The sequence below is a fragment of the Conger conger genome, chromosome 9, assembly GCF_963514075.1.
Source record: "Conger conger chromosome 9, fConCon1.1, whole genome shotgun sequence".
Lineage (NCBI taxonomy): Eukaryota > Metazoa > Chordata > Actinopteri > Anguilliformes > Congridae > Conger > Conger conger.
In genome coordinates this window covers 48,606,876-48,668,772 of record NC_083768.1, presented here as the reverse complement: position 1 = coordinate 48,668,772, position 61,897 = coordinate 48,606,876, and the positions used below count along the sequence as shown (strand labels likewise).

The 61,897-nt window shown below is 44.0% G+C and overlaps 3 protein-coding genes across 5 annotated transcripts; 2 read left to right on the top strand and 1 right to left on the bottom strand.

The window, feature by feature from the left end:
- Nucleotides 1-1,429: 1,429 nt before the first annotated feature.
- On the top strand, nt 1,430-5,167 carry LOC133137817 (cilia- and flagella-associated protein 20-like). Of its 3 annotated transcripts, none has more exons than XM_061256181.1 (6): nt 1,430-1,812; nt 1,907-2,144; nt 2,537-2,616; nt 2,760-2,871; nt 3,598-3,786; nt 4,177-5,167. In XM_061256181.1, exons 2-6 carry the CDS (start codon nt 2,061-2,063, stop codon nt 4,297-4,299), a joined length of 588 nt encoding a protein of 195 aa, XP_061112165.1. In that variant the 5' UTR covers nt 1,430-1,812; nt 1,907-2,060; the 3' UTR covers nt 4,300-5,167. The 3 variants fall into 3 exon arrangements, with proteins under 3 accessions (XP_061112165.1, XP_061112167.1, XP_061112166.1); XM_061256183.1 differs by having other exon boundaries at nt 1,430-2,144; nt 4,177-4,287; nt 4,614-5,167; XM_061256182.1 differs by having other exon boundaries at nt 1,430-2,144; nt 4,177-4,287; nt 4,611-5,167.
- Nucleotides 5,168-5,206: 39 nt separating this feature from the next.
- dgat1a (diacylglycerol O-acyltransferase 1a) lies at nt 5,207-30,407 on the bottom strand. Its single transcript, XM_061253686.1, has 17 exons — nt 29,956-30,407; nt 25,410-25,497; nt 19,372-19,412; nt 18,616-18,701; nt 17,167-17,219; nt 16,489-16,594; nt 15,766-15,894; nt 14,981-15,055; nt 14,757-14,860; nt 14,225-14,263; nt 13,975-14,016; nt 13,843-13,887; nt 12,859-12,971; nt 9,686-9,751; nt 9,304-9,391; nt 7,280-7,342; nt 5,207-7,087 (listed from the first exon to the last, which is right to left on the bottom strand). The coding sequence occupies exons 1-17, from the start codon at nt 30,180-30,182 to the stop codon at nt 6,920-6,922; spliced, it is 1,533 nt and encodes a 510-aa protein (XP_061109670.1). The 5' UTR covers nt 30,183-30,407; the 3' UTR covers nt 5,207-6,919.
- A 1,265-nt stretch (nt 30,408-31,672) lies between these two features.
- On the top strand, nt 31,673-55,037 carry zgc:63863 (uncharacterized protein LOC393372 homolog). The gene is made up of 8 exons (XM_061253687.1): nt 31,673-31,926; nt 34,114-34,299; nt 35,092-35,172; nt 35,363-35,549; nt 35,982-36,083; nt 42,523-42,664; nt 43,919-44,103; nt 51,493-55,037. The coding sequence occupies exons 1-8, from the start codon at nt 31,851-31,853 to the stop codon at nt 51,746-51,748; spliced, it is 1,215 nt and encodes a 404-aa protein (XP_061109671.1). The 5' UTR covers nt 31,673-31,850; the 3' UTR covers nt 51,749-55,037.
- Nucleotides 55,038-61,897: the final 6,860 nt, after the last annotated feature.

The window sequence follows — 61,897 nt, the reverse complement described above, 5'->3', positions numbered from 1 at the left end:
ATCAGCCTCTCCTCTACACAGGCGCTAGTTAAACTTTTTCTAACTCCGCCTTTGTGCTCTGGTTACCTTGGATTCGGCAGCGGATTAGCCAAAAAAGCCTGGTTTCTGTCCTATTGCAGTCAGACTGCTTTGTAGGCTACGACGCTTTCAGTGTTGTTGCAGCGGTAGGCTGCGATAGGCTATATATTTTTACACAATATTGTGAGTCTAATAGGCTAGACTACTTTGGCCTATGGCTTAAACTGGGGAAATATGTATCCTATAGCTGAAGATACACCTTATCTATTAAAAAACAACAACATAGGCCTATTGCATTTATAATAATGGGTTCATAACAGGCCTAATAATAATAATAATAATAATAATAATAATGATTTAAAAAATAAAAATAAGAAATAATAATAGCCTAATAATAATAATAATAAAAATAATAATAATATTAGGCCTAGCCTATTATAGCCTACATGCAATATGTTATTATTGCTATTAATAACATTGTTATATTCTTCTTATTATTCCTATTCATATTATTATTCATATTATTATTATTATTATTAACTTAGCTATGTAGCTGTAACATGGTGTGACCTCTAATGTCTGAGGCCCCCACCACAGCCCTTTGGGACCAAATGTAGGACCTAGATTTAAGTATCCATATGTTCAATGAGATAAATCTGTCCAATGAATATGGCCTACATTACCATTTTCAGGTGTAATTTCAGGCTAGTCGTTCTACAAGATAGGCCAAATATAGGCAAATTAAAAGCTGGTTATTCAGGAGGCTTATGTTTAATGAAGCTGATACCTAGTGGAAGGATGAATGCCATAAGCCTACTGGATAGTGTAGTTAACATTAATTCAGAGGCAGATCAGGTAACTTTACTCCATATGCTGGAAAGAGCCAACGATCTAATGTCAATGTCAGCCCATCAGGCTTGCTTTTCCTGCTGTGGTACCTACCCTATTTCCACACATGTAATGTTGGGCTATTATGTTATTACAGTGATTCATGCTGTAATTAATCACAACCAATTGTTCTACAACCAATTGTTTTTTATTTTTTATTTTCTAGAAATTGTAAAATAGATAAGAAGGTAATTCACTCCATTCACTCCAAGCTGAAATAACAACAACACCAAAAAATAACAGCAACAAAATCAACAACAACAAAAACAACACAAATAACTTCAACATTTTCCAGTTGTACTTTTATTTCACATAAAAAGCTATTTAGCGAAGCTCCTGGCATTTACAGATAAAGGAAATTACACGGCGCTAAATTCTAATCCATCGGAGGCACATCCCACCTGAATAAATTTGTTAGTGAGTTTTATGTTGCTATGGCAACTGAGATATGTCAACAATGAAGAGTCCGAGCTGATAAGGTGCCCGCGCTGCGTTTCATAGCAACTCAAATACAAGAGAAGAGGTGCTGCGCATGCTGTTCAGTCCTGAGCAGTCATTCTGTTTTCAGGGATTAATTTTTGCGTGTAATGTTATCTTAATATTATATTTGCCGTGTATTTGATTTGTATCACTCCGTAATCATTTTGCAGTAGCAAGCCAGCTTCAGAGAGCTAACGTTAACGTTTTCTCTGTAGGAGATACTAGACAACTATCTAGCTGGCTAAATTAAGTTATCAGCTGTAATTTATAGCTTTTATTCTATCACAGAACCTAGCTAGTTAAGTTAGTAGCTAAACAAGCAAGACAACTAAGTTAACGTTAGCTGGATGCAGTAAACTCTTAATGCGAGTTAACGTTTGCCAACTAAATAGCTTAAGTTAACAAAACATTTGTCATCGCTACAAGGTACGGGCTTTCGATTTGAAATATTTTGAGTATGATTGAAATATAGAACAAGTCACAAGATTTTGCAGTGCCCTCAACTATTTTATTTTTTTAGCACTGAAACGGACTAGCTACATCTTGTTGAAATTTGGGTACCACACGGAACGGATTGAACTGAAGGCACACCCACGGCGATACAAATTACTGTACCTGCAAGGGAGTGTCTGAGTGCACACGTGGATAGGAGGCCAACACCTACAGTGAAAGAAATGTTTAAAAACACATTTCAGAGTGGATTCCTATCCATTCTCTACAGTATTGGAAGCAAGCCTCTCCAGATATGGGACAAAAAGGTAAGATAAAAAGCATCCTAGTTGACCTGGTAGCAAGCTAAGAATGTTGCTGTCGTTATCGGCAAGTAAGTTCTCGATAACATAAAATAGTTTTGAATGACCATTTTCCTGGAGATGATGCCGGCGCCGTGTAACCTTGCTAACCTATTAAACGTGCTCACTGCTCGGGTGTTAACGTTAGGCGACGTGTTAGATAACATTAGCTAAATAATGTTAGCTAAGAATACAGTATGAATATAGATAATATGATTCTGGTTTGTACTTTTGAAAACATTACACTATTTGGTTTTAGTGCGTGAAATGCAAGGTTTTAGAATACCATGTGCCACATGCTTCTTCGACATAGCAAACATGGCCTCTATTATATGTTAAGTTACTGTATTTCATTGCAGGTGAGAAATGGCCACATTAAGCGGATAACGGATAACGACATTCAGTCCCTGGTGTTGGAAGTAGAAGGAACTAATGTCAGGTGCGTTAGTCTAATGTTTGTGCATTAGGCACTGTAGTATTGAAAGCGACAATGTAAAGACGATGAACACATAGCTGTCGGCAGATCAGCGACCGTGAGCTGAGCATAATGAAACATTTGTGACATTTCTTTAAACCCAATAGCACCACATTCATCACATGCCCGGCAGATCCAAAGAAGACACTCGGCATCAAACTTCCATTCTTGGTTATGATCATCAAGAATTTAAAGAAGTATTTCACCTTTGAGGTTCAGGTAGAGTATAATCATCCATTTATTCATTATCTAACCCACTTATTCCTGGTCAGGGTCCCCCAGGTATTCAGGCAGGAATAGCCCCTGCACAGGTTGCCAATCTATCGCAGGGTACAAACACCAGTCACTCACACACTCATACCTAGGGTCTCCAATTAGCCTAAACATGTCATTGGACTGTGGGAGGAAACCAGAGTACCCAGAGGAAACACGTGGAGAACATGAAAGAGTAATACAACAAATTAATCATGGTTATTATTACTGTTGGCAAGGATTGTGTCAGATGTCCCTATCTAAGAAAACATAAGACTGCTACACACTTTGTTTTTCAACAGCTGGCAAAATATTATCTTGTCTATTAAATTAATGACACAAATAAAACAGCGAAGGGTGAAAATCGCAAGATAAAAAAACAGCTCCCCAAATCTGTAGCATTACACATTTCATAGACTCCATTGGTCTTCCACTGTGTTCCATAGGAGATATGCCTTCCTAAAGCACGCTTAATCATGGGCTTGCCATGAATTTTCTTATCAGTAAAAGACTTCATTAATTTCCAGGGTGTGCACCCTCAGAATAAGTGCCATGTGTTTGAGGTTTAAATCATACGAACCGGGTTCATTAAAAAGATAAAAGTCAATGCGTGTTTGCTTTCTTGGACAGAAAAGCTTCAGCTTTGAGTTCAAAATTCCAAAGCAAAGCTTAAAATTGGCTCTTTGGTGTTAGGTGCTGGATGACAAGAACGTCCGGCGGCGGTTTCGGGCGAGTAACTACCAGAGCACCACGCGCGTGAAGCCCTTCATCTGCACCATGCCCATGAGACTGGACGACGGCTGGAACCAGATCCAGTTCAACCTGGCAGACTTCACGCGCCGAGCCTACGGCACCAATTACATCGAAACCCTCCGCGTACAGGTGAGCCAGCCGGGAAGCGCCCAGGGCAAGGTCAGGCAAGCCAGGGGCCACGTTCAACATTGAAGGACATTATGTTACAGGCCAGCTCACTCTGTAAATAATGTGCCACAGAATTCCATTGGTGCTGGCCAGTTTGAGATTCTAATGTTAATGGAATTATAGTATGTAGAATGACTTTGCTTCGGACTGGTTAAAACAATAGCATTTTATGGATTGCTCTATAGTCACTCAAAGACGCTTTGGCAAAATTACAACCTCGTAAAACTGACAAACACAAAAAGGAAAAAATTATGGTACTTGAATAAGGAAGATGCAGTCCTTTTTCCAGAAGAGAACCATGTCAATGGAGCATTTCCATTTGAAATGAAACCTGTGCCTTGATTCCCACAGATTCATGCAAATTGTCGCATCAGAAGAGTATACTTCTCAGACAGGCTGTATTCAGAAGATGAACTCCCAGCAGAATATAAGCTGTATTTACCCGTTCAGAATAAAGCAAAGGTAAACGCCTGAAATGGTGTACAGTACAGTGTCTGTGAGATAGCCTTTGTGTTTGTGAGCTAATGATACAAGGACACTGTAATATTAACCATTCTGCTTTGACTGCACCAAAGCTGTGCCACAAACATCAAAGATGCGAAGTATGCATGGCTAGCACCTACCATTACTGCACCACGTTAAAATAAATGTGAATTAAACAAGGCAATTAAAATGCATTGAATGTCAGCATAACACTTGTAAATGTTTGGAAACATTTGTAATACAAGTTGCAATGATCGCAGCAGAAAGAGTGATTGATTGTCGATGATTTTGTTTCGTTGCAGCAGTAGGATAGCCTTTCCTTGCCCCGGATGTTCAGTCCACAGTCCGATCTTCCCCCTGCGTATCATCGCCTCTGTGACAAAACCCTGATTATTGTATTTATTTTGGAACAGTGATTTCTTCCACAATTACTTGTCCTCTGCACAATAAATTTTGTAGAAGAATGCAGATTAATCATCTTTCTGTTTAAAAATCAAAATCAACCTGACTGTTATGTAGAATAACATGTATACAGGTAGGCAGTGAAACATTACCTGTGGTCTTGTTTGGGACCTCAAGGTGGGATTTTGTGTCATTTAATTCCGAATGGAAGTCAGTTCATATCAAAAGGTCAAAATCAAGATTGTTTTATGCTGAACTAATTTTATTTTATTTTTTACAGTTTGTACTCTGGTATTTAAAAACATCTGCTGCAGTCTGTGATACAGCATTTTAAAACTTTAAAAAGGCAGATTTAAAGACATGGTGGATACGTTCCAACAGGCATAATTGTAAGTTTATTATCCAGTGTTGGCAACAGTAGCTTGTGAACAAAATAAAGCGTGTACCAACAACATTATATCATTTGTGACTTAAGACAAATATTGGATACGGACACTTTGACCATTCCACCAAAAGGACTTTATTTCACAGCTTCCAAACTGGGAGCAAAGAACAGTGAACAAAAATATCCTTTATAATTGCTAAATGTACAAAATCTAACCACTGAGCATTTTTTTTTAGAATTCCTTTTTTTGGGGGGGGGGGGGGGGGGGTCACAGCCACAGTTTTCATAAGGATCAACATCAAAAATTATTTGTTTCTATCACTTAGGCATTTTTATACAATGTTAATTTGCATTCTGGGAAAAAAATAGCTGGATACTTAAATACTAAGTATATTTTCAAGGTAAAACAGGCCCTGCTTTCCATGAATGAAATTAAATAAATTCCCTTTTAAACAAAATGCCAATTACACCAATACCTTGATCAAACTCTGCATACACTTATGAGTAATTCAACAAAATTTGAATACATTCTCTTGCTTTTTTTTGGTGAGGATCAAAGTCAACCCTGAACTATGAAGCACCAACATCCCTGAATACTTGTACCTTTTTATTATGGTACATAACCTTTCCCCAAGTCAATACTTTCCAATGAATTAGAACCAAAATAACTCAATTTGTGCATTCTAATGGAAAAAAACAGAACCAGACAAAATTCCTAAGAGGCTGAATAGAATCACTAAACTACTGAAAATATCAGACACAAGCACAAAGACTTGTTTTCACGCAGTGTCATTCTTAAAACCTGCAAATGGAGTATCTCAGTGTCAAAAGTCAAAGTGATCATTAGAAAAATCAGTCTTATAACTGAATTCCAAATACATTAAAATGATTTGGAATATTAACCAGTATACATCTCTGATACTACTTTGCTGAAGGTGCAAAGAAAGTTCTGGAATGGAACGAAGAGAGCAGTATATACTGTCGGTTGAATAACATTACAGTTGTGATTTTCACTTCTTGGTTATGCTCTGCTGATAACTCGGCCTCATTGGCGATTTCAACAATAAATGATTTCAACAAGGCTGAATTATGAAGACAATTGGCGAAATATAATGCAACGTTTTCCAATATTAAATAATACATGATTTGATTTCATGAAAATGTCTTAAAGCGCTTAAAAAGTGCTTAATCTATTGCTTGGCAAGTGTATGCAAAATAGCATGCAGTATGCAAAGTGCAAATACACAATATAAATAACAAAATAAAATAAATTATCCAAACAAAGGCAACCTCAATTTTCTATTGCAAGACCCCTGATATAAAACTTAAAATTAAGCCAAAAAATGTAAATAAATCAAGACGTAAGGCTAAATATCACTACAGCACTGCTGCCTGTGGCACTTGTAGCCATAACAAAAGATACAAAATAAGAGCAACACTAATCTGACAGAGCAGCGGTACATGTTCTGAATGGCAATACAGACAGTTGAACAAAAAGCAGACATTGATAAGCAGATTTTAAGGACAGCTGCATGAATATCAGCATTCCACAGATACACAGTTTCAAGTAAGAATGAAAAGGCATACAAATATACTGAAACTTCACTTTGGGCAGGCAGTGATGCAGGACAACTGCACATAGTCCTTAGGAGAGTTCACTCTCTCTTAGCAAAGTGCAAAGGCTGGTGTGGGTTGAAGGATTGCACTGATGTTTTCCCCCATCCTTTTAAAGTCATTCTTGCTGTTAATTCACGGCAAGTTATGTTTCTCCTCAAAAATAAAGAAATTATATTAAACTTTTCCTTTTTATGTGATTTGAATGGTCTACGTGTGTCCTGGATCTCCTGCTGAAGACTCCTGGAAGTGCAGAACATAGTAGTCATGGACGTACATGAGCACAGCGATTGGCTGACCAATGATGAGGGAGATCCACACTGCTGCGTTGCCATAGTTTCCTCTCAGAAATCGGCCAACAAACCAGGCTAGAGGAATCTGCAAAGCAAATCCTGATGTTTTTAGTATTCCAAAATATTAGCTCACACGGATACATTTTAATTACGGACATTAAGGACGCTTTCAAAATAGATGATGTTAAGCATGTCAGCAGGTGCATTGAAATAAAGAAATAGTTCCTAAGAAATAATAATATATTTTAATATTTAATATTCTCTTTAATATTCTGACCTGAGCCATCATGCCCATGAATGCCCACAGACGGAACATCTTCAGAGGAACGCTCACCAGGTACTGCAAGGGAACACAGGGCAGGGGAGACCATCAGTGTGTGGGTCTGTAGCCAGAGACCTTCAGTGTGGGGGTCTGTAGCCAGAGACCTTCAGTGTGTGGGTCTGTAGCCAGAGACCTTCAGTGTGTGGGTCTGTAGCCAGAGACCTTCAGTGTGTGGGTCTGTAGCCAGAGACCTTCAGTGTGGAGGTCTGTAGCCAGAGACCTTCAGTGTGGGGGTCTGTAGCCAGAGACCTTCAGTGTGTGGGTCTGTAGCCAGAGACCTTCAGTGTGTGGGTCTGTAGCCAGAGAACTTCAGTGTGTGGGTCTGTAGCCGGAGACCTTCAGTGTGTGGGTCTGTAGCCGGAGACCTTCAGTATGTGGGTCTGTAGCCGGAGAACTTCAGTGTGTGGGTCTGTAGCCGGAGACCTTCAGTGTGTGGGTCTGTAGCCGGAGACCTTCAGTATGTGGGTCTGTAGCCAGAGAACTTCAGTGTGTGGGTCTGTAGCCGGAGACCTTCAGTGTGTGGGTCTGTAGCCGGAGACCTTCAGTGTGTGGGTCTGTAGCCGGAGACCTTCAGTATGTGGGTCTGTAGCTGGAGACCTTCAGTGTGTGGGTCTGTAGACGGAGACCTTCAGTGTGTGGGTCTGTATCTGGAGACCTCTGTAGATTGTAGCCACACTCTGCAGCACATGTTCCAGATGCCTGGGAAGTGTGCTTCTGAGCGGCCTTTACGATGGCCGCTCCACTACTGGGATTTTTGCTGATGCTACAGAGGCTGTGAATTTATGTGGTTCCCTCTGAAGGTGAAAGTCTGAACATCCATTAGAGGAGATTTCTCACATGGGTCTCATTTCTCTGGGCCCCGTTCAGTCAACAGGCATCGGGAATAACAACATTTATCTCACGGGACGGAAGTCTCCATTTGGGTTTTCGCTTTTGCGATCCTTTACTATCCTCTGACATTGACCTTCCTTCTCAATGTAAAGAATTCAACACATGGAATTTGTATAGACAGCATAGACTGTATACAGAATTGAACCATTTACCATGCTATCATGTCTGCTTTTCACTGTCAAGACTAGGTGGTGTCTGTTGATAAGCCCCATCTCTCTCTCTCTCTCTCACTCTCACTCTCACTCTCACTCTCACTCTCTCACTCTCACTCTCTCACTCTCTCACACACACACACACACACACACACACACACACACACACACACACACACACACACACACACACACACAAGTGGAGCCTCAGAAAGAGTGAGCAACTTTGGATTGGATCTCTGCATGGTTGTGTTTAACTGGCCCACTAACACCTAAAGTCTTGCTGATTGTGGATTAGCATCTGCTGTAGCAGGGGGCTAAGGGTCAGGATACATTAATTTCTACAGATATTTTATCCAAAATATTTGCTTGGTTGCTAGCTCTGCTGCTGTAGCTAGATAAATAGTAGCAGACTAGCTAAAATAGCTAGCAAACTTTTCAAACTTCTGACACAAACCCTATTGTAGTTACACAGCCACAACTATGGGCTAGTTATTCTGCTGTCATTGAGATAAACTAAGATAAGCTGGCTTCTTCTAGCTACAAGCTACAAGCTAGAAGAAGCCAGACACTTTTTGAAATTGTTGCTTGGTCGCTAGATCACCAACACCAGCTTGACGTTTGCTAGTTACCACTGCCAGCTACCTACTCAGCTTACGCCAATATAGTGACAGAAAGCTAGTGACAAAGGTAAGTTTATTTAACTGGGGCTGACTGATATATGTACATTATAAGCACTTTATATGTAGGCCTACATATGTAGCACATATCCTGTACGTCTGTACTGCCCTACAGGATGATCTTACTCTTTGGAACTGAGACTAATATTTAAAGCTTCCAATGACAGACTTAATAAAGTGCACAAAATGTAAAATCCATTGCTATTTGATTGAGTGGGAATGCGATGACATCACAAACCACCCTCTGAAACCTCACCTCGTGAAAGAAGGCGGAGAGGAAGAAAACGGCGATCTGGGCAGTCCACTTCCGCACACCCCTCTTCAGCATGGGCTTGTAGAAGTGCCTTCAGAAAAGACAACAAATAAGAGCGGCTCGCCCGACGTCGTCGGCCACAGACCGACAAATGTTAAATGAATGTTGCAGTTATTTTCAGTACAGTCGCTGAACCATACCTTGAGGATAACCTACTTCAAGGACAAGAAACCATTTCCTAATCAGATAAAATGTACGCTTGTTCATCAATACTGCGGGGCTTATGCGTCGAGGACATATAAAACGTTATGCAACACAGTGCGGATAAGAGAATACGAAGAGAAAACTGCTGAACAAGCTACCGCAACCAGACCAATGCACTCACCGGAGGCACCACTTATGCACAGGGATGTTCCAATTGGCCCAGAAGTATGTAACCGTCTCCGAGTTCCTGCAAAACAGGTAGTCTGCTGACTCCTATGGAACTGTCTCAATGGCAGCTGGATTTATGTTACTGCACACACGACTATGCTGTATAGAAACACGCAGAACTAAAAATAAAACATAAAACATAAAAACTAATTTCAGCAAGAGGAATTAAAAATCTTGTGCAATTAATAAAAATGTGTTTGCAATATTTAGTATCTGGTAACAATTAACGCCAAGCAGTGCACATTATATGCATATCTCTGTCACTGAAAGCTAGGACAATATAATAAAAAATCCTGAACCAGAGTTGGGGGGGCTTGGATGTGTGTGTGTGCTCAGATCTCTTTTGCAGGGGGACGAGAGACCAACCCGCAATTCAAATCCTGCTTTGAACAATTAAAATGTGCTTAATTATAATCTTATGCCTGTCCTAGATTTCCGGTACGATCCATGTTCTCTTATTAGATGCCAACAATGGACTTTTATGTGCCGGACACCCAATAAAATCTGTCCCAGTAATAACTCAAGTTACTAATTAATTTAGTGGTTTTTTTCTGGGAATACAATTAATTATACTGTAGAAAATCTCTTGCATTAACACTTTGAGAGAATCTGGGATGCTTGAGTATCTTCTTTTCTGTTTGGCTTGCAATGTCTTTACTTATTTGGACATACTTACCTCCCCTAATCTTGACGGTGTAATTAAACTTAATGCACAGCCTGTGGTGACTAAGGTTTAAAACAATCTCTACAGACACACACGCTTGCCAGTTTTTCTAATGGGTTGAGTGGCTACAGTAAAAAAGATGTACAGTCATGCTTACTGTACCCAGTAGACGCTTTCAAATTTCATTCCCTCAAACCTTTTTAAATCAGTGCATAGTGCATTTTCTACATTTATTTGGAAGAATAAACATCCTAGCCAGAAACTGTGAGAAAGGGAGGACTATTTAAATTGATGCACTTGGCCTTCCCTTTGTGTGTCCAAATAAGTTAAAACCAGAAATGAAAAGGAAACTTATAGTAAAAAAACACTGCATGTGCAGTGCATTTCTAAACATTTTGGAATTAAGAGTCAATTTTATTTAGCTCCCATCATAGGTTTTCAGGACTGGAAGGCTGCTGGTCTTTATGTTATGAGGGTGACCTCTACAGCAAGTATACTTGCCATAGAAACATATTGGCATTGTGGATGACCTCATTCAGATTATTTCCTATTTCTGATGTATGCTCATAATTACTGTGCTCATCACTTTTCATGTCATAAGAACAGTTATACAAGACCATTATTAGCCTTGCATGTTGATACTCGCCTTCATTCATTCATTTTTGTGTGGGTATTTATGTCTGTTAGACTTAGGGTAGATAGTGGTTGGGTGTGGATTTGGGCCAAAAGTAAGATGATGTATTAATTATATTAATATATTTCATGTATAGATTTGATTGCTTGGAAGATTCAGAAAAGACTGTTCTCTTATCTCCACCATTTCAGGACAATAACAGCACTTAAGCATTTTAGGAGCCGGGCATCCTCTGGGCAGAGGCTGAGATGAGTGTTGAGGGAGAGATTATGGAGGGAGATAATCTTGGTTTGTTTGAGGCGGTGTGTGTGTGTTCAGGGGCATCTTTTGGTACGGTCACTCCAGTCTCTGCCACCAGGGGGAGCACTCATGGGAGCAGCCGTACAGCTGGAGCAACTATTGAGACTCTAGCTGGGCGAAGGGTACGAAGGGGTGTCTGGGAAACCAGCTGGAGGACTGGCCGAACTCCCTGCTCAGCATTTCAAATTATGAATCGCGCATCTTTTAACAGCTCATTACAGGGAAGTGAAATATCCGTTCGTATCCATAATCTGCATCCGAGAGATGGCTCTGACATTCATCATACACTAGTAATAAACTAAACAAAGCGGGGAACAAAATGTGCCGTTTTTTGTGTGACCGGGCAGACAATTTCTCAAACTAAATTGCATTTCTTTCCCCATTACCTCTACCTCATCCCCCGACACAGAGTAGCGAGGTGTACCTGAAACCTGTTAACTGTAAGTGGATATTATTGTTATGCCTTGGGAAAAAGTCAAACTTACCACAGCAACAACTTTGAGAACACACCAAAGATAATTATCTTACTGTATTACCCTTTTATTTCTAATCAGCTCCTATGTCTCACTCCATCACCTAAATGTCACTTGGGACTTTTAACATGTGCTATGCTGTAGGCCAGGAGCAAGAACTGCTGGTTTTCCACCCTCTCTTTCCCTTTGTAAAATTTGAGGGCCAGAGTTGATTAACCCTGCTGTAGGTCATCTGCTGGAGTCAATTGACAATGTTGTCATTTGGATAGCAGATCAGTCTATCCAAATGCTCATGAAATTCCAGAACATTCTATAAAATATGAGACTAAACCTTCGAACATTATGACAATTATGTTTCCAAGGCTTGGTGCCCAGGCCCCTTGTTTTTTTGTTCCTGATTTTTCCCCATACCCTATCTATTCCAATTGTCCAATGGTTGGATGACTGAGGATACACCCCTCAGCCCCGGCCCCCTGGTGGCCTAGGAGTGATCTAGCAATCTAGAGAGCAACACGTCTTCTACAAGCCGTACCGTCACAGAGCCCTGTGATCGTGACTCTGAGGCCAGTGCAATCAGGGCACTATTGTATATAGCTTTGGCAGCATAACAGCATTTCCACTGTATTTGACCTGCAATTTGAATTTCTGCCATTTTGTTTTAGATTTGTAAGCTAGCCAATGACATAAAATGCTGCAAATTTGGCTGTAAATAACTGTAGCTGAACACTTAAGTCACCCAATCCCCAGTTTGGCAAGTCGTCCGGTGTCAGAAGCACTACCATAATTTAAGCCATGAAGGAATGACAGATTGAGGAACCAGTGAATCGGTTCTCACACCTGTTCTGTGGCACTAAACACCACAGGTGGCCCTCAGTGACAATCAAAACACGGAGGCTTGAGTTCCCTTCCTTACATTTCGCACCATTTATTCTGGCCTCATACTGGAAAATCCTTGCTCCACTATATAGAACTAAAATTCACACCACACAGAGTGCACCGTAGCAGCAGAGGCTGGGTGTCATCAACACATGAACATTTGAAGCGAGTCCACCTACCACCAGTCCCTGTAGAACTCCCTGTCCCCAAACTGCATGAGCTCAGCTACGAAGTTCATGGAGGAGTGGAAGAACCAATAGAAAAAGATGAGCCAGATTAAGTGATTGGGCACCTGGTGTGGTAGAGGGGAGAAGAAAATGTTAAGCTTTCAGACTGCTCTGAAATGAACAGTCGACTGCTAAAATAAAATGTTATTCACAATATGAATGACGGGCATATCCACAGTAAAATGTCCAATGGCGCCAAGAATCATTCCACAGTCAAAGTCACTTAAATCACATTTCTTCCCCAGTCTTAAAAACATTTGAACCTCTTGACCATGTCTGCATGCTTTTATGCACTGAGTTGCTGCCACGTGATTGGCCGATTATACATTTGCATTAACGAGACTGTGCTATATGCCATTGTTGTGCTATTTATGGATTTAATGATTTTCTCTTGTTGAAGAACTTATGCACTTGTAAGTCGCTTTGGATAAAAAGCATCTGCTAAATGACTAAAATGTAAATGTGTACAGGTGTACCTAATAAAGTGTATGTTCCCTTGTATTCACCATTTTTCAGTAATTACATAGTGATGAACTTCCATAGTAATTCATTATATATGTATTTACTACTAAATACAGTGCCTTACAAAGGAGCTCATTCCATGTGCAAGTAACTCCTTTCATAGTGTTAAACAGCTACTGCATTGTAGACTGTTGTTGGTGTTTGGTAATGGTGTCAAAACATAATACATTTGAATGAGGTGGGTTAGTAGGGAGCGTGATGGTTTTAAGGGGCCGTGAGATTTTGGGATACAAAGTTTGGGAGCTGTTGCTCTATGCCATGGTACATAAAGACTGCACTGCCCACATGCAGTGGTCCCAGTCCCCATTATACAGCATGTACACTATCTGTACATGCTGTATACTTTATTTAACTTTTTCTATTTAGCCAATAAATGAAGGCCCTTCAGTGGTTTAGCTTTTTCCTAGAACTCACGGCAAGTTTCAGGAGTCTTTCTATCATCCTGGAGAAGTCCATATCCTGCAGGGACACAAAGGCATTCGGGCAGTCATGAAGTGGAAGGCTGGGTTTAAAGTACGGGTACTTCAACACAAAATGGCAGCTTACCTGGAAGGGCTTCATGGAGTTCTGAATAGTTGGTACCATCCACTGTGAATAAGAATTGTTAATAATGCAATGATTACTTTCTCATTCACATGCAAATGCAAAAGGTTGTTGAATAAAATAAAAAACAATCAGTACATTTTTAATAGGCATAAATGAAATGTATACATGGACAAATGTTCACCACTGGCTAGCAATGCCCAGCAGGGAGTAAAGTTGTACAGAAGTGGCATGTGGCAGTGTTATAACATACCTGCTGTATTAATCCAACCAATAACTGTATGAAGAAAAGCTGAAACGAAAAGCATTCAACACGTTTAATACAAACAGTACAGTAAACCACAAGGCCCTCCTTAACTGTGTAAATGAGATGGATGTGCACAGACACTGGTTTAGACAAGGTTCTGGGCCCTCTGGTGTTCACACATTCTGTTTAACATCATCACACAAACACCAAACGCTGCAGTGGAACTGCACCATGAACGAGTGGCCATCTTTGCTGTTAACTGTGATTTTGCTCATGAACAGAATGCTGTTCCCACCATAGCAAATGGAAAACAGAAGACAATCAAAAGTGCAAGTGCAGAAAACTTGTCTTTAACACACTAGACTCTGATAGTTATTGGTTCACATTTGGAGTAATAGACAGCTATTGTTGTTAAAAAATTTAATATAATTTTGATGCTGAAAGCACACCTGTATGATGCAGTGGTTAAGAACAGATGCCCAGGAACGACATAAAGCAATGATAAAATATGTCGCAGTGCCTTTTTGGCCCCACTCACCATCTCAAAAAGCCTTCGGAGCAGAAAGCGCTTGCGTATCCGTGGCGACCGCGGGAAGTTGAGCTCGTAGCACAGGGTTGGCGCAAACACAAAATAATATAAATCTGTAAAGAGATAGACCCATTGTAACTGTTAAATTAATTACCCTGAGTCCCCTGAAGGCATAGCGGGTGGGGAAAATGATTAGAACCCGTTTCAGGTCACACCCTTCTTACAGCACTCACCTCTGTGTGTGAGGTTGCTCGGGTACGACACCTGGGCATGCACAGCTGCACCGTTGGACCTCTGAACAGTTGGGCCTGTTGAGGGATGTAAACATGAGGTCAGCTATTTCCTGCCAAGCCCACCAACTTTTTACACGGTTCCCCCATTTTAGGGGATAGATTTCCCTGTACATTGCACCACAGATTTCTTACATCACATTTATCTCTAGATTTACTTACATTACATTCATTCTTTGAGTAAACATGTATTATTTTTCATATTGTGAGGCCATTTGCTGCTAAGAAAACCGACCCTTTCTAAAAGTAAAGATAAATTCTGCTTCCCGCCACTTGGGGGCAGCACAGCAAACGCTTCAAGCGTGTTTCCTGCGCAGTGCATGCGTGTGTGTGTTTGCGAGTGTGTGCGCTCAGAGCAGAGGATAAATATTTAAAGAAATAAAGAAAGCTTTTCACAGTAAACAAACCGAGGGGCACGCGGAGAAGCCCGAGAGGAAGTGGGTCACCCAAGTTTATTTATACACAAGTTAGTCATAAACCTCATTAAACCGCTTTTTATGATTCCACTTCTCCGCTCGTCAGGGGCCGCGCGGGAAGGTCAGCGTGATTCCTCGCGTTAAACGCAAGCCCCGTAGGCCAAACCCGAGAGCTGTGTCGCTGTTGTATCCCCCCTCCCCCCCGCTAGCATCTGCGTGAGGCCGGATGGTGAGCGGACTACCGGAGACGAGCCGAGCCAGCGCTCAGAAGAGCCGCGTCGAGTCGCCGTGGTGGAGAGCGGCGGGGCTTACACGACTGCGATCTGGACATGGTGCGGGCCTTCGCCTGCCTCATCTCCCGGCACCACTTGTTCACGTCGCTGTAGGAGTAGAGCTTCAGGAAGAGGACGGTGTACACACCCAGAGCGAAAACAGCGCCCACTGCAGGACACAGAGGGAAGAACACCGTTGTGAAGCGCATTGCTGACGCTTGGGGACAGACAGTGAAATGAGCAGCATTATGTCTCATATTACGCGGCGTCATGCTGCCGTGAGGCTGCCAATTTTAAGAACAGGAAGCTGTTTTAACCTGAGGACATTCTATGGCATTTCGAAGTAAAGTACATTCCTAAACTAAACAAATGCAGTGTGTTGAGAACATAAAAACAATATGGCATCCTCGAAGAGAGCAATTGGTTGGTTTGCCACTCTCTCCTGACCGTAAAGTAGAATAATTGGTATCATGGAACAGACAAAGTATTTTCCAAGCAGATTAGGAAGGAAAAATGCAGAAATTCTCTGGAGCGGAGATATTTGCGTTCAGGAAGCGGGGGAATGCCACCTCACCCTCCGAACACGGGGCGCGGCGAGGGGAATGCCAAACTGAGCAAACACGCGGACGCGTTGGCGCGGCTCCCAGCTCGCAGGCTGGCCGCTACCGTTAAATCAATAGGGTACCGCCGGCGAACGCAAACAGCCTCTCCTGAAGTGTCAACAGACGGGCAGCTCGGCGAGCGGTCCGGGCCCCGGACTGACCTGGGGTCATGGAGCTCGCCGCCAGCACCATGACCACCGGGAAGCAGAGGATGGTGCACAGGTTGGCCGCGTGAATGAAGGCCCCGAAGCCTTCGGAGAAGGTGCCCTGCGAGAGAGAGGGCGAGCGTCACCCCGTGCTCAGGGACAAAACTGGAGCCGCGGGCAAAACGACAGGCCTGTATGGTCAGGACCATAAATATTTGGACACATACCAAGTTATTGTTATTTTAGTATAATGAGCTCATATTTATTATTTACTTCCAACTCCAATATCCTGTGGTAGACAGCTAAAATAACAATAACTTTGCCAATGTCCAAATATTTATGGACCTGAATAACTCCAAAAGCAGGGGTGACCAATCATGTGCCACGGAGGGCCGAGAGTATGCAGGTTTTCATTCCAACCAATCACTACGCCAGCTGATTTCACTAATTAACACACCTTCAACCAGAGAGGAGGGAAGTAATTAGTGAAATCAGCTGGTGTTCCCTCCGTGGCACATGATTGGGCTAAAGCTAAGCAACGATGGCATCAGTTATGGATGGAGTAACAGATAATCTTAAACAGACATGAACTTAATTCAAGTGAATCTTACAGAGACTGCTCAGAAATACAATTTGTTTCCTTTCACGGCAAATCTCTTCAATTAGTTTTGCATATTACGCCATGATACTTACCACTGATAGCCTCCTCTCTGTGTACAAAGCTGCCATTATAAACACATTAGAGGCTGGAAAAGAAGAAATAAACAGATTATGTGTGGGCACTCGAACATTGTCTGCTTAATACTCATCTCACAGTCCTTAAGATACTTCACTCTTGTGAAGCGGTAAACATTATTCATGCTTTTATTGCAAAAAGTGTATTACTCTCTAAGTGCAATTACTGAGGTCAGACTCAGAACATAAAGTACTGTATGCTTCTGAGCTCATAACAGGATGTCTACAGGAAACTGCACCATATGACAACACAAAAATAAATCTTGATGCTTTCTGGTGGTGGTGTAGTATGATGGTTAGATGAATACTTTCTGGTGGTGGTGTAGTATGAAGGTTAGATTCATGCTTTCACGGTGGGGTGAAGATGAACATTGGTCCTGAATCAAATAAAACATTATTTTTTAAAGAGCTAGGCAACTTCATTCTTAAAAAACAAAAAGAGGAAAACAAAAAGGTTTATTCCGACTTCAAAAGGTGATGTTTCTGATAAACCGTTGTAAGGAAAGGGATTTATATTTCTTATTCTATGATTCACCATGTACCCTGCACATTAAGGGGCTCCGTAGGGCAACGCGCACTGGGGGAGAGAGAGTTTATTAATGTGCACAGCCCAGCACAGCATAAATCACCTACAGAGGAACTCCTGTGTATGTATTTCAGTTGTGTCAAGAGACAGTTTGACTAGCTGTATAGAGAAAATGGGGGATAGCTCCACCTCGCAAAGTACTGTATGTTTGGTTGTTTGGGATTTATTTTTTCAACTCCACTGAATTTTCTAAAGAAAACTGCCATTACTCAGAAGGGCAACATCAGTAATGGTAACCTTGAAGATTACCTGGGGGTTTACAAAGAAGTCGAAACGATACTTACATCGATATTTACTATATCTAGGGATATCAGGGCCTGGATTCAACCAACATTTGTCCTCAATTCAGTCTCAGAATTTACTGCAGAGGTTTTGTTATTCAGTCACAACTGCAGCTTGGCAAAACCTGCGAACACCAAAACCAACACAAAATGTGTCTGCGAACAACAACAAAAAAAGACTAACGGTCTAAAAACCGTCTAAGCTGAGGACAAATGCTGATTGAATTGGGGCTGGAACTGGCCTGGAAGCACAGGCAGTCTGTATGGGAGATACCCGCGGTGTGGATAAACGTATGGCTTTGGGGCTGAGAGAGCGCTGGGAGAAGCCTCTCTCGCCTGCTCCCTGCTCTGCTAGCTGCATCCATAAAGTAGGGCAGAGGGCCATTCCTCAGGAGACGGCAGCAGCAGCAGCACCGCGGTGAGTAATAACCTTTCTGTGGAAGCGTGGCGCTCTGCCGCCAGAGGAACGGCAGGTACAGCCAGGCTGAGAGACGGCCGTGAACATCCCCCGGAGGGGAGGGGGGGGTACGGCACACATACCGATGACCAGGCACGGAGCCGGCCAGCTGTAAGGGTCCTTCAAGAACAGGGAGACCACTTGGATTGGGTCCACTAATATCCCATACCTAATTAGAGAGGGAGAGAGGGAGTGAGAGAGAGAGATGAGAGAGAGAGGAAGGGAGGGAAGTGAGAGAGAATCGTACTGTGAGAAACTGCACCTGAACAGTATTTTACTTTAAACGGTCAACTGTTTTCCAGAAACCATACGGAAGCAGTGAGCGGAATGCATGTCAAAACAGCTACTAGCCAATGGTAATACAGAGATACAGCAAGAGGAGGCTGCTGTAGAAGGCCTCCGGGAAAATGCAGCGAGCCAATCCTAGCATTGCTCCACACTGCAACATATGGTCTTCCCAGCATGGCAACCCCCCTTCCCACCCTTTTTACTTCACTATAAAATCTTTCAGTCAAATGAGAACCTAATAACAACTTTATCCCTGTACGAGCAGAAAAAGATTATCTGCCTTCTAGCTGTACTTATTTGCATTCATTTCCCCCGCCGCTTTCTCTAAAATAACACATTTGAGAGAACAAAACTGACACATTATTTCTCCCCTTCTTTAAGGCAGAGGTTTAGCAGAGAAACCTATGCAGTTTTTTGACCGACTGAGAAATAAAAGTAGAAGTTCAAGAAGAATCACCTGCTCTGGGAAGTAAAAATGGGGAGAGGGTGCGAGGGGAAAAGGGTGTAACAGCTGGGAGGTTCGTGTGCAAACATATTTTGGACAAACTTACTTTATCAGGTTCTCAAGGAAGAGACGTGCATTGCTCAAGACCTGCAACGACAGAGAGGATATTGTGTAATGGCAGCTTGTTCTGAGGAGGTGTGGTGAGACAGCACTGTATTGGACGGTTTTATCTTTATCGCCCGACCTAGAATTTCAGGAACTGCCACATACCGCCTCTAGTCCACAGCGAGGCCACCGCTATCACAACATCAAGAGATGTGTACTTTGATAATAACTCCGACGAGGGGGCTAGAACTCGGATCAAAGTCTTCCAACATGTGGAACTTGAAAATCCTGCCGGTTTATCGCTGCAAAAGAACGGTGCTGATAAAAGCCCGAGATTTACGGTCAGAAGAGAGAGAGAGGCAAACCAACCAATTGCTCTGTGTGTGTCATGCAATTTTATGGCTTGTTAGTCTTCAACATTAAGGTTCTCATTAAACGAAGCCATCTAAAGCAGAAGAGAGGTTTGCCTGCGATGTTCATTTCTGACGGAATTCAGTCGCAAAACTGCACCGTACACAAGACGCGAAAACCAAAGACGGCCACCGACTACAGAGGCATTCCGTGGAGCTGCGCCTTTAATCATAAACTTCCTTCTCTTGCTGCAGTTCAATCATTAATAATCTGCAATCTGCTTTCGGCAGAGTTACCACCCGCACGTTAAAAAGTGTACGTTGTTTACGTGGAAATGAAGCGTTATTGCTATTGCTGCGGCCGGATGTTGTTCATGACACGATGACTGATACGCCCCCACAGACACACTTAATTGGGACATAGTTCATTTGGGCGCGCACACACACACACACACACACACACACTTTGGCTTTACACTGATCTTTGCAAGTACTTTACTTGGCTGCTATCAAGCAATACAAGCGTAACCCTGGCAACTAGCAGTCCCCATTAGTCTGGTTCAACAAGTCTTTGGCGCTATGTTGCCATTCAATCAATTGGCGGCAAATGGGGAAATAGAAAACAGTTTGTGGGAGTACACCAACACCCTCACTCCTCTGAAGCAAGACCACAAATTTCCACAATTGACTCTCAGGGTGGACAACAATCATGACAGTTGGTGGAATTCAGAAATTTCATAACTCTTGACCACTACAAAGATGAGATTACAGTAGATTCGACTGATGAAAGTAGAAAGCACAGCTAGTATATACTGCTCGCATAGTAATGCCAATTACAGTCAACTAGCTGCGTACTAATCGCTCATATGGCGATTTCAACTCAATTCAACTTAACTCAACCCAAACTTTATTGTCATTATACAATCCAAGAATGCACAAAAACATGAGGTGGTGTGTGACATCCGTGCCACGATACACCATTTTCATAAAAAGAAAAAAAAAATGGCAAAAGAGCATTTCGCTTGCACACCAGCTCATTTTTCTTGAATACATCTTTCTCCCTCATTGGAAGTACACAGATAATAATGGTCTACTATGTTGACCATCAGCACTGCATGACAATATGAAGTCAGACAGATCATGTCACTCTCAAAACAGTGTGAAACGGTAATAATAATAATACACTGTATTTGTGAAGGGCTATACAGTACAAAAAAAAGCAAAACACAACACAAATAGCAGGAGTATTCGCCATGCCAACTAAAATTCTCAGACTTGGTTAACTTTTTTTTCTCAGAAAACACGTCAACTGAAACACGAGTTGGACTGGAAAGCAGCAACTGCTGTGACCTCTCTCACTGACCTTGATTCCTGAGTTTGCCACTATATAATCCCTCCTAAAGATAAAATGTAAAATCATGCCAAACACTCCAGCAAAGATCTACCTGTAAATTTGTGAAAGGCGTAGCCATGTGTGCATGCCACACACCTCAGCAGCAGAATAACCAATATCAAATATTAATGAAATATTAGGACATATAATTCTTAATTTGCTGACAATCAATGTACTGTGAGAGTTCCAGGTGAAATTACTCGGGCTGCATTACAGACGAACAGTAAATATTGCTTTTGCGAGCTACAGTAAGGAAAGTCAATGCGGAGGACTCTCTTTGGCAACAGTGTGGTCTATTCTTTCACTCGAAGATCATTTTTTTGCTGGCAATTTTCCTCTCGGGGCTCAACATTTTTCATTATTGCTCCCAAAGAACTCCAGCAAGTTCTGTGGGAATATGATGAAAGTTCAACAAAGTATATGAAAAAAAAAAAAAAAAACTATTCAGATGTCAAAATGATCTTGTTTCAAAGACTGGATTAATAGCAGCGTTTGAAATTGAAATCCATTCTGCGGCTTTGAAGAAGAGCGCTGTGGCGGGAGTCCAGAATTCACTTGAATTCTGAGGAGTCGTCTGTTGCGGGCTGTTTATTTTTAGATGTCATGAGACAAATTAAAAATGTATATAATGCGGGGAAATTAGAGCCAACAGTACAGAATGGCATTGAAAGTACACCAGAATGATCAAAACACCCTTGAACTTGGCTCCCGACGCGTTGCAAAACGGGGGGAAAAATAATTGCCGAACACTTGGTTGTACGGTGAATAATGGTGGTTGGAGTCTCTGCTGTTCTGTCACACATGAGCCAACTTCAAAGCCAAAAAATGAAAACCTCCAAAATAAAGGTTATTGCCATGGTGACAATTCAGTAATGAGGCTCAAGACTTAAAAAAGAAAAGATTAAGATGTCAGCAAGGCCAGAGGACAGAGTAGAGTCATTCCCTGTACACGCCAGGGCACCTTACAGTCTGTAATAGCAGATCTTTAGAGACTGCATAAACCTCAGCCTTTGGAGTGAGGCACCGATCAAATCAAAACCTTCAGTGATCATAACTGCCGTGTAGCACAGAGATGGTGGGTTCCAGTCATCAGAGATATCTCATTGCGAAGCTCACATAATAACCCATCTTTGTGCTTCTCAGCTCAACAGTTAGGCTGCAAGGTAAAAGGCAGTACTGGCTGAATATGCTACAGAGGAGGACACCAACAGGAAATGGTGTAATCAGAGGATGGGTCAACATCTCAAATGAAGGGATACTACAAAATTTGGGCCTTCAACACCAGGGATAAAAAGAAACTTTTTTTTGACTCTCGACTCATGGGATCTTCTTCGACAGTCAGAACAAACACCTTAATCACCTTTTTCACTAAACAATTAAGAATAATGAATTAAAAATCACAACATTTTCCGTTTCACATCAGTACAAATATAAAAAATATGAATTTATACCAGCTTAAAAGGTGTGCTAAAAGCAGTCAAAATAACAGGGCTGCTGAAAAAGTAAAATGGCAGCCAGAGTGTAGTATTCCAAGTTGCAGGCAAATAAACGGAAATTAGAGTTGCAGAGATAACAATGTTTACAATGGAAAAGGGGTAAATATAGAAGGTAAAAGGGCTCTGGAGGGTTTGTCAGCAGTTGTTTGTTTCTTTTTTGTGACTTTTATATGGAGTTGGCTGTCCAGTTGAATGTCACCTGTTGTTCACTGGTTATTCTGAGCGAGAAATTTGGCTCATCTTCAAAACTGCTGAAAACACAGCCAGCTCTGTTCCCCTAGCCCCGGGGACAATCCCCGATTTCGGCAAGGTCTTCCGTTAGAGGTCTCAGGCAATACATTCGGTCGCTGGGGTTGAAGGAGCGACATTTCGGATAAACGGGTTGTTTCTTTTCTTCTGAAGTCATTCGTTTATCCTTTGTGTCGTTACTGGGAAGATATACGCCTTAAGCTCAGAGCCCAGGAGATATTATCACGGTTTAGGCAAGATAAGTTCATGAACTACACAAAAAAACTCTGTAAAACCTTTGAAAAGAGTGCTCTTTGGCAGGAGACGGTTATGTGTTGGCCGAGAGACCCTTGGCAGCCTGGCCTTACCCTGTTTATGGGGCTAAGAGTCAGTTGGCACCAGGGTGAAGGCTGCATTCTCTTGGCATTGCATTTTCTGCCTGGTTCAGCTCACAGTGCCCAGGAGTGCTGGCTATGGGACCAGGTGACCTTACGTGACAGCTAAAGTCATCACTGTTATGGCAGTCCCACAGACCCACTACTAATGGTGTGCTCACATCATCTTTTCAACAACACGCTGCAGACACTGAGGGATGTGGAAAGTTTGCAGAAGATGGAAGCATTAAAAGTGCATGTCCCACTTATAAAAACCTTGAACTTGAAGAAATTCCTGCAAAAGAACAACACTGAAGGACAAGCATTGCAATAACATGCACACACACACACACGCATGCAAATACAAATATTTGTATACATATTTGAATTCTGACACACAGAGGCATGCACACACACACACCTTGGTGTGAGTACAGGAATATGTCCAGGGACTTCCAGCTTATATTTATTTAACCTTTATTTTACTGAGTATTCCAATTGAAATTAAAATTCTCAAAAGTTGAGTAGTAAAAGAATAGTAATTTCAGCTGCTTGTGCATATGCTAATGTTAAAGGCCCCATAATATGGAAAACAATATTTCCCTTGCTATGCGGATAATAAATGTGTTGTAGGTGCTATAAAAACACTGCACAAGTATCAAAAAGAATAGTTCCCAAAGAAATCCACGCAATCCATATTAAGAAACTGTGCACTCAAACGTGTCATGTAACTTCATGACGTCACAATTAAATACTCATTTGCATATGCTTGCCTTCAGCATGACCCGCCTTGGAAGAAATCGAAGTGCTCGGCACAGACAGCGTTCAATTAGTTGCGGAGCTAGCCAGCCAATCAGAACAGAGAGTCATTGATATTAATGAGCCTTATGCCCTCTGCACACTACATGACTTTCAAAGATGGAAGATCACAGTTCTGTTCACACAACACAACTTTCTGTCTCGTACTTGTGCATCCTGAAGTCGTTGTGGATTGCACAAAACATGACTAATCAGCAACAGGCAGTCAGACATTACAAGATCCATCACTAGAAGGAATCTCCAACGAGTCAGTCTGGTCTCCAAAACCACTACTTTTATCACAAAAACAAGAAGCGACACAGGAAATGTGTGAAACAGCGCAAGACAGAGAAACATTCTTTAATATTTGATAATTAATTTAATAATATACACTTACGTTTTGTATGTTTATATTTTGTATAGCTCACATTACAAATTTCCAAAGAAGTTCATTTCTCTACTTTGCATAAAGGCAATATGCAAAAGTCAGGGTGCACCTCACCATTACATGTAGCATACAAAACGAATCAGCTGGGCAATTTTCACTTATTTTAATGTCTGTCTTGATGTCACAGCAAAATATCAAGCAAATTCTACTGGTTAAAAACATGGAAAAATGACATTATCAGTCTTGAAAAGCCACACAAGAACTGTACATCCAAAAACAACTGATAAGGAGGCAATTACCATTTTTGAATTGTAAATAAGATATGCAAGTACAGTATGCTTCTGTAATTCTGACACTAGTTTCTGGCTTAATCAATGGAAAAACAACCAAAATACCCCACACACACGCACATAAATGGTACTCACTCACACTTACGTCTCCTTAAGTAGGCTTACTGTATGATTACAAACTAAAGAAATAAACACAGTGCAAATAACTATTTTCTAATCAAGCTAGATGTCAGTTAAGATTTATAATTTGGCCCAAAGCATCAGTGTAGGTGTCTTCATTTTCCAAAGCAATGCTAACCGCAGATCAAGTGCCACAAATTGGACTACAACATAAGCCCAAATCAACACAAGCTATGATAGGTCTTGCATGACTCATTTTTCTGTGGACAGAGTGAATAATGGAATAACTCCTCCTAGTGAACCCCAATGTCTGCTTTTGGTCTGTAAAGGCCCTGATACGCCAAGCCAACCGAGGGCCATAGTTGGGGGAGCGTCGGTTTCTGCAGTGCGTCCCACAGCGTTGCAACGGCTGTATAGATGCCGGAACCATTGGTGAGAGAGAGCTCTATGATTGGCTGTTCAGCTTACCCAACACGATGTAGCGAGACACTGCGCACATGAGATGAGCCCCCTCCCCACAGAGACTCCTCGGGTGACATGGCAGCCCCATCGTCACGGCGACATGCTGATGCACAGCAGCAAATGTAAAAAGCAGCACTTACCAGCATGACAACACACCAGTTGAGGATCCCTCTGTAGTTACTGTAGCCGCTGGCTGAGCTGAACAAGGACTCCTGCACGCTGTGACAGCTAGAAGACAAAAAGTACACACAATAAAAACTTTTAACTCATGAAAAGGAGGATCTAGCGCTAATATCCCAAACCTCAATAAGATTCCAAGGTCTGGAGCTACAGTGCAAAGAGTTCGAACCTACTGTACGTTCCCCTGTGGAATAAAGAGCTCAGAATCTAATATTTTCTTCAAGACTACAATATCCACTGTCCTCAAGTTATAAAACTGAAATGCGCTGTGGCAATACCGACAACGCTAGCCTTCTCTAACTGCTGAACAAAAAGTGCTCATCATATGACTGTTACAGGTCGTATGAGGCTAGATTATCTCAATTATGTTCTTCATCTCATGATTAAGAACATCAAGGTTTTAAATGAATATGTTTAGAATGTTAAGAAAATATTAACTTAAAAGTAACAATAAGTATTAGAAGAGTGATACCATTTCTGTTGTTTTGGTTCTGTACTCAAGGGTACCGAGGTATTTACCAACAATATCAGGTGATCTGTGTAGGAACCAGCGCATTCACAGAAAAGGGTGAGAGATCAACAGTGTTGTGGTTTGAGGGTATTTGTTGCTGCAATTCCTCTCTTGACCGTCCAAAATGACCTACTGTACCTTTAAGTATATAGCAAAAATGAACTCTACTGTTTCCATACCTTATAGCTACATGGCAGACAATGAATAGTCCTGAGCATTTCATTGATGTTTTTCCCCAAAAGAGCTGGACGGCACTGTAACATGCTACATTAGAGGATCCTACTCAATGATAAAAAGAGACACCTGCTGAGGTGGCCATTAAGGTTGACTATATTACCCTCATTTGGCTTCAAGGTGGGTCTTAATATCAAGCCATGCTCCTCTGTGCTTCTAGGATGGGAGAATCCAGAGCTTCAAGACTACAACTCAATGCAATTTGAAAACCAATTAAGCCAACATCAGAGTGAGCTTGCCTGATAATGGGGGATTCAGACGTTAGACAAGATCAGAGATGTAGGCCAAACTGCGTTATTTCCCCACTTCACAGAATGAGGATCATTCCGGCTCCAAGTTCATGTGAATTAAACTGATGGAACAGTTTCATGTCAGTATGTTTCACATCATGACCCAGATTTAACCTAACAACAAAACAAAATCTGAAAAAAATTATGCCATTACCGAGCCTGTTTTGTTTCTAAAACACAGCGCGTTTGGCAATTACTGTATTTCAAGAAAAATGGTCAGAAAGAAACAGAAGTGTCATCATTTAAATCAGTTTCTCAAAGATAGTTTGGGATAAAGCACTTTTCAGGGTGGTTAAAGTAAAACGATGCACTCAATATTCAAGCAACCTGAAATGTATCCAAGAAGCTCTTCAAAGGCAGTTTTAATTTGATGCACATTCTGAAACTGAAATTTTGAAACATTCTTTGCATTAAATAAATGATTCAACTGCCACAATCTGCCATACTGTATTGAAGGCGCTGCAAAATAATCCTCTCTGAAAAAACAGCTGGCTTACACTACTGTGGATACTATTGACACATCTGAACCTCATCCTTCTCCAGGCAGCACTGATAAATGCTGAAAACTGAAGTTTTTACAACTCCATTTGCCTTCCACCTTTGTCTAGCTTCTTCAGATTGTCATACTTATCTTTTGCAGAGGTCAAAGTTGCATGGGGTTGGTTGGATAGAGTACTTCACTATTGATGTTATTCAAAATGTGTCATTTTGCTGCCCCTTTGTCCACTGTAATTAGTTGTGCATGTTCACACACACACTCACACTCACACTCACACTCACACACAGCATTCCTGTGTATAATGTATAATTAGCCAACATCTGTCAGCTTGAGTGATGAGGTCAATCTGTGCCATTGCTGGCCATATCACCAGCATTACCTCTGGTAACTAATGAGCTACACTATAAATACAATGTGTTTGTTTGAAAGGAGACGCTTTTGAAAGGCTGCGCTTGCCAGCGATCAGTGAAAATGACAGCTCATCTGCTTCAGTAGTCTTCTTGTTGACAGGTATTATTTTGTGACAAGCGCTCTCCACAAAAAAACATATATAATACACAATTAATTACCTGTGTTCACCATCAGCCACTGATACAAAAAAGATTACAGACGACACAAAGCCTATGGGTCTTTAGAAACTCTGATATGTGGTCTAATTCCTCCAGCTAACAAGCGTGTATTTTGGTGTCTAACCTATATCATTGGTGTATGTGGCTATTAGTAAATTAATGCTTCTTCCAAACTTTTATCTTTCTATTCCATGTATAGTTCTTGGCTCTATGCCAATATTACAACAAATACAATTGAATAACACAATTTCTGGCAGTTGAAAACCAACTTCATATTCCTGAGTAACTATGGTAATGCTTTTAGGTTCACTTGAATGTTTTATTCATAGCTTACAAGGTACCATTTGGTCAGTAGTTGCAAAAAAATATTCATATTAGACAATCATTAGTTCTGTGAACAGCCCTTGCCAGCTAAAGAGCCCACGAAGAGATACAATAAGTCAAAGAACTAAAGGCCAAGGTCCCCACTATACTAAACAAATGTATAGTCTCTTCTTGGTACTGAAGCTTTAGAGAAATGGTTTTAGGACAGGTGTTGATTTTAACCTTTAACTTTCCAAGCCTTTAAACTATTTCCATGAAAGCCTACAAACTATATTGTGCTCAGTTCTTCCATAATACACAACAAGCTAGTTTCGACCCACTACTGCCATGCCCACAAACAAAAATTTAAAGCAGTACAATTTCGCCATTTTCTTAGATTGTTTTCGAGAAGGAACACTACCTGAATTGCAGGCAAATGTTTTACAATTTTTCAGAGTTCATTACTGCTGGGCTGAGGTCAGTACCGAACAAGTGATACATCAAGGTGTGGGAAAAAAAAAAAAAAAAAAAACATGCAGGTACCCTCATTCATTAGTATTAACTCTGAACTGTGGAGTGTTGCTACAGCAAGACTGCACCATAAGCCGCTCTTATGCATGCTACACTCATCTACTGAAGTTCATACATAGTACAGTGTGCCAGACCTCTATACTGCCACAAAGCTTGTAGTTCCATGAAGTAGCTACACCAAAACAGTTCCATGCAGGGCTATCAGCTGGATGAATAATGAACCTAATGATGCATATTGGCTTACTGGAGTTAATATTTTTGACTGTTTGGCTTGTTCACTACACAGGTTAAGCCTTTTTGCCTTTTTCAAAACTGATTCACTCTGTTTCACTCGAATTACATTACAGAGGATAATTTCAAACTTAAAGTGTTTTGTTTATTCACAAAAAGAAAATGGCAAAATAAAATATCTGTGATTTATGCACACTTGCAGCTTACAAAGGCATACACTTGGTCTTACCTTAAGTTTTACAAAAAATTACCTTCATGTCTCAGCTTTACATGAAATTTTCCAAAAAGAAACATCCAATGTTGGAAGAATATTGGAAGCATATTTGAGATTTTATTCACAATTTTTTCTGAACTTGAAATTAAATTGGGGGAAATTTTTGATTGGAGGGACTTTTGTCCAAATTGTAACATGTTGCAATCGATGATGTTTGTGACTTTTTAATTAAAATAATATATAATAATATTATAATAATAATAAAATAAAAAATAATGAAAAACACTTTTACACTAGTCTCAAAGACACACAGGTTTTCACTATTATCTCGCACCAGCTCAATATCACCACGTTACAGGGTAAGATGAAGCATATCAGTAATGGCAACATTTCACCTTTCATTTAATGACGGCTTAATGTCACAAGCAACAACACATACCATAAAGGCAGAAGCGTGAAACGTCTGTTTGGTTTAAGTGTGTCATCTGACACGAAGACACGCACATGTCCAGGGGGAAATACGGGCAATCACATTCCACGTTAGATTGGAATGATCTGTGGCGACATCTAACATTTAGGCCATATAGCAACAGTGTCATAAAGTGACATTTAACCTACATCAAAACGCCAACAACATTGGTCTTAGCTTTTCTGAGTGAGCGTGTCGATTCAGAGATAAAGTCTCTTCATGCAATGCCCCATACCAATAACCTACATCACAACTTCTTCACATTGGATCTCTGTATTGTGTACTGTGAGTAATGTCTCACGATTTTCTATTAAGCAAAACAGTATTAGACTAAATAGTCTAAAATTGTGTTTATGGATTGGAAATGGGCAAGGTGCTAGTGACTCTGCTTCGGGGAAGCCAGAAGCTAGTTGGATATTATTGGATTCATGTGTGTTCCCATTTTGCCTATAAAGAGGAAGCCTGCTAGACAGCTAGTTACACTAGCTAGATAATTGCACAATTATACAAGGTGCCTCCACAGCCACGGAAATTTAGCTAGCACTGAGCTCGGTAATCTGACATTCTACATCAATAGCATATTAATGGATTACAAATTACACAATTAAGATGGCACGTGATTTTTTTCCAATGCGAAGCCAGGCGACCACCTTACCTGAACCTATCGTAAATGCATTCATGTTTTCCCTTTTCCTTTCGTGATGTTGAGGGTGATTCCGCTGCCTTTGGTTCCCTCAGTTTACCATTGTGAATGGCCTCGGTAGCGTCGCATACATATTCATTCTTATTCCCATTCGCCTGTTTCAAACCTGCACCCCCTGCTCCAGAGACAGTGGTCCTCCTTTTACGAGTAACGGGGCCTTTCTCATGCCTATCGCCCATTTTCTTCTCTAAAACGCATTTACTCTCTGCATAGCAATGGCAGTCCAATTAACCGAACGTCAGTGTTTTTCCTAGCTACAAAGCTGAATACCATGTGTTAGTCTGGTTGTTCATAGAGAACCTTCGTTGGCACTGACGTTGACAACCAAAGGTGAACAGAGGTAAACGGCGAGCCTGCCAGCTAGCTACAGTTTGTACATTCGCTCCGTGGGACTTGAACTGTCCCCTTCGAAGTTGAGAGAAACGTGGACTTCTGGGAGTTGAAGTTTCTACAGAAATATATTTCATTCTTGAGCTCGGCGATGGTAGGTGTGAGTTAAAACTGAACTGAAAACATAGAAGAACATATTTGGTAAACACCAAACACCAAACAGTATATCGTAGATTATGTATATTTCAGTATCAGTATTTTATTTGATTGATGCTGATGTAACCTTATTCGTTTAGGGAAGACAATCACTCAAAAAAAAAAAAAAAATAATAATAATAATAATAATAATAGCAGCGTGATTTATGCTTTATGAATTCATATTTCCCTTACTGCATAATGGGTTGGGTCTTAAAAGATGAAGCTGGAACATTACATTACATTACAGGCATCTTATCCAGAGCTACGGACACTGAAGTGCAAATCGAACCCAGGGACAAGTGCGATGAGAACCCTAGAGGAAAGCTTGTAGGCCTACTGACAGATATAGCCTACTTTAATGTATAATATTGGTCTCTATGCATCATTTATGCAACTTTCTGAACGAAATATAGACTTCTCTGGTTGAGAATGTCACCAATCCAAGTATTTTAATACTACTCGTGCAGCAAGTGGTATTGCTACTTTCTTGCGTTTGCACTGTTGCCTACTTATGAGCACACGGAAATTAAAATTGTATCCTGCTTTATGTAAAATTAATATTTATCTTTTGTACAGATCAAAGTTGTTTGGGGTTGGTTGGATATTGTATACTTCTACATTATTGCTGTTATTCATAATGTTTATTTTTGCTGCCCCTTCACCCATGCCTCGTTTCCAAGACTGTAAGACTGTAATAGTTCTGTATGCACACACATTCGCACACTGCTCTTCCTTGGTGTAAAACGGCCTGAGTGAAACGTTCAATATGTGCATAATTACCTCTGCTAAGTAATGAGCTACACTATTGCAATGTGCTTGTTTGAAAGGAAACTCTTTTGAAAGGCTTAGCTTGCCAGCTATCATATTGTAGGTCTCTTTAACATTGTTTTATTTATTTTATCAATACAATTGTACGTTGCAAAATACTCCCAGACATTATGAAAGGTCATTATGGAAATAATGTACCTTCTGCTTGCGAATATATTGAAAATTCTTGTAATACTACAATTACAACAATTCAATTGGTTTTGAGGGACTTCAAAAAAACCTCCGTGGTTGAGAATTTCACCAATCAAAACCCACGCATTTTAAGACTCAGTGTTCGCCAATTGGACAATATTGGTATTGCTACCTTATTGCGTTTAGTCAAGTTAGGTTAAAGTGACAAGATTCGATTGAGCAGGAACAGCTGTATGACAGATGCCATCAAGCTAGCGTGCTAAGTAAATATCTGTTCATATTCTTTTCCGTTTAACTCTTCTGACAATTTAAAGCGCACGAGAGTATGTAGAACGCGTAATCTGGTATTTTAAAAGGAAATGAGGAAAGGAAAGAAGCACCAGCAGAACACTGGATCTCATGTGACTGGAAATGGAAGCGTGAAGAGACAAGGCGGTAAGATACCTAAATGTGTACAAATTATCGGCTATGTAGTGATATAAATATCGTTTAATATAGCTTGGAAAGCATAGAGAGAATGAATCGAAAAGATACATAGCTGACGTGGCTACCATCGCATCAGTTGTCTTCATTGAGTTGCAACGTGTACAATGCATATTGCACTCGGCTTTCCAGCGGGATACGTTCAAAAACACATATATATTACTTAGCTAGTCCTGTTACAGAAATGCTTCATGAAAATCTCAGCCAAATGAAAGCAATGAGAATGAATAGCAGTGGTGGGTGACAGTGATGCCATACAACATGCCATTCGCACCATCTAGTGAAATGTCTGCCAGCCAGAAACCATTGCGTAGCCCGCTTGTTTTAGGCCAAAAGGATATAACCATGGAGGGCAAACTATCTAGGAAATGGCACAAATATTTACTTACATTTCCAGAAGCAATTTTCTTGCCACAAGTTTATGGAATAAACTGCTGTGAGGTTATTTAATTCCTGCCAGTCTTTATGTGTTTGATATACAGTATAGAATTCCTAAGATTACCCAAAGATAATGAAACCGAATAAGATATTTTGGGCATGATGACTGTATGGAAAGCTGTACTCTCTTGAGCATAGGTATGTTTTTTTGCATATGAATGCAGCATACAGTATCTGCTCCAGTTTTCTCAAGGTAGTGTTCAAAATTGTTCTCCTTGAGAGAAGTAAAGGACTGTTTTTCTGTGTAGTCAGTGTAACAAGAAAGGCTATTCGGTAAACTGTGATAATATTGTACTGGCATTGGTCCCGTACCAATTTATTTGTTCTGTTTATTTGGTGTGAATTTGGGTTCTTTTACATATGTGAACATATGATGATATACGTAACTCACTATTTGCTTTTTTGTGTTAATGGCGAAGAATGAAATTTATTTTAGAGATGTCATTGCACTGGAATGCATGTTGTTTTTGTGCAGCGAATAAAACCCATCAGGCCAAATGTTTTTCTTACTTTTCAAATTCCTTCTGTCCTTAGCTTAACTGTCAAACATGCAGAAATACATGCTGGCAGTTGGGATCTGTAGTTTTAAGGGAGGAATATTTCTTCCTTGCTGCAAATATGTATATACTTTTATAAATACTCTTTCCAACAGAAACCGTACATGTTTACACTGATGAGTGCCATTGTCACAGGGGCACAGTTCATGATCTCCAAAACTACCTGCCATCTTGGGGCTACAAGATGTCCAAATCTTCCGTTTGATGACACATAGACTACACAGCAATGGCCTTCATGGCAGAGGTGCAAAAAGCCTCTTGTAAAGACTATTTTCTGGAAGAGGCATGTCCAATTTGGCAAACTACATCTCCAACTACAATTTGAACCATGTCTTTGTCGACATCTTGTTGTCAGATGAAACAAAATGAGCTTTTTAAACATACACATCAGTGTTATGTTTGAATATTGAAAAACACCTCATGCCTATGGGGAAACACGGTAGCGGACATTTCATGCTTTAGGTTGTGCTACACAGGCCCTTGATAAATAGGTGGGCCTGTAGCAAGGTACACTACATGGCCATAAATATCCAGACACACGCTTGTCTGGCATCTCATTCCAAAGTAAGGAGTTGGTCCCCCCTTTTCTGCTTTAATTGCTTTTACTGTTCTGGGTAGGCTTTCCACTAGATGCTGGAGCATTGCTATGGGGATTTGCTCTCATTCAGCTACAAGAGCATGAGTGAGGACGGTCACTTGCTGTTGGTGTTCGATGAGGTTGAGGTCAGATAAGGTGCAGGCCGCTCAAGTTCTTCCACACCAATCTCAGCAAACCATTTATGGACCTTGCTTCTCGCGAGGGTGTATTGTCATAATGAAACAGGAAACGGGCCTTCCCCACACTGTTGCCACAAACTTGGAGGCACGGAATCATCTAGAATATCATTGTATGCTGTAGCATTAAGAGTTTGCCTTCACTGGAACTAAGGGACCAAAGCATGGAAAATAGCCCAAGACTAAGGGATGTCCAAATACTTTTGGCCATGTCCTGTTAGCCTGTGGGGTTCATTATGTGTTCAGGCCATTTTGGCTGTCCTCTCGCTTGTTTTACCCTTATTGTAGCAAGGTAAGAAGGTATACATTCAGCCTGTGGAGTCCATTACATGTAGAGGCCGTAATGGTTCTCCTCTCGCCGGTCGTACAGAGCAGGAGTCCAGGAAGAGGCAGAAACTGGTGGAGATCCACCAGGCTCTGAACTGTGACCCTGTGGACATCGAGACCCTGCGGACAGCGGCCATAAGCGAGGGAGGGCTGCTGACGGACGACATCAGGAGGAAAGTGTGGCCAAAACTGCTCAGCGTCAACGTGTACGACCTGCCAGCCAAACCCTGTAAGAGAAGTCTGCGCATGTGTGCATGTGTTTGTGTTAGCCCTGGGTCAATTACATATTTGTTTTGAATTCAAATACTTTCTTTGCTCAACTGACCTTGTCTGATGCAATTGAGCCTGCCAATAAGGCCAGAAGGCAGGGCTTGCATTTTGAGAGTATTGCATAGGCTCCAATGCACCAGACAAGCTCAATAAAGCGTAGGGAATTAATTTGAATCCAAAATTATGTAATTGACCCAGGTCTGGTTTGTCTATGTGTGTACATGGGTCACTGGGTCTGGGTCCCTTTGAGTGTGCCTGAGACTATGTTTGTGTCAGTCTGTGTACTGTACGTGTATGTCTCGGTGTTAGTTTACACATGTATGTGTGAGCATGCTTGATGAGCCTAGATGTATGCGTCTTTGTATTTGCATGTATCTTTGTTTATTTATAGGTGTTTGTACTTGTGCGTGTGTGTGAGAGTGTGCTTGCATGTGAACATGGATGTGTTTATGTTTGCATGGCTGAGAGATTGAGAACAGAAAATAGCCATGAAACGGATATTTATGCTTGACGTGTTGTCAGAGTCGTACATTCTGTGTCTGTGTGCGCAAAGTGTGTATTTTGATGTTACTGTAGGCTTAGTTCTCAGACATGCTGGTGATGTGCTGTATGGTACTGAAAGCTCCGACACCTCTATTGCTCCTTCACACTTCTCAAATGACTGCAGAAGCAGTGACACAGCAATTATCAGTGAATATCATTTAAACTGCATTCGGCTCACCTGTGTATGATTATCCTGTCTTATGTTCAGCTAAAGATGCTAGAGAAGGCCACAAGGATTACAACCAGGTGCTGCTGGATGTCCGGAGGTCAATGCGGCGTTTCCCTAAAGGTAACCTCCATTGCTGCGGTTTGCATTCAGTGTGGTTTAAACGGCATGGTTAATGAACGGGCAAATGAAAGCATTAGCGAGCAAAAGCTACCACAATGGCTCTCTCCTCCGCCCCCCGTCCTGCCCACCAATCTAAATGCAAATACGGGCGCGCGTGATGGGGGGTGGCTTATCTGCGCCGTTTGCCCAGGGATGCGCGCCGAACAGAGGGAGGCCCTCCAGGAGCAGCTGACTGACATCATCCTCGACGTCCTGCGGAGAAACCCGCAGCTACACTACTACCAGGGCTACCATGACATCGTGGTGACCTTCCTTCTGGTGGTGGGCGAGCGCATGGCTATCGCCATGGTGGAGACCCTCTCGAATCATCACCTCCGGTGAGGAAGCCCGCCCTCTGCTGGCCAGCCTGTGTATTTGCCACCTCCCGTGAAAAATAATCCCTGGGGCGGCTCCTTTTTTAATTTGGGTGACAACCAAATGAAATTTAAATTACATGAGAGAGTTCTGTTGCCAGGTTTGATTTAAAATATTTTTTCCTTTGAGGGGGTTGAGGGGGTTTGCTGTTTAAATGAATTTGAAATGGGTTTGTTTATCTTATTTAATTAATATCTTTGGAGTAGTTAGACCAAGCCAGTTGTACTTTTTGGCTGGTGTTGCACGCTTATGCGCAATACGAGAGCGGTCTGTAATTTAAGAGTTCCCCCTTTTTCCTTCATCCCCACAGCGATAACATATGTTGCTCGTTTTGATGAAACCGAATCCAATTGAATTAAAACGAAGCAAATGCTGACGCCGTCTTTATTGTGCAGGGACTTCATGGACCCCACCATGGACAGCACCAAGCACATCCTGAATTACCTGATGCCTATTCTGGAGGAGGTAGACCCCGAGCTTCACTGCTTCATGCTGAGGTACCATTATATCAACAGCGGGGGAATTAGCGTTGGCGGCAAACAGCCCTGAAACAGGAGCACTTATCTCATTAGCGCCCTCCATATCTCCTCTGTGTGGAGGCTTTTATTTTTAGCTTAGCTTGGACACACACAAAGCGCGGCAGTGCACGGACATGACCCGCGAGGGTACGAGTTGTCTCTATTTTTGAAAGCCTGCCATTATGCTAAAAATTTGCAGAAGGTCACCTATTGCTTACATCTGAAGGCGATTATGCAGTGCAGTTTTCTCTGTATATTTACGATCGACTTCAAAAGGTACTGAGTGTGGTGCTACTGTATGAGAAGAGAAAAATAGATTTGTTTGGACTTTATAAATCTTTAGTGTGAGGGAATTTTACTTATGGGTGCAGTATGTCCCATAGTTATTTTCAGATGCTTCTAGACCAGAAAAAATAAGTTCAATGTTCCAATTAGATGTAGCCTTCCAATTAGCGGTGCGCTTCGCAAAAAATGATAATTGCCAGGTCACCTACTGATTCCCCCCCCTCTTTCAGTGAGAAGTCGAGGCACCCTTTTATGAACGGGAGGTCTTACTTATTGCCAAATAAAATCGGTGCCAATGAGGCATGTATTATTTGTAAAGCGGTAACGGAGTCTTTTCTGCTGACACAGAAGTGCGGGGCTCTTTTAATCTGTTACTCTTTATTTCAACCTGATTCAGTATTACTTCACCGTGACGAGATGTGACTGAACAGAAATGGCTTCCTCTCTCAGGGAGCGCGGCGCATTTTGTGCCTCAGCAGGTCGCAGGCGGAGAGAGAGACAGAGAGCGGGGCTCTGCCGCGTCGCAGTATATTAATTGCAATAGATCAAAAGTAAGAGATATGGAGAAAATCTATTTTATTGATTTCCCCAGCTTCTATTCCGCCTGCCTGCGACTGAGCCAGCAGAGACTAATGCTACGCGGAAGGGGGAGGGAGGGGAAGAGAGTTTCGCGGTAAATTAATACAGTAGATTTCTTGTTTATTGGGGAATTTTTCTCCTGTTGCTGTACGTGCATAATTGATTACCTGACAAGAAACACAGCTCTCTGCAAAATATAATTGGGCTGGCTAGTGCTTTCTGTGGCCTTATTTCCAAGGAGCTGTCAGCATTCGTGAGCGGAAACTCTGCAGGGCTCCTTCTGTCTTTCTCCCTTCGTCGTCACGCGGCTCTTTGATTGGCACTCCATTTTGTGCCTGTTTACAACCAAGCCCGTGAGTTGCCTCACGCAGGTTGACTCAGCTTTGCAGAAAGACTGTGTGCACTCCCCCCTACCCTCTCTGAACGGGAGAGAAATAACACTTTAGACGAACAGTGTTTTGGATGGGGAAACTTAAGTGTTACGTGACTTTTCCCCCTTTTTTCATCTTGTTGGTGTCCGGTGATGGTGCACTTAACTGCCGCGCTGCGTGTGATGAACGTGACTCAAGGCACTTGATATTTTCCATGTATAATTTACCATTTTTTTTGTTACCTTTTTTCTTTTCTTTTTACAAAACGCATAGATGTGGTCTCGCGTGCAGCTTCTCGGGCCCCTAGACATAAAATAAAGTTATTTTTAATAGCGGTGCATTTAAAATTTAGAGAATAAGAGGTTCTGAATAAATAATGAAAGCATGCATCTTGAGAGCCGGGAGCAAGTTTACAAGCTGCTGTCTGGTCATAGTGCCAGGAGCCAACGTAAATGCCCCCCCCCCCCCCCATGCATCCATTTACCAAATTAACATGTTGCTGCTTTACTGTTAGGTGCCTGTGCTGTCTGTCTACTGTGGGATGGAAAACATGTAGAAGTCAAGGCCTTGTGTTGTTAGCACACACAGCGCCTTGCCCCCCGGCCCCCCCAAAGTTCTAAATGAAATAAATAAAGCATGTTATGCACATTGCACTGTCCACAGAATTTGCATTGCATTTCCATTTTATGCTTTTATTGCACTCTTATCCAGACTGCCATGCACTGCTTACCTAGGTACTTATTTTATATTTACTCAAGCAGTGTAGGTTGCATGCCTTGCTCAAGGGTAGACCGGTAGCGCCCACCACTGGTAAATCAACTCCTACAGAGTACATATGGGCCCAGCTGGACCCGTATATAGTCTGTTAGAGTTGAAATAACACAGAACATTCCACTCTTAATTGCAAGCCATGTTCCCTGACTGTTATGCTACACTGCCACCTCAGTTGTACATTTTATGTTTGGGTGCAGTTCTTGATTTGGTCTGACAACAGTAATATTTATTAATGGCTTCAGACGGGTTACGGCGAGTTTGGAAAAAAATATAATCTAAATGTTCTCACCTAAATGCATATCTCACAGCAGGAATGACGTTTACATGATATTTTTGATTCTGCGTGGAAGTTAAGTTATAGCGCTGATGCTATGAATTGCTGTGCCGCGAGACAATTTTACCCATAGCTGCATCTTTCCTCTTCTCAAGCAGCGTGTTGTTCAATCAATCAGCCGGCCTGGCAGTGCGTGTCTATCATCCCTAAGACGAACAAGCCCGGCGACTGTGCCCATGCGGAGATAAATGATAAACGCTGGGATGAATACCTCATACGTACAGTAGGGCTGCCACACGGGGAAATTGATTTGCACTTTTGTCTGTCACTGGCTGAATTGGCAAGATTGTCAAAGTGAAACCCTTCCCAGATGCGCGTCACAACCGCACACGCTGTACAGATGATAATTTCCCCTCATTTCCAGAGTTCCTATTGTGTTATCTTTATTCGAAGTGGCATAAGCCCGTTTTTGGTGCTGGCGGTGGGTCTTTCACTCCAACTGAAAATAAGATGCTCGCAGAAGAGTCCGGCTATTACTGCACATGAAGTCTCACTGGCTATCCGTCCTATGCAACAAAGAAGTACAGGGAATAAAGCTTCTTTTTATTAATATTTTTCCTGCCCAGTTGAAATTTAACAAGCATGTTTCTGTCTGTTGGCTACCTCAGATGGTTGCACTTCCCAATTTATGAGACACCATGGATATTGTTCAAGTTCAAGGAGTGCATTGCTTCAGCCAGCTTGACTTGATGTTAATGGAATTGCTTTGATGACCTTGCCAATCCTGCTATAAAAGCAGTCATCTAGAGTTATAATCTGGCAGATTAGCAGCAAAAGCTAGCTGTACAAATACTGTAATCAGCACTAATTTAATTAGTCTGTTCTAGTCCTCTTTCCTGTTCTTTTTAGATAATCTCCAATACTTGTTATTGTACTGCAAGTTTTTATTGAAGATGCTATTTAATTGTGCCATTCTTATGGCTCTATACTCCTGCACATTGGACTTAAAGTGTAACAGTGAAAATTGTGTTCCCACTGTCGCCTTTACATTTAGGGTATGTAAATCTATATTGGGTGATCCATGTAGGAATTACATCCCTTCTTATACTTAGCCCCGCAGTTTATGGTAAATGGCAAATGGCAGGCATTTATATAGCGCCTTTATCCAAAGCGCTGTACAATTGATGCTTCTCCATTCACCCATTCATACACACACTCACACACCGACGGCGATTGGCTGCCATGCAAGGCCCCGACCAGCTCGCCAGGAGCATTTGGGGGTTAGGTGTCTTGCTCAGGGACACTTCGACACAGCCCGGGCGGGGGATCGAACCGGCAACCCTCCGACTGCCAGACGACTGCTCTTACTGCGTGAGCCATGTCGCCTCGGGACCAAAAGTAATTGAACGGTTGGATTCTCCACTGTTTTTGATTAGTCAGGTGTATTCAATCGCTTCCTTAGTGCAGGTATAAGAAAGCTTTCAGTATCTAGTCTGGGACTGATTGGGTAAAGAAGACCTTACCTTACCCGTCCGGCAGAGTTGAGACATCCACAGCGTGGACATGTCAGTGACCTCACTCTGCAGAAGACCTCAGAGACAAAACATGGGGCTACACTGCAAGATACAAAACACAAGTTACCTGCAAAAACAAGATGGCTAGGTTGCAGTGATGGTAGAAACAAAATGTGGAGGGTAAAAGGAACTGCCCAAGAACCAAAGCACCCCCCCTCATCTGTGAAACATTGTGATGGGGATGTTAGAGGTTGGGTATGTATGGCTGCCACAGGTGCTGACTCGCATGCCTTCATTGATAATATAACTGGTAATAGCAGCAGCAGAATTAATTTTAAAGTGTACTGATGCATCTTATCTGCTCAAGTTCATTCAGCTGCCTCCAAACTAATTGGATGGTGCTTCATCCTACAGCAAGGCAATCATCCCAAACATGCACCAGTGCTCTCTTTCTTCTTAATGATGTTCCAAACAGTTTGTTTAGGTAAGCCTATTACGTTTGGCCTATATGTATGACTTGTTTTGCTTATTTATCTGCTTTCTAATTTTCTTTCATTGGCACAACTCTGGTCCTCATTGACAAATGCCAATAACAGACTCTCTAGGCAATCAAAAGCCTAGAGTCAAGACTAGATTCTGAAAGTTTACATATACCTGCACTAAGAAAGCGATTGAACCTGATAAATCAGGAACAGTTGAGAAGCCAACTGTCCAATTACTTCTGGTCCCCTATAATGGGAGGACTATGAATAAAAAGGATGCAATTCCTACTCTATATGGATGTAAATACCCTCAAATTAAAGGTGACAGTCTTTAACCTCATATTCTGTTGTATCATTTGTAATCCAATGCCCTGGAGTACAGAGCCAAAAGAACAGAAATTGTAACACAGCCCTAGTGCTTACTGACTGCACTGTATATACGGTGCCCTTCCAGGATGATAACGGTAGACTGAAATGGGTTATTTTTGCTATATAATAAAGGCGTTTCAATTTGAGCGCAAACCATGAATATGAGTACTTCTATTTCATGGTATGTACATGCATTATGTTTTACCATTTTACATAAACTGCAAGTTACCTCTCTGCCATTATCATTTTGGAGGGCACTGTGTGTGTGTGTGTGTGTGTGTGTATGTGTGTGTGCGTGTATATATATATTACTGTAACCTTAGGAATATGATATAATTTAAAAGCCTTTTTTTTTGTGTTGGTCTTGTATGAACAATTTCACTCATCAGTGACTCACCGCTCTGAAGCACTCTTGACCTTTTTTTTCTAATTCTCCAAGAGTGGCTGTGATTGGCTCCCTCTGTTGTGCTGCAAAGTTGCCGGAGCTCTGCTCTGTACTGACGCTCTGCGCTGTACTGACGCTCTGCTCTGTACTGACGCTCTGCTCTGTACTGACGCTCTGCGCTGTACTGACGCTCTGCTCTGTACTGACGCTGTGCGCTGTACTGACGCTCTGCTCTGTACTGACGCTCTGCGCTGTACTGACGCTCTGCTCTGTACTGACGCTGTGCTCTGTACTATCGCTCTGCTCTGTACTGGCGCTCTGCTCTGTACTGGCGCTCTGCTCTGTACTGACGCTCTGCGCTGTACTGACACTCTGCGCTGTACTGACGCTCGACTGGCCCCGGTCCAGGACGCCGCGGTGACAGTGCGGGCCCGGAAAAGTAGCGGCTTCGGCGAAACTTTGTCCTTGGAACGGTAATGAAGTTGCGTGAGCAGAAATGACTCATCCCAGCGCCGGGGCCCGTGTCGCGGCGTAGCCTCGCGGTCATTAGCGGCCGAGAGCCGGTTTATCTCGGTTCCCATCCCGGCGGATCTGACGCGGCCGCTGCCCTCGTCAGCACTTTCGCGAGACGAGTCAAGGACTGCTCCGCACCTCCATCCCCCGCGGGTAGGGCTCCGCGGACGTTTCCCGTCCGAAAAATAAAAAACCTCTTCTGCTCCGAAAACGGGGCTCTCCGGCCTCTCTCAAGACTTGTGCCTGGGCCATCAGCATTTCGTTAAGACTAGGACTGCCCGACCCTCTTCCTGGGGATCTACTGTCCTCTAGGCTTTCATTTCGAACCTGAATTGCCGCACCTGGTTCTCCGTAAGTAGCAGCTCAATGAAATCTCCAGCTGTTGAGCGAGGTGTGGCTTTTTAGGGTCGGAGCGAAAACCTGCGGGAAGATCTCCAGGGCTTGGCAGGGTTGAGAGGCCCTGCATTAGACACTCTTTTAGCGAACGCTTTCGAAATGTGGCTTAATTGTTTTGAGGGAGAGGGGGGGGGAGGTGAGCGTCGCGTGAGGCTGACATGCCCTTCGGTTCAGGATCAGCGGCGTAAACGCCCGCGAGTCGCGCCGCGAATATCAATCGGTCTCCGCTAACGCGTGCGTTTCGCGTGAGTGCGGGATGCGGGGGCTTCTCACCAGCCCCCCGTTCCATTGGCTGCCTTCATGATGACAATGTGAGATTCCATTTCCTCTGTCCGCAGAAGCTTCTTGTATATGAGTATCAGAAGGGTGTCGGGGGGGGGGGGGGGGGGGGGTTGTGTTTAAAGTCCCGGCCCTGAGGGGGGGGGGCTACCCTCCGTTTGCGCTGCTGATGCCGATGTTCCCGTTTTTGCTTGCAGGGCGGAGGTGGGAACCATTTTCGCGCTGAGCTGGCTGATTACGTGGTACGGTCACGTCCTCTCGGAGTTCCGGCACGTTCTCCGGCTCTATGACTTCTTCCTGGCCTCACACCCTCTCATGGCCATCTACTTTGCTGCAGTGGTAAGAATCAATTTTCTCACCGCGGCCCTCTTTATATTCCGGCGCTTTCCGGGGGGTCTGAGGAGCATGCAGGAGTGGGGCTGGTCCTGTGGCCCACCCTTTAGTCTCCAGACCAAGCGAACGCCACACTACCACTGTCTGTGGAAGACGCATAGACCATATCAGTGTGTTGTTCAGTCTAATGGATAGTAGAATTTCCAGCAATAGTGTTCATTTTTAGCCCCATCATATCCATGTCTCATCAAATGCTGTTAGACTGTGATGCATGCGACTTAAAATCTTTCACAATTGACCAGAAATCCTGTTTGCGGTTTAGTTTTTTTTTCTTTTTTCTTTTCATTGCCCTCTATAGCAATGTAATTAGTCTACTCTCAATTAATGATGGTAATTATGACCTTGCATTTATAATTCGGCGAACCACTGTGCTCAGCTTGGCATCATACACGAGGCGCGATGCGCATTAGTTAAACCGCGCGTGTTAGGATTCCTCAATGTCGGCACCGCTCCTGTTTAATACACCATTTTCCATATTGTCATTTACTGTTCCACCGATGGGGTTCGGGGATGTCTTTCACACCGCAGGGAAAGATTCCACTCCAGTGTCCTCCTTCATTACTTTATTGTTATTATTTTTTAAATTTGCTCTCATTTTCTGCCTGGTCTACAACGACAGCAGCTTCCAAAAAAAAGAGAAAATTAACAACCCCCCCAACCCCCCCCCCCTTTTTTTTTTTTTTTCGTGCGCATCATGTGGGATTCGAGGGCACTTTGTTGTAGACCAGTTAATTAAACAACTCTAATGAACTCACTAGAGGATTGTTTTGGAAGACTTGGGCTGTTTGTGCAAGATTAGTTTAAATGGCTCCTTTCTTCTCTCTCCATAAGCCTATCCCCTGCTAGATACGAGATGGAAACCAAACAGGGCACGGTGTCTTTTGAAGTCGGGATAACAAAGCCGGCAGGAAATGTAGTTCAGCCTGCCTCTTAGCCGGCCCAAAGCGGGGGGCCTTAACTCTTTCCCACCGCAGGAGGTGGGCGCTCGAGTGCCCTGAGGGCCGGAGAGCGTAGCGTAGCATAGCATAATGTCACATAGCGTAGCATAACGCAACATAGCATAGCATAATGTAGCGTAGCGTAGCATAACGTAAAGTAGCATAGCATAATGTAATGTAGCGTAGCATAGTGTACCGTAGCTTAGCATGGTGTCGTGCCACGGCTGACCCCGGTGCCTGTCCCTGTCCCTGCTCCCTCCAGATCGTCCTGCACAGGGAGGAGGAGGTGAAGACGTGCGACTGTGACATGGCCAGCCTGCATCACCTCTTGTCCCAGATCCCCCAGAACCTTCCGTACGAGGACCTGATCGCCCGGGCTCAGAGGCTGTTCCTCCGCTACCCGCCCCCGCTGCTCGCCAAAAGGGCTGCTCTGCAGTCCCGCAAGAGGTGAGTACGCCCTGCCCCTCTCTGTCCTGACCCTGCCTAACTGTCATGGCCCCGCCTATCTCTGTCTTGGCCCTGCCCCTCTCTGTCCTGACCCCGCCTATCTGTCATGGCCCCGCCTATTTCTGGCCTGGTCCTGCCCCTCTCTGTCCTGGCCCCGCCCCTCTCTGTCCTGGCCCTGCCCACTCCCGCACAGCCCCACCCAGTCAAGCACAGCCCCGCCCCTCTGCTCTGACCCATCAAGCCTCAGCCCCACCCAGCACAGCCAAGACAGGTTTATTTATATAGCACATTTCATATACGCAGATAACTCAAAGTGCTTTACATAGGCATAAAAAGACAAAAAAGGCAAAGTAAGCCCCACTTTTGTTGAAAGGGCCCTGCCTTCATGTCATAAACATCACTGCAGTGTCTGATTCTTCATCTCTGATATGCGCTGAGCACATCTGAAACAAAGCTCTCTATAGGCCAGCAACATTATTTTAGCATCTTAATATTCAAGATATTCTAGCTGCCAACCGTGGTCTGCTAGTTGGAAAGTTGGAAACTTCAAGGGTTCAAGTTTTATCTATGTGATCACTCTAGGACTGTGCTTTCCTCTTGGGTCGTGAACGCACTTGTCCCTGGTTCTGATTTGCACTTTATTGTACGTTGCTCTGGATAAGAGCGTCTGCTAAATGACTGTAATGTAATGTAATACACTGAGGTTGCCAGAGGGAGGCCTGGCCTTTGCTCGAGTCACTGATGAGTTCGCAGCACCATGGATAGGCTTCACAGGGGTGGGATGAGTCTGGAACAAAAGGTGTAAAACCACAATATTACATCTTGGTACTTTCCAGTGTTTTGTGTTACGCTGCACTGGAAACAGTGCTAGTAAAGCTCCTTATTTAATTTAAAGTGACGGGGAGTCATTTGATGTACCAGGAGGGAACGCTGAGCCTGGGGCCCCCCCAGTGGTAAACGGTTGCCTCCCCCCACCCCCCACCCCACCCCATCCCTCTACGCTACTTTACCCTGTCTACGGCTGTAATCTATAATGCATGTGGCGCATAAATTGAAACCTTATCGTCTTAGTGAGAGGCGCCCTGAGCTGGCAAATTTGGCGTAAAAGCGCAACTGCTGACAGCGCTACAGGATGGGGTGCGGTGTACGCAGCGGAGGGAAGGGTGGGTGGGTTTCTGTCCCGCACCGCAAGACACGACCCACGATGCGTCCAGAGGTTGTTCTTAAGAAGTGCACCCCAGGGAAAGCGTTCGGTTGGACATGCCAAGTGTCGGCGAACCGGCTTCGTAATGCTAACAGGTGCTCGGTTGCGCGTTCCCCGGCCGTAACCTTAACCCGACCGCTAACTGCTAACCGCTAAGCTTCAGCCTCTTTGGAAAAGATGCAGAGATTATTTCAAGACTTCAAGCTACAGTTGGAAAAAGTCAATGTCATGTTAAATTTCATCACTACCGAACAGCAACATTCTCAAAAGTTTCTCAAAGTTACACTCTGCTTCAGTTGCCCTATAGCAGAATGTTCTAGTATTCTTGCTGGAGCAAAGTCCTGTATAGGCTGGCCAGTTCAAATGTGGAACACACGTACCAAAGTGCTGGACGCATTGTTTATAAGCAACAAGGCGAGGAGTTTAGCGGGTGAGGAACTCATATTTTGTCAAAATGTGTGACTTGTGCTGTTCCATTCATCTCGGAGGCAGTCTACCTGCAGCCTAAAATGGGAAGTCAAAGGGCGGCCTGTAGTGGTTAAGGTACATGATTGGGATCCACAAGGTTGGTGGTTCGATCCCCGTTGTAGCCACAATAAGATCCACACAGCTGTGGGGCCCTTGAGCAAGGCCCATAACCCTGCTTTGCTCCAGGGAAGGATTGTCTCCTGCTTAGTCTAAAATCAACTGTAAGTCGCTTTGGATAAAAGCGTCACCCAAATGACATGTAATGTAATGTAATGTAAATGAATTTAGCATCTCATGAGTTTGAGAAGTTTTGAAAAGCCCAGTCAACACCTCAACCCCCTACTCCTCGGTTTCCCTGAACGGTTAGCCGGTGCGTCCAGCAGGTGGGGCTGTTGAGTGCAGAATGGCGGGCGCTCTCTCTGTCACGGCCGACGGCTCCAGACCCATTGTAACACTGCGTCCGCTTGTCCCGTCTGTCTGAATGGGAATCCTTTATATCTAAACGTTTACCTGTCAGCACGGAGACGGAGTCTGTAGATGCCATCTCCTACAGGGAGGAAGCTTTTTACAACTCAGAGAAATGACACCCTTCATGCTGGGTGTATTTAAAAAATAAATCAAATAAAAAAATTTTCAAGCAGTTTCTTTCTTGTGTGTGTGTGTGTGTGTGGAAGCCTACCCCTGTACAGACCTGTAAAAGCCGTCGAGGGGGTGATTGAGGGAGCGTGAAAAAGCCTCATGTTTTCATCAGCGGGGCCGTCGGTTGTCTTCCCTCACCTCTTGGTGTCAAAAGGGACTTCAAGGCCCCTTATGGGGGCCAGCTATGCAATAAATGAGACACGTCCCCTGGCAATTATGTGCATGCCTAATTTTGCATAAATTATACCTCCCCTCAGCATCTGTGGCCTCTCGAGGCTGCGGGGCCTCGGCGGGGGCTGGGGAGGGGGGCTGGGGGGTTTGGGGAGGGGCCGGGGGTGTGCGGGACAGGGGGGGCTCGTGCGCTACCCGCATTGTTCTCGGAGGTGATGAAATGAGCAAGCACGCCGCTTTAACCTTGCTCTCCATTGTCCTGCCTGACCCGGGGAGCCAGCAGTAACCAGGAGCCTACTGTCTCCCAAATGCAACTGTGCCCCCCTCCCTTAACCCTCCCCCAACCCCACCCTCCACCCAACGCTTTTGACCAAGGGAGGGCTCCCACATACCCCCTCGCCCCCTTCTTCCTGTTGTCTTTGTTCCACAAATCTGTTCTCTGTGCAGAGGCTTTTTTAAAGAGACCTGGGCATATTTGCTGATATCTTCTTACCCCCCCACCCCCCTTGGATTATCATTTGCTTTGCCTCTCACACAGTAACTGAGAGTCCTAGCGCTGGGCAGGAAAACGCACGTTTACAGTCTGTAGACCGCTGCCATGCACTGAACGAGCAGCGAAAGAGTAGCTCCTGTACTATAAAAACAGCAAGTTATGAGATCAAAAATGACGGTTCCGCCCCCACCTGGGGCCCGCTGTCAGGCCGTTGATTGATGTCCCCGCCTTTTAACGTTGCATCTGATCAGTCTGTTGAAAACGAGGAGGGGGGGGGGGGTGTAGGCGGTTAATTTTAGCGATGCAGCTGAACGCTTCACTGCCCCCCATTCCTGTGCCTGTCCGCCATGCGCACGTCTGCATTTACTGCAAACCCCTTTTTAAAAAAAAAAAAAGATCCTTTTTTTGTAAAATAATAATGTGTTGCTCGGCCTGCCCGGTTTGGCTTAACGGTGCCAGCGCTGCCTCCACCTGTAACTCTGCATCTGGAGGTGGCGGCGACGTTTATGGAGTGACGGGATTGGATGTGGCTGGCTGTGGTGGTGGCTGCCAAGTCTGTGGTGGGTGATTGTGTCACCCCGGGCTGGGCTTAGCTCTGAGAGAGAGGGGGCTGAGCGGCGGTGGAGCTCTGCTGCTCGAAAAGTGTCTGTGAAACACAGACGTCTGAAACGCGCTAGCCTTTTAGTGCGCCGTGAGTACCGTGCAGTTGTGTGTAAAGTATGTGTGTGTCTGTGTGTTTCTCTTTGTTTTTGTTTTGTGTGTGTGTCTGTGCTTTAGTGTTGGTGTGTGTATGAATGTGCTTTTCTGTGTGTGTGTTAGTGCTTTTGTGTTGGTGTGTGTATATGTGTGTATGCTTGTGTGTATGTGGGTGAGTGTGTGTGTGTGTGTATTTGTGTGTGTGAGATTGTTTGTGTATCATTTTGGGAAGACAGAGGCTGGGTAATAATGAGCTCTGTATCTGATTGGGTGACAAGAAATTCTGGATCTATCTGGATAATAAGCCATGGATCTCACTGGGTAATAAGCCCTGGATCTGGTTGAGTAATCGGAGGCTCTGGTTCTGACTGGGTAATAGCAGGCTGTGGATCTGGTTGGGTAATGGGAGGCTCTGCTTCTTATTGGGTAACAGCTGTGGATGGGATTAGCCCGCAGAGCTGACCCTGGGAAGGACGGGCACTGCTGAAGCGCGCCGCTGACCTTGCACAAAGTCGACTGCATCACAGCCGGCCTGGGGCCCGCCACACCCTTCTGGCCCCTCCCGTTTCCCTCCAAATCCCAGGCCTCCGCGCGGGCGTGCCCTCTTCCTGCTGTGAGCGCTGGGGCCTTCTTTCTCCTCTGGGTTCACGGCGTGTCGAGGGAGAGACGGGGGGCGCAGGGACGAATGAACAAGATGTCCGATTGAGAAACCGCAACAGTTTCACAGCACGCCAGTCCTCCTTACCCGGAACCGTGTGGGGCCCCGCGGCCCCCCAGGCAGGACGGGGGGCCTCCGGGGCCTCTCAGAGAGGGTGGGGGAGGTCTGTTTTACGCCACTCTGATGCGGCTCTGTGAAACACAGGCAGCCTGTCAGAAAAGCTGCATGCGGTGAACAGTGTTGGGGTGGGGTTGGGGGGATGGGGGGGGGGGGGATGCTTACTGTACTTCCGCCAGTCCTTAATTATTTTGCAACAGCAGGAGAAGGCTGGGCTTCTGCATAATCTTTTGGGATCGACTTAGGAATTAATTCATCATTGTCTGTCTGTTTTTTTTTTTTTTTTTTTTTTTTAAGTGCAGTTTTTCAGAGACTGCGTGTGAGGAGGGTGGCGGTGAAGCTGTGGAAGAGTCCTGAAACGTCGAGCCCCTGTTGCTTTCGGAAAGTGTCTGCGGGGTGGTGATGCGGTAACGATGAGCTCAGCACTGCGGGAGGATCGCAGGCCGGTCTGACGTACGGAAAAACACGGCCTTCTGTTCCCCGTCATTTTCATTAGGAACCGTGAGAGTGTTATACCTTACCCTAGCAACTGTGTTCTAATGTTACATTTGTAACATTTGCCGCATAGTTCCGGAGTTATTGCATTTGCTGGCATTGCTGTTGTTTGTGTATTATCCTGTGCTTTGGATGGGGATGTTCAGATATTTCTCAGTGGAAGGGGATGTTCTGAGATTGCTCAGTGGAAGGTGATGTTCTGACATTTCTCAGTGTAAGGGGATGGTTAGAGATTGCTCAGTGGCAGGAGATGTTCTGAGATTGACCAGTGGAATGGGATGGTCTGAGATTGCTCAGTGGAAGAGGATGTTCTGAGATTGACCAGTGGAAGGGGATGGTCTGAGATTGACCAGTGGAAGGGGATGTTGTTCTGACATTTCTCAGTGGAAGGGGATGTTCTGACATTTCTCAGTGGAAGGGGATGTTCTGAGATTGCTCAGTGGAAGGGGATGTTCTGAGATTGCTCAGTGGAAGGGGATGTTCTGAGATTGCTCAGTGGAAGGGGATGTTCTGAGATTGCTCAGTGGAAGGGTATGTTCTGAGATTGCTCAGTGGAAGGAGATGGTTTGAGATTGCTCAGCAGAATTGGGTTGGTGTGCATGCTCTGGTACAGAGTCCCATCTGCTTTAGTTTCAGGTTGGGGGCGTTCTCCTTTCTATCAGCTAGCCCCCGCCTCATGAAACCGCAGCAGGAGTGGGAACCCCCTCTGGGCAAAACAACTTACAGTATATCTGCGTTAAACGTTGCTCTGCAGTGCCTGTGCAAATAAGCGCCGATCCCAGCAGCCAGTACAGTGAGTGTGCTGTCCTCTCAGGTACAGGACCATTGCTTGTGCCTTAGCATATCACTTAAACGCTAACCTCCCGGCAGAGTTCAGTTCCGGCATTATCTGTTTTTACCGCTATGCTTCTGACTTGCCCGTCCATCCGATATTTATCGACTCCAGAATCCAGTAAGCTGAAGTGCCCTGGTGTGTTTTAACCAGGGAGGGGGAGGGGGGGTCTCTGGACTGCAGCTGCTGGAGACCAGCGAACAGCCCGGTCGAAGCTGTCGCAGCGGCGATGTGGGAACTTTTGCCAAAACTCTTGGGCTTAAGCACCCCGGCGGACACAAAGGGTGCAGCTTGCGGTTAAATTGCGCGTCTCTCCGTCACGGAGACGAGCGCTTTGTCGAGTCGTGAGTCACCGGAGCGTTCCTGAGTATCGCATCGGTGTGGGCCATCGGCACGATGAGGCTGCAGGAGTGTCTCCGCTCTCCAAAATAAACCTAATTGCTAATCTATGCCGTCAGCCAAACCCCCCCGACCCACCCCCCCTCGCCAAGTAAAAGAATTTGAACAAACTGATTTGATCGCTGCATCAAGTCAGCAGGAAGCGGAGTGGCGCGTTAATGTGAAATGAACGGCAGGACTCCGGGGTGCTTGTGGAAGGAGGACTCGGTAATATAAATAAGCCAGTCCACTGCCTCTTAGTGGGGAATAAGTTTCATTATTGAAAAATCCCTTCTCTCGGGGTTTAAGCTGTTAAAGTAAAAGTTTAAAAGTTAATTGCTCTGGTGTTACCTGTCAGCTATTTTCAGCTTTGCAGCATTAGAGTACGGTCCTAATGAGAGCTGGAGAATAAGAATCAAGTCTAATTTTAAAAGAAACGAAGTCTTTAAGACACCAAGCCCCTCTGCGTATGCCGCGCAGTTTCCGGAAACCTGTGTTTTTGTGTCGGCCCGTAATCTGAGAGAAAGCCATTTGCATTTCATTTATTGTAATGTTTAAGAATTTCCTCTGGAGGGAAAATAATGAGCCGTGTGAATATTTTATCATTTTTTAATGATGTTTTCCTTCTCCCCGTAACTGTGATTCTAAAACGGTTTAATTAAAATCAGTGTCGCCCGTCTTCCCCGTTTGTGTTGTGGTCAGTCCTCTGAGCCCCTGTGAAAAATAGTCCCCACGTTAAAGGTCAAGTGAGCAGAACCGGTCCCGACCGGCTGAGTGCTGCGTGGCGTGCATTTGATGCAGATTGTTTGCGTGTACACAAAACGACATCTACGTCTCTCTCCACACAAAACTATACCATCAAATTCGCTTGTTTCAAACTTTTGGACATTTTGGTTTTCCGGAAAGTTTTTGCTTCCTCTGCTACAGAAACGGGAGAGAACACGATTTACATTTTCATTATATTAAAGGCCACTGTAAGAACGACCCCTTATTGTGCGGTTGTGATATAATCCTGCCTAATTGCAACTTGAAATTGGTGTTCACTGTTCCAGACAAAGTGCTAGCTCTCCAAATGTATGACCAAAATAAATGTTTGGTTAGATAGACGGATAGACCCAGCTTACGTCATGCCGTTTTTTACGGCTTGCCTAGACGCTTTTCCCCTTTAACGCCTTTGCGGCGAACAACCCCAGGTCCATTTCCCTGGTTAATTCCTCACTTCCTGTCTCCCTCCGCAGCATCTCCATCAGCTCGTTCAAAGACTTCCAGCTGGCCACCCTCCAGCAGCGCCCGGACGCCGTCCTGAGACGCCAGCTCCACCGGGGGTCCGCCGCCGCCCGGCCCGGTCTCCCGGGAGACGCCCCGCCCACGGCCACCAGCCAGCTGGTGAAGGTGGCCGTGTGGGGCATCTCCGCCACGCTGGGAGCCGCTGCCCTGGCCGTGACGCAGACCGCCATGGAGTGGGCCCCCGACTTCCTCTTTCAGATGTTCTAACAACCCCCCCCCCGAGCCCTGCCCGCTTCCGGGGAAAGGTGGGCCAGGGTGCGGTGTGGGCAGGCCAGCGAAGAAACGTGTGCCAAAATGGACGTGTCGGGGTTTCCACCAGCTGTCGGTCGTCTAAGAGCTGGGCGGACTTGGGTGGGGGTTGGGGGCCAGAGTCTGTTGTGCTCCAGAGCAGTCGGTTTCAGAAACATGATTTATTTATTCTCAAACTTTTATAGATTTTACTTGTGCTAATATTGGGGGAAAAAAGGTGGGCGATTAGTTTTTGTAATCATAAGCATTTTGAATTGCCGTCCCGTCAGCAATATGTCTGGGAAATCGTGCGAATAGCAGAGGTAGGAATTATTAGAAAGGCTTTTTTTCTGTCAAAAGTCATGACGGCAAAACGGCAGAAGTATAATCTAGGGAAATAAACAAGAACGCAATAAGGTTGCGTCTAAAAATGTTCTACCGTATTAATTTCCAACAGTTTAAAGAAGGGCATTTCACTCTACAGAAAAGCACTTTGGACTATAGTAGCACAGTGAGATTAAATATCGCCCGTAACCCCACCTCTGGTGGCAGTGGCTTGCAGCACATCAGGGCTGAGGAAGGAGACAGAGACAGGGAGTGGGAACGACTTGTCCCCTGCCTTCCGGAATATTCTGTGGCTGCAGGGCTACAATGGGGCATAGGCATTGTGATCCAAGGTCATGTGACTTGCAGGTGGCAAGTCCAAATATCTCTCCAGGCCAGTGGTCTGACTTTGGATCATTTCTTTGTTTATATTTTGTTCTATAATCATATAGGTTCTGTACCATTTCCTCATGCCTTAAAACAAGCCACTTTCTGAGAAAATCTCACCCTTCATGATAATTGCTGAAGGAAGAGGGTGGAAGAATGCACATCCCCTTTACCACTGATTGAAACCAATGTAGAGTTGTATTTTGATCCAGATTAGAGGACAGTATGACAGTAATTGTGCATTTGACTGCTTGACTGTTGGTAAGCTGTGTGTGGATTCTTAGTCAACTGTCTGGTTCAAAACCACTGGCCTTGAAGTGGTTTTGAAGACCTATGTTGTGGGTTTGGACCAAGCAAAGGTACTACTGCTTTCAGGGATGAGTTTCATATAATACCTCTAGCTTTGATACCAAGATTTGGGCTCACTCATTCATTTAATACATTTGTTCACTCATGTCTGAATTTACTTTGTTCATTCTGTCATCTAATAGCTCATTAATAATGAATTGAATCTGTCTAAATATCTGGTGGGGCGGGAAATGTGGCCCTAGTCTGTTTGCACTTTTTCTTAAAATCAGCAATTTAAAATGCTTGAAAAGGACTATGTTACCAGTGACATTGCTTGCTGATATTGCTTGAAGATCACTGTAAAATTAAATTATACTTATTCACTCCCTTATTGACAAGGCAGTTACGATGTAAAAGTCACCGTTATTAAGGTTATGCACCTAGAACCTAACTGGGGGAAATATTCATTTTGTTTTTCCTTTTTTTTTGGATTATGTGCCATTTGAAGGTTATTTCTGTGACATGTTATTTACTAAGAATGTAAAAAATCTCATTGGAAGATATTTCTGTTAATTATTTAAGAACGAGAAGAATATTTTTGCCTAGAAAGGGTAAAAGTTTATTGGCTTTTGTATGCATCATTGGCAGATGAGCTTGTTTGTGTGCGGAATTTGAAAGCGAGGAATATTGGCTGATCGGGCCAAGTTTAACTTAGTTTTTGTTGGCATCCAGATGAAATCGAATGAGGTTGGAACGGCTTGCGATGGATATCTGCGTTCTCTTGACGGCAGCAGTCTTCAGACTTCTTTGCTGTCCGATGTTTACCTTTAGAAGCGATTCCGCCAATAATTTTCCAAGACTCGCAGAGTTAACGGAAATATAATGAGGTTTTAATCATCGAGATTTGGCAGAGTCTGCCATTCAGTGGCAAATGCTGCATTATACCTGCCTTCATTGGAACATCTCGTCTGCCAAGGCCATTCTGGCTTTTTATACCCTTCCAACACAAAGAGCGTGAGAACACTGCCCTGTTCGCTTTTGCCTGGTCTGTACAGTGCCAAGATTGAAACAGTCTAGAATCTTCCCAGCGAAGTAGGCTGTCACCATGGTCATGCTCAATTCTATTCAATTCAGCCCATTCAGTTTGTTCACCGCGAGAGAAAATTGAGTTCTCGGCTGGCCTACCTGGTCGTGTAAAAGCAAAATAAAAAATGTAAACTCAATTCACAAATTGAAAAAAACTCCATGATGTCCTATAGGCTTTTTTAAATAATGAATTTAATTTCTGTTGGTGTCCTGAATTGATGGAATTGTAGTGAAATCGACTCCATCCGTGGTCTTCGGTTTCTCACCAGTAGCAGAAGAGCACAAGTGGAACAGTATTTTTTTGCCAGCATGCCCAAAGGGAATTCAAAAACTAAACTGTTTTATTATGTTTTCTAATATGTGATACAAATTGTGATTGAATGGCGTTTTGCATTTTCTTATGAATATGAGGAAACTTTTGATACACTAGTCAGTTTTGTAATGCATTCTGTTTGTTGAGGGGACATCCCTCGCCCTTGATGTCGAACGTAGAATGTGGTTCAGCATCTGCATTGTGACCCATGGGGACACTACAGAGACAGGAGACTCCGGCCACAGACCCAGGAGGACGGCAGCTGCCTGGCCCCCATGGTTGGGGCTGGGCGCAGAGGGCAGCTGGATGGGGCTGTCTGCTTTTCCCAGCAGAGGTGGCACTGCCCCTGCCCAGCAGCTGGGTTTAAGTGCCCCTGCTTGTCGGAGGGCATGAGCTTCCAACACGGAGAGAAGGAGAGAGAGGGCTTCGCCGTGCTAAACTGCGAGGGAGATTGATATGGAGCGTGCGTGCTGGAGGGAATTCGCCCGGGCGAAGTGGCTAGGCAGGGGAATAGAAGGAGCTCCGTGTTTGCCGCCTGAGTGACAGCCAAACATTTCGGCTGACTTTGACAGCGGGGTTATGAATGCGGCGCCCGTCGGGTAACTGAGGGAAACAGCCGCGGTTTCTCTGCATGTCTCGCGCACAATGCCGCGTTCAGAGAACGGTGACACGTAGCTTTGTTTTATTACCTGCAAGTTGTGCTTTCTCTTCACTGTACATGCGCAAAGTGCTGCTCCGATAACATTGTGGCAAGCTACGTGCTGTAACATGTTCCCATGGCTTGCAGATGTCAAGCAAATTTCGCTGTACGTTTGCTTTAATTTTGTATGCATTAACGATGAATAAACTTGAAATGCGTCACCAGCTAAAGCATCGTGTCCTGACTTTTCGTGTGTACCGAATGCAGTATATGTTCCATTTCATTTCATTGACGACCTTTCTAAAAAGACTTGATTAACTAGGTGGCATGTTCGGCGAAGGATGGCATGTTTTCCCAGGACAGACCTGGCCTTTCTGCAGAAAATGAGGTGGGAAAGGGGGAAAAGGTCATCCGCCAAAGTCTCGCTCCGCGTCTGCCACCGGAGCTGCCGGCCCCACCCGCGTTTGGCCCTTGAGCTCGGGGGCCTGCGCCGTCCCCAAACTGCGGAGGTGAAGATTCGGAAGATTAATATTCATACGTCCAAAACGTGTCCCCCCTCCCCCCCTGGGGCTTCTGGGTACGGGGACACGGGGGCCCTGGCCCCTCCAAAAGGCGACCGTGGCAAGGCTTCTTGATGGAGCTGAAGTTCCCCCCTCGTCGGTCAGCGGTGTTAAAGTATTAATAATGAGAAATGACTGCGGAGTGGCTCCGTGCGCGCGTAGGAAATGAACTGTGCCTAATTGGCCCCGGAGCTCCTCCAGATCCGTAATGAGCTTCGGGGAGGACCGTCGCAGGAGCCGGCTCGCATGGCCACGCGCGGCAGGCCTGGAGCGGCGGCTCCGTCCTCTAAAGTGCGCGGGGTGAGCGTCGAGTGTGTGCTTGAGGTCACCCGTCTCTTGATGGAAAGAGCACTCATTTTTGCATGGTGCCGGTGCATGTTAGTAACTACCACATTTGCCACGGCAAAAATAAAACCCTGAATAAAACCTAGAACAGAAATATGAAAAGATGCAACATACCATTAATGTGTGTTCTATAAGACCATATATTTCAGTTCCTTGGATGCATTCATGGATGAGAGAACTGGAGTATATTAGAACGCATAGTAGGCCTACACATAATTACAGAGATGGAAGTAATGTATTATGTATACTGTATAATGCATTTTAGAATGCATTTATGCATATTATTTGCATGCCTCACCAGTTGAAACAAACAGGACCAACATCAGCAGTGTGAATATTGACTTAAACTTGCCTTGAAACACTGCTTAGTCTGCTATACCCAGACACGCTTTCTCATTCACTGTGGATTCACTATTGACTCAGCTCTTGTACCATGTGTTGTACCCTACTTACTGCAAGCTCCTATGTGCACGGGGGAGGGAGGTAGTTTCTTTGGAGGGTTATCCCCTGATCAGAAAGATCCCACCATGTAGAAATGTTAAGCGGGAGAGGGGCATGATGGGAAGGAGTGAGTGAGTTTTGTTCAGAGATGCATTCACCACTGTTTTGCCCCCTGGGTCTCTCCATTCAGAATTCCTCCTGCCTGTTCTTGGCAAAGAGCCCTGAGGGACGGGTGTTATTTATTCTGATTCCTCCTCGGTGTTCACTGTAGGAGGCAACAGTGCCGTGTTCTGCAGCTCTGCCCGTGCCATTGAGGGGTGACCATAAGGTCATCAGCGTGCAGATGAATGGTGCTCACGAAAGCTTGGAGTGGTGCCATAGCTTTTGGACCAGGTCAGATACTCAACTGAAACTGGTCTTGTGCCGCACAATTTTTATATTTGGGTAGCTCAATGAATTTTGATTTGTGGGCCAGACTAAATCCTGATTTTGGGATGTGTGATCAGACATAGAGGAAACCCAGTGAGGAACAATAGGAATCCCTGGTTCATGTCATTAGCAGCATGTTACAGGGTGCCATTTCCTTGTCTGAACTGGACTCATTCGCAGGAATGGGTCGTAATCTAAAAACAATATAACCCATAGCATGATTATCGTTATAAATATTGCAACACCGTTGCAATCTACATCAAATCTACAAATACAAGTCTAAAACTTCCATAATAGTGTTGCCATAATAGAAAGTGGGGTGATAAACACGTAAGCATTTAAAGAAATAGTATTTAAAACAACTCAGCTAGATAAGATGCATGGGCAATAGAAATTGTATAGTGATTCCATCAACTATTGCGATTTAAACATACTGTACTGTATGTTTAAAAGAATAGCAGGAATATGATTAAGCTTTTCATCTAATGAGAAATCTGCTTCATATTCCCGTTTTCATCAGTACCAAAATATGATCCAGAACTTCTTCTGCGTCTGCACCACCAACTCCGATAGAAAACCAGATGACTGGTAATGCACAGTTGGGCTTCAGACTCTCAAAACATTAAGCAGAACCAAGGGTGATCCAATGTCACTATGGGAGATGGCAGAGCTACTTCTGAGATGGTGGAATTAGATTCTCCCAGCTCCATGACTTCATCACTTGCCAGAATATTGCACCGCAAATGTGCGGCAAATGTTTAATGATGATAATGTGCCTAACATTAAATTGCGAGCACAAAATACAATTATCAAGACATCGCTGAGCTTGGGATTACTTTCTCCCTCTCCAGTGCAAATGCCCTGTAAAGTAACCATAATTGACTAATAATCAGTCTGAATAATTATCTCTCCACACTAAATCTTTCCACTGCTGCTCTCCCCGGTACTCAATAAAGAAACCAACGGAAGAGACAAAGTGGTCCTCCACAAAGGTACAAGAGACTCATTGTCATTCCAAATGAACTTAGCTGGCCCTCATATTTCAGCTCAGCTGGCTCCTGCAGCATTATTAACAGGTATACAGTAGTGTGCCTCGCATCTGAATGGCTGGCGTGGCTCTGCGACACCGCAGCATTAAATGTGCGCTACCATCTGGCTGCCATTAATTGGAGCTGGATCACCTGTAAGCCACGGGTCTTTCCGAATCTACAGTCGCGCCCTTTGGCTCTGCCGAGCTGCAAATGCGACCTGGGTTGGCCTGGTGTGATGACCCGTCGTGCTCTGTTTTGAACCCGGATAACATTGACTATGTGGTTGAGCAGCTGTGGCCGCATTAAGAGGACCATGACACGGTCCGAGTGTGACAAAAGTGAGGCTCCTGTGCTGTGAGCGGTCCCACCATAAACACCTGTCTGAACTTTCATATCAGTCATTTTCTGGAATAGTTTTTGCCCACTGTTGTTTTTGCAGGTTGAGTGTAAGTATATGAGACCCAGTCAAATTAGGAGTGTGATTGAATTCAGCATATCCGCATTGTTAAGGGGGTAGCTGCTAACAAAACCGAGTAGACACGCTGAACTTCAAAGCATTTTAATTCCCTGTTATCCCCACAGGCTTTTTTAGGCGGTTGAACAGTAGTTTTAATGCAGTGCCCACTCCATTTAAAACGGCGCTACTTGATATAATATTATGCTGAGTGGGTTGTATGGTTGGCTGGTCAACACTCGTGAAGGCCTGCACCTGACCTTAATATGGCAGAAGTTGCTCCTGTGGGGCATTACGCCGCTTAATGCCAACATGGTGGCAATGTGTCATACTGGTTAGGGTCCTGGGCTTCAAACCGCAAGGCGGGTCAGAATGCTGTTTTTGGCAGTGAAGTTGTGCCCTTTAGCAAGGTGCTTAATCTGAATTGCTTCTGTTATGTACCCACCTGTGTAAACGGATAATGAGTTCGCTATGTAAGTCACCCCGAATAAGGGCATCTGCTAAGCAAATAATGTAACAGGTTTTTTGTTTGAGATGGGGTTTTTTTTCTTGGCAGGCGGGTAGTGTTTGGATGGCCAGGGGTCCTGGAGCCAGCTGGTGCAGCTACTGACAGAAGTGTGGGCCACTGTCCTTCACCTCCACTAGTTCTGCTACCCCTCACCTGTTTCTGCAGCCATTTTGTGTCAGTCTTTCCCAGAGTTGGCAGGATGCGGTGGAGAATCACGGCACAGTTAAAGTAGTACACTAACACTTGCTGCATTTATGAAGTGATCCAAATTTCCACTTAACCGCGCAGTTGTGAAGCATTATCTGAATGGCGGTGTGTACCGAGACTTGAAAACGGATGAGTGGAGAGCGCCGTTGCGGTATTTATTTCCATGGGAATGATTGATCTTGGCTCCCGGTGTAACAAGCTGGCAGAGTCCGGTTGGAGGTCAGGTCTATCAGCGAGGTTTCTGCTGCACAGTGAACTTGCGTTGTCCTTTCATTCCTGTTCCCGTGGGGGAAGGGATGGGGTATTTGTTTCCTATCCGTGGAGTACTGCCAGCTCACGATTGCCTTGCTTCTGTGTATCTCCATGGCATACAATGAGAGGAAATTGGCATATGGTGGTGTGGTTCTAGGACTCAGCTGCTCAGCATGGCTCCACTTGCTTTGACGAGTCACATCTTATTAAACAAATAAAGATACCAAGCTTGAAGGTGTCATTTCAATAAAGCACGGATCATCCGTAGAATAATATGAATTGCCTCAATGAAGGTGTGTCGTCGTAAGCACGAGGAAGAATCCAGTGGCTGCTCCGAAAGCCTACCTTCACAGGCTTGTTATGGTGAGTACACCTGGACGTGGCCTGCTTCAGACCTGCATGGCAGGAATTTTATCTCGACCAGATGTTCTGGGTCGGAATTATTTTGGAAAGGGCAGGAATAAAATTGAACTAAACAAAATTACCATAAAAAGTGTTAAATACAATTGAACCTCAAAGATACAAACTTCAGAGTTTCAGACTGACTATGAAGCCAATTATGTGTAATTATGGCTTATGGACCCTTATAGATTCTCTTTGGTATTATAATCAATGCAATAATGGTGAGTATACCTTCTGCTCTCAATAGCTGTATTCGGGTCGATCTATAACCATTGCATTTTTGAGATGGTTTGACGTATTGATGGACGCATTTACTCATTAACAGTTCTAGAAGAAGATCAGCTTGATTTGGTTTCAACATCCCTCACTGATGCCACATTTTCAATGACGTGAGAGAATTCCTTTTGTGCTGCTGTCCAAAGGGACTCCTTTATCGATTGACCAAATTACATTACATCACAGTAAAGTCATTATTTATGTGGTCATAATCACCGAACAAAGATGTCATCCCCCATGTTACTCCTTGGGATTGGCTCTCCAATAAAGCTTTGTAATTGTTCACACTCAGTGACCATTTGCAAACTGGGATGCAATAGCCACCGACTTATTTTCTGGGCTTGTCAATTTGATAGCTAGTTTTAATAAACATTTTAACATTAGCTTGTTTTGAGAACGTTTCAAACTGTTGGAATAGCACCTCCTTGCACAATAAACAGCAACAGTCAAAGTAGTGCTGCAAACCTCAAAATGACTGCTGCCCCGGACATTTGACTGGAGCTGGTGCCTCAGTGTAAATACAAACACTATCCATGCGTTTCTTACCCTTCGTTGCTTCTCTGAGAGCCAAGAAGACATCGCCGGCAATCACAGGGCCGGCGAAGTAAGCCTGTGCCTCAGGGGAACATTTTCAGTGCCAACTCTACTGTGGTTTCTGGAAACGGCGAGCGAAATGCCACAGCCATGCCAGTGTGATGAGGTTTTGGGACATCTGAGCGAGGTGAGCGGAAATAAAGCTTATGTGCCGTGGAGATGAAATACTGAGAGGTGTTACAGGGGGAATTCCTCTGCTGCTTGTGCCGGCCTTCTATCAGCAATATTCCCGGGAATTTGGAGGGAAAGCACACATCAGCAAAGGGATGTATATCCCGTTCAATGCCTCCTAGAACCTCCTAGCACGTGACAAATGCACACAGTAGGGAAATGTTCTGTGTGTGGCATGTCAGAAATAACGAATTGCTCGCTGTGCAGCTAGCTGACTGCACAGTCTACAGCTAGTCAAGCCCCTGGCATTGGTGATCACCGAAACGCATTAGTAAAAGTGACTGGGGTTTTCCAGAGAAATTACCGGGCCGGTCTGATGCGAAACGCACTTGTGCCACTTCGTAAAAGAAAGCCGCTCTTCTCCCTGTGCTATAAATGGGGGACGAGCAATAAAGATTTGATGCAAACGAAATGCCCCAGAGCATGGTTAGGAAAGAAAACAGACATTTTAACTCGCAGGCAGGGAAATATAGCGGGCTGAATAATAAATCAGGCATTCCGCTGAACAGCCGCCGCCGAATCAAGCCCACTGTGTGAAGGCTCTCCGTGAATCTTAAGAGCGTGGCATTCTGCAGGCAAATGAAAAGGAAGATTAAATGAAAAAATGACATAATATAGGGAAGTGTCGAGACAAGTGCCCGAACAAGGCAGGTTGGGTATTCACTGACAAGTAAGAACAATATTAAAAACTGCCTTCTGAAGGGCCTCCTGCCTGCGGAGCGCGGTGTAATGTGCCGTGGGGTAACGCGGGTAATGGGAAACGGAGGAGCCCCTGTTGATTGCAGGGTTTCTGTAATCATTCTGAGGAGGACTGAGGCCCGCCCGCAAGTATCGCCTGTCGACCTCCTCCGTTATTTCCGCAGGCGGTGGAGTGCCTGCCCTGATGTGGCTGCGTAATTGTTTCGGAGTCGTACTCCAACACCCCCCCCCCACCCCCACCCCCGAGCGGCCACTATTAACCCCATCACTGAGGGAGATGACCTCAATTTCGCATGTGATTGATACCCACCAACTACAGTACCGAACTGTCTTGGTTGGAGGGTTTTTTCCAACCGTGTGCTCTCGTATGCGTGCGGGTATGTCTGTGCACGTATGTGTGTATTATGTGTGTGCCTGTGTTTGTATGTGCACCGGCGTGTGTGCGCAAACGCATGCTGAGAAGCATCACTTAAAACTCATGGGCTCAACCTGTGAAGTGTTTGTCTTGTTACTACTGGATTTGGTGCTTATTTAGTTCAGAGAACCAGACATTTTTGTTTGTGTTTTAGTCAGTGGGATATCATTAAGGAGATATAGTGCCCTTGAAAGTGGGGAGATTATCAAAGGTGCTCTTTATCAGCAAGGTTAAAGTGCTATCCTGCTGCTAGCTAGCTCTTATTTTCTTATTTTGGGCATCGGTGTTTCAGGAAGGTGGCTGCAA

Bases quoted from the DNA above. Each gene is read 5' to 3' on its own strand.
- dgat1a (XM_061253686.1), bottom strand. From the start codon at position 30,182: ATGGGCGATAGGCATGAGAAAGGCCCCGTTACTCGTAAAAGGAGGACC. The intron at 13,888-13,974 runs GTAAGCTGCCAT...GTGTCCCTGCAG, and splicing joins ACTCCATGAAGCCCTTCCAG to GATATGGACTTCTCCAGGAT. The intron at 7,088-7,279 runs GTCAGAATATTA...TTTGCTTTGCAG, and splicing joins TCATGGGCATGATGGCTCAG to ATTCCTCTAGCCTGGTTTGT.
- LOC133137817 (XM_061256181.1), top strand. From the start codon at position 2,061: ATGTTTAAAAACACATTTCAGAGTGGATTCCTATCCATTCTCTACAGT. The intron at 2,145-2,536 runs GTAAGATAAAAA...ATTTCATTGCAG, and splicing joins TCCAGATATGGGACAAAAAG to GTGAGAAATGGCCACATTAA. The intron at 2,617-2,759 runs GTGCGTTAGTCT...TAAACCCAATAG, and splicing joins GTAGAAGGAACTAATGTCAG to CACCACATTCATCACATGCC.
- zgc:63863 (XM_061253687.1), top strand. From the start codon at position 31,851: ATGAGGAAAGGAAAGAAGCACCAGCAGAACACTGGATCTCATGTGACT. The intron at 34,300-35,091 runs GTAAGAGAAGTC...TCTTATGTTCAG, and splicing joins CGACCTGCCAGCCAAACCCT to CTAAAGATGCTAGAGAAGGC. The intron at 35,173-35,362 runs GTAACCTCCATT...CCGTTTGCCCAG, and splicing joins AATGCGGCGTTTCCCTAAAG to GGATGCGCGCCGAACAGAGG.